At 39.5% G+C, this 72089-nt stretch overlaps 1 protein-coding gene, 1 long non-coding RNA gene and 2 pseudogenes across 2 annotated transcripts; 2 read left to right on the forward strand and 2 right to left on the reverse strand.

The window, feature by feature from the left end:
• The first annotated feature begins 6881 nt into the window (after positions 1-6881).
• LOC115663990 (disease resistance protein RPV1-like) lies at positions 6882-20143 on the forward strand (annotated as a pseudogene).
• A 3225-nt stretch (positions 20144-23368) lies between these two features.
• On the reverse strand, positions 23369-26161 carry LOC130136258 (probable E3 ubiquitin-protein ligase RZFP34). The gene is made up of 6 exons (XM_056306474.1): positions 25511-26161; positions 24801-25403; positions 24607-24694; positions 24034-24093; positions 23921-23953; positions 23369-23734 (listed from the first exon to the last, which is right to left on the reverse strand). Exons 2-6 carry the CDS (start codon positions 24998-25000, stop codon positions 23369-23371), a joined length of 747 nt encoding a protein of 248 aa, XP_056162449.1. The 5' UTR covers positions 25001-25403; positions 25511-26161.
• A 3181-nt stretch (positions 26162-29342) lies between these two features.
• On the reverse strand, positions 29343-30710 carry LOC130136277 (uncharacterized). Its single transcript, XR_008815253.1, has 3 exons — positions 30209-30710; positions 29495-29599; positions 29343-29417 (listed from the first exon to the last, which is right to left on the reverse strand). It is a non-coding gene; the product is annotated as an uncharacterized LOC130136277 (long non-coding RNA).
• A 36205-nt stretch (positions 30711-66915) lies between these two features.
• Positions 66916-69491, forward strand: LOC130136259 (disease resistance protein RUN1-like; annotated as a pseudogene).
• Positions 69492-72089: the final 2598 nt, after the last annotated feature.

Consider the following 72089-nt stretch of genomic DNA (forward strand, 5'->3'; position numbering starts at 1 on the left):
ATTAGCTATGCACTGTGCATTTTTCATAATATCCACGTGGTTTATCGTGACTGCATGTCCGGTCCCTAGTTGAGGTGGTGAATTATTATCGATTCAATGATTTGCTTATACAGTGATGTGTAAATTTGGGGATGCTCTTGGTTGGTTGGTCTTTGATGCGTCCCGCAATTTAAATAAGAAATAAAAGGCAAGAAGACTGTCTAGGAAGATCAGAGATATGATTATATGTATATAGCCCAAGCTCACAAAAGCAAAGATGTAGGACCAGCAAAATAGTACGAGGTTACCATCATTCTCACATTTCTCCGTCTCCAAAAATACTCTGAATATTACTTTCTTGCTCCCATCACTTAGACACTTTTCATGGCTTAGTTCCTCATAATTATGTATCCACTATCATTCTGACATTTCTCCGTCTCAAAACAATTATGTTTTTCCATTAGCTGACCCGATTACAAAAATTGGAAAAAACACAAATGAGCACGAAATTGCCCGCTCTATCAGAGCACCTCCATTTCGTCAAAAACTGTCAATGGAATGAACATCTCTCGTGGAGCTTATTCACTAAGCGCAGCAAACTGAACCGGAGCTTCGCTACATCTTCTCTTCACTTGGTTGAGGATCGACGAGTTCGGATTGGAAGTTGGTCGTTCTGGAAAGAGCTTCTTACATCGTTAATTTAACCAGCCTTGTTTGAGTTCCCTACTGCTTCGTGGTGGATGCTGTGAATTCTAGTGTGTCTGAAGGAGGAAGGGTCTTTGTCAGGATCGAGAATCGATTTTGAGGTTGCCTGAGTCGTATAGAGACAGCGAATGAGGATCGTTCGGATGCATCGAGGCGTTTGTCATCTTTTTATTATTTCTGATGTAGTTGAATGATGTTGACTCGTGAATGTTCGGGAATGATTGGGATGGAAATGCTGGCTCGGTGATGATTTCATTTGAACAGAGTCCTTTGCGTTTGTTGTAGCGTTTGATTGCCAGTCCAATTTGCACATCTTGGTGCTGGCAGAGGCTTCTCTCCAGGAGAGAGAGATAGTTGGCAATAAATTTAATGGTATCGTTGTAGATGTTAGTCTGATCCTTCCATTTTTTGAACTGTCCTTCATTTGGCAATTTTATTGCCCAAGAGTTCGGATGCTAAACTCGAGCGACATTATAACTCCATTCTTCTTGATAAATAGAGGACTAGCATGGGTGTTGTTTATCCTATGTTGAAGTGATGGAATCCCTGCTGCTTTCCTTTCTTTTGCCACTCTAATCATTTCCCGAATCATCGAAGCAGGGCGCGCCCATCTGTGTTCATTATGGACAATGTGTCAGGTGATGACTTGGCAATACATTAGAGATTAGTGATGCTGGGATTCGATAACTCTGCAAATTCCTTTTTTTCTGTAGGATTTGGTGAAAAGCGTGGTGCGCAGTAGGTTATTTACGTTTGAGCTAGCAATCCGGTTGTTGGTCACAGAATGCAATGCAAGTGTATTTAGGTTTCACTAAGCAGTTTGATAGCGTAATGCGTTGTGTGGCTTTTGTCAACTGAGAAAGGAGCCAGAGTGAATGCTGAAGCAGATTCACCTAATTAAATAAGTTCCTTGTAAGAAGATGAAGAGGAGAATCGACTCACTGCCCTTTTACACCGAATGTTATTTATTATCCATGACTGACCTTGTCTGATGATTCGATTCTCAAGTGAAGAATGTTAATGATGGTTAAGATGATAGTCAGCCTTTCCATCTTTTATTGGATGTAGATTTTCTCCCTTCAGGAGTCCTTGGAAATTTGGTATTTGGGGGAAGGTGGAGTGGATACAGTTGCTTTTCATGTTTTCCTCTTTTCAGAGATCTCCTACTGATTGGAGCAGTTTTCCCCCACTTTTCTTGTCCTGGAAATTTTCTGGACAATGTAGAATCCAAATGTCACGAGACTGAACAATAACATATCAATTGATGTGCTGTATTCATTTGGAGAGTAGTTTACAGATCAATATATGCACTAATTCATACTCTGTATAGCATACGGATGTGTAGGTTCAAAGTTTTCTGCTCATTCGAGTGACAAGCTTTCTGACCTTTGCCCTAGATCCTGGTTCTCATGCAATTTAGCACATTGAGAACTTCGAGAAATCTATGCTAGAACGGTCGGCTGTTAGTCTATCTAAGATAAATGCATGATGCGGATACTGTAGTTTTGGTTTCAAAGTAGAATTCTGGAATCTCTGTGCTCGTGCTCAGCCTGTTTTTTTTTCTGCATGATGAAAGGAGATTTAATCAATATGGTACACCATGGCACAGAAGAGAGAGAGAGAGAGAGAGAGAGAGAGAGAGAGAGAGAGAGAGAGAGAGAGAGAGAGAGAGAGAGAGAGAGAGACTTCTGAGTCTTGCTGGTTTATGTAGGCTAGTGTAGACATGAAATGGAACGAGATTCCCATCGCTGATGATTGCTGTCGGAAGAAGATTACTGAAGTAGCATTTGCGATGATTGGAGATAGATCATTGTGTTGTTCAAAAGCAGCTTGTCCGCCAGAGCAATAGATGGTGGAGTTTAATTGTTTCATGACACACAAATGAAGTGATTGCTTCCTATGCTGTTTGTGTAGGCAAAATTCCTCAGATGTGAGCTATGATATTGTATAGTGGGGCTTCGACTGTAATTCTAGGCTTTAAAAACTAAATATTCTTCCTCTGATTCTCTCGGTGCCTCCCTCCAACTTAACCCACGGACTTGATTAATACACGTGGAAGAAGCATATGCTCATACCGCATGAAATAGGAAATGTTGGACTAGAATCGTAAAAACAATTTGTTATGTGTTGACTCTTGGATAACACGTGGAATGTTAAAACAAATTTCAATGGACTATAATTGACTTGTGAGATTAGGTATTGCTTGGATCCTGAAGAACCCCATCAAAGGTTGGAATGGATGGAAAAGTTGGTCAATTGACCTGGGTAAATACCTTCTTCATGAAGGTTCTTACTTAAGGACATCGATGTCTGTCTTCAGCAGTGGTGCAATATGTAGTTCTTCCGGCAGTATGGAATCATTTAGTCAACTTGAAGGTATTTGTTTTGTTGGAAGAGTCTTCTGACTGGAAAAGTCTCATGAGTCAGCACAGTCGTATGTCTGAGGCTTGAGTCATTAGCAGTTTTTGAAGAAAGCTTCAAGCGGAATTTCAGGAGGAGGTAGTATATCCTTGATGGACAACTTTTGCTCTTACAATCTTTCGCCATATTCCGTTATCTTACTTAGTTTAAGAGCAATTGAATTGTGTGAATTTGTGGGCTTTCACCCAAGATTGGCTCATGCATGGTCGCGTCCGATATAGTTTGTTCCAGACTTCAAGGAATCAAGTGATCGCGACGCACAATTCCTTATTATCCACAGCGGGATGCCCTGGAGTTCCTCAATGCTTCACTTATGTTATTAAGTGGGAATTTTTTAGATCTACTTGTTACGATGATTCCTTCTGTTGGAGCACTGCTGATTGGAGCTGTTTGACCTGGATCGGATGGTCTTGTTGCCGATATCAAATGGTCTTGAGCCTTGTAGAAGAAATCAATGTTGCACTGTCTCCTTGCTTGACTGGCCAAGTAAAATTCTTAGGAGGTTATGGAATGTTGATAAGTTTGCTCATCTCTGCAGGTGCTTCATCACTAGCTTCTAGGTAGTTGGTAGTCTCAGCAGAGTCAAACTAAAATGGATGAAGTAGCTATTGAACAACCAGGGTTTCATCAGTTTGATGCAGGAAACCTTCAGCATGTCTTATATAAAGAAGTCAGACAGACAATGAGCTGGCAGTCCTTTAGCAGATGAATGGGGAACGGATGCCTGTCGAAAAAGCTGAAGAAGATGCTAATGCTACCGAGTTGCTAGAGAGAGGGTACTTGCAGTATGGGTAATGTCTCGGCTCATTCTTGAGCAATATTAGTTCCAGCTTAATTCCTGTCAACTTTCAGTTGATATCAAAGTTGCTGCTGCTGCAAATGTCCTCATTACCGGTGAAGGTGCCGCATTAGAGCCCCCTGTTGCAATAAGATCTTTTATTGCCGTCACTGTCATAATGATGCGAAGTTGATTCCTTGTGCCCCTCATGGACTTAAGAATGCTTGATAACTTCCTTTGTCATGACACGAAGAAGGCACTAGATGTCTAGGAGATACTTTAGTGTAAGCTTAGTTGATAGATTGCAATTAAATTTTTACTTGCTGTACATTAGAGAATGATCATTAACCAAATGTAGGCACCGCTTCAGCTGCCTGTAGATTTTGGGCGCTGGTGTCATGAGTTATCTTGAGACGAGATTGCATTCTGACCTGATGTTAACTTTGAAGTACGTGCGCTTATATTATGACATGTGTGGTCTTCAATTTTTACGTGACAAATATAGCAAGAAGTTGCCATCGATATTCTCTAGAAGTTAATTTACTAGTAAATTGCATCAGACTTTCTTTGTATCATAAATGGAAGTCGCCATATGGATTTAGTTTGGATGAGTAGTCTATAGTTTGGTGAATATGACGAATATGATTCTTTAATCTTCTACCATGGACATGCTTTTCATAACCTGACATGCTGTTCTCTTATGCCCAGAATAATATCAATGTAAACAAAAAGCAGGGACAGACTTACCTCGCCAAGAAGTTCAACAGGTGGATGCTATCGAATTTCTAGCATGTTTATAGAATGACCCTAGCAAATATTTTAAAACCTTGAGCATAAAAAGCTTTATAATGGGCAAACATGTGAAAAAGGAAGTTTCTTATTTGCATTATACGGATAGTCAAAAGTGTCAGGTGTCATATCCTGCACTGGAAGACAGTATGATCACATGGACCTGACATCTTACTTTATTTTTTCTGCAGACGTCCAAGCAGTGTCATTGCAATGGATGTGGCATTTGCAGGTATGGCTACCGTTAGCAGCAATACTCAACAGTGTCAAAGCGATTATCCATGTGAATAATGGGAGTTCTTTGCTGCCTCAATTCACAACATTCGCTATTCAATCTCTGGGTGGCGAGTGTTAGTATTTTTGAGAAAACAAGGAAGAATTCACAAACACTTGCCACAGGATGATCGGTCAGTGTAGATGAAAAATTTCATGTTTCAGGATGTTAGATGTAATTTCTAGATGCATCTCATTGCTGTCAATCATCTGTCAGGAATTTATATATCTATTTATACAGAAGTCCCCCTTCTGGATGATTGTCTTATCATTTCTCTGTCATTGATGTTGCACGTTTGATTCATCCTCACTGTATTTTCTTTCTCGGAATGGGGCGAGAGAATTTCTTCCACTGTTGCAAGCGCGGTAAGCTTCAGTTATCCTGTGCTTGCGCCAGCTTAAGGAGTGATGGAAAGAACTGAAGTTAATCTGCGTCACTCGTCATGCTGTACAGGTTGCTGCTACTCAGTTTTTTTCTGTAAAACAGCCATCCTTGCGTGGAAGGAGCAACGCATCATGACTGTCCTGTTTGCTTTAAGGTAAATCTCTGTAATTTGATGGTTATTACGTGCGCATTGAAATGAGAGTATAAATTAAACCAGCGGAAATGGTGATGTGCAGTTTCTATTTGATTCGAGAAATGAGGTAACAGTCTTGCCTTGCAAACACAAATTCGTAAGAGAACTTCACCAGTCAGAGTTGTTTGCTGTTTAACAACGAATAATTTGAGAGCATTCCTCGGAAAGTATTTTTGGTTTTTTTTTTCTGTCTGTGTGTGTGTTTAGAAAGAAAGACCCAATGGCAAAAATACAATGAAACTGCTGAGGGTATCAAAAGTTCCTTCTAAGATCTAGTACCTTAACTTTTGGTTTCCACCATGACTCAAAGCTCATTTAGCCAACCAATTGCATGAAGGGCCTACAAATTATTATTACTTATTATTGTTTCCATTGTAATTATATTATTGCCATGAAATGGTGTACTCTTTTAGTGATGGGTCATATTTTCCTCCGTTCTTGATTTCTACTAATCATATCTCTGATTAGTGGACTAAGTATAAGTAATGCCTATGTTTGTAACTCACCATGTATAAGAGTGGTTGGAGGAAAAAAAATTAAAAGTTTTAGACCTATTAAATCCCTTTTCATCACATATAGCTAACAACTCATGTTATTACCAGGTCATTGAATCTGAATTACAGAATGGGTTCATCATCCATTTTCTCACCTCTGGTGCTTAGGATACACTAAGCATTATTCCATGACATCCGTGTGGTTTTTTATAATAGCATGTCCGATCTTTGATTGAGGTGGTTAATTGCCTGTTGATTCGGCGATCTACTTAGTTCAGTTATGAAGCTGACTCACTTACAATGTTTTAATATTAATCGAATCGAGTAAAGTAAGGTGGTTGTTCGAAATCTTGCGATAAGACTGGGAAGCGAAAACTGAAAATTGAGGCATGATCCCAATAGCTACGGGCGCGTCAAGCTGTCCATACCGTAAATTTGGCGAACAACTCCACTAGAAGATGAGTTCATGTACTTGATTAATGGATCGGATGCTTTTGGTTGCTCTTTGATGCGTCCAACAATTGAATAAGAAATATAAGGCAAAGGACTGTCTAGGAAGGACGGATATTATATAAGGCCAAACTGTTTTTTTTTTTTTGGGTCACGCATAAATACCATTTCATTCATTTAAAAGCAGTACCAAATGAGCGAAGTCGACGAGAGTCAATACATAATAAATCCCAAAGAGGTTGGGGCGGCGTAGACATCCCTTTTCAGCGGGTATTCGTGATTCAGTCTGCGACTTGATTGGCTTCTCATGGGCAACGGGCCAGAGAGAGAGACGCCTTCTAATTGGGCTAGCAGTGCAGTGCATTGCATTCCTCAAAGGGACGTCTCAAAGCCCATGGGGGCTCAAACTCGGTTCAGCAGTGAATCTAACACTAGATTCATTGTTGTCTGACAGGACACTCACGTGCGCCACAGATTCATCCTTCAGCTCAGCCGCCTCCCGCAGCCAGACAGCGCAACGCTTCCTTCACCGCTGGGGCTTCGATTTCGAGTGGAGAAGCAGCCCCAGCGGTCGCCCGCTTTGCAAAACCCGGCCGTGAGCGCTCCCCTGTGACCCCGACACACTCCGGCAGCCGATCCCTCTGCTTTGCCTTCGAGCCAAGACCCGTCCACGTTGAATTTCCACATCCCTCTTGCTGGTGGCGACCACCGTTCTGCTGCTGAGGTCTTCTCCGACCAGCGACTCGGATCGAGGGTGCTCCGCCCGCGATAGTTGCTGCTTAGAAGGAGAGCGTCGTCTACAATTGGTCCCGGGTCGGGTCTTTGTTCGTTGGAAAACCAGGGGCGTTCCTCGCCTTCCAGATTAGCCACAGGATTCCTGCGAGCCACTCTTGAGAAGACGGATCAGCCCCGACGGTGAGCGCTTCGTCAACCCATTTGTCCATTCTTGTTAAGTTTAGCGGAGATGCGTCCACATTTAGCCTCGGATCTGACCAAAATCCTTGGTCCAGTCTCACAAGTCGAAGATATGCTCCTTGGTCTCTGGAGTTTTCCGACAAATTGTCCTTCGTGGGTAGAGCATTTTGGCACACACACCACAAAAAAAATCGGATTTTGGGCTCGGCATGTAGTTTCCCTATCTTAGTCCATAGGGAATGAGGCGGCTGGTATGATGATGATGCTTGTTCTGTGTTTGGCTTGGGTAGTGATGCGCATAGTCTGGTGTACTCATGTCTAACCGTATACTTTCCTTTTGTGTTTCCGTTACATATCTGGTTATCCCTTTCTGAGTTTGGCTTGATCCGTATGGCAAGAATTTCTTTCACGCTGTCCTCTTCGAAGAGCTCATGCAACTGGTTTTTGTTCCATGTTTTTGTCCTTTGATCAATCAGTTCGACGACTCTTTGGGGCTCTTCTCGATTGGCTGGACCCCCAATCACTCCCTGTTCCATCCATTTGTCCTCTCTAATATCGATGCTTTCTCCATTCCTGACCAGCCCTTTGACTTCTGAACTTATCGCATCCCTTCCCGTTAAGCAAGTTTTACCACCCCCAAGATGGGCGGGAGCCCTTATTTGCTTTCCATATGCTGCCATTTGGGAAGTAAATTCCTTTTAGAAGCTGGTTCCACAAGGCAGTTGGAGATTGTGCAAGTTACTATAAGGCCAAACTCACAAAAGCAAATACGTAGGACGAGCAAAACAGTACTAGTTACTATTTAAAATGATTCTGTAAGAGTAGCTTTCTCAAAGAAAGCAATACCTCACAATACAATATGGTTCAGACCTAAAAACTAGTGCATGAGCCAAAACTGAAGCAAGTTATGTGTGTTGTTGCATCCGAGGAGCTTCCAATTTGAAAACTTATCTAAAAACCAAAAAGATTCAGAAAATTTCGGACAACTATCAATGCAAAGGGTGTTTTTTTAACTTAAAATGGCCATCACTAAAAATGTTTATAACAACTTAATGTCTGCATAATGTCGGTAATGTGATACTTTTGGTTGCTCTTTGATGTTTTCAAGAATAAAGTAAAAGCAAAAGAGAAAAGGCTTTTTGATTTCTTTATGAGACTTGAATGAGAAATTAAGGACAGAGCCCAAAATTTTATATATATTACTTATGATCCTTGATCTTGGTTAGTAACAAAATGTTTTAGCATGAGTGATCGTTGATAATACAACATTTCAGTAGTTAAATGGAGTTAATCCATTTGATACTTCAATAGTTAACAGGCTCAAAGTGAAAGGGCAAAATTCCAAAGTGGGATCAAAAGCTTATATATATTCACCAAAATACCTTTTTTGATGAAAAATAATTAACAAAAGAAAAGGAACAGTGCAAAGCATTGGACTGGGCTCGTTTTGTTCGGCTTTGGAGAAATGTTTTTGGGGAAATGCAAATGCTTTTGGCTAAAGGCGTTTTCCAAAATGCAAATAGTGTTTGGTAAATTGTAATGTCAAAATGCATGGGGAAATGACTTTGGCTTAAATGGTGTTTGGCAAAATCACTTTGAAAAGCAGTTTTGCTTTTTTTTTTATAAGAAGAAAAACACAAAACCAGCAAGACTCAGTGGCTGGCGAGGCTAAATTGGCTGCTCGTAAGCCAGATCTGCCGTCGATAGCCTCACCTAAGGTTGCCCGACCTCAGGCGGCCATCGCCTAGGGTCGCGCGACCCAAGGCATCTTAGGCAAGGTTGCCGGCACCATATCTAGCTCGCCAGAGTCTCGTCGGACTTTTGCCGGCCGCTCGTGGTGACCTAAAACTAGTCGGTGATGTCGCGTTAAGTCGGGACATTTTCGGAATTATGAAAGTCTAGCGAGTATAATGTTGGAAGAAAAAAAGTCTTTCTGCATTCCAGAAATGCTACTTTCTAGAGGACGTTCGGACCTGCCTTGGGCTAAAGATCTTTAGAGACCTTTGGAAATGCAACTGCATTTCCCTAGAATTGAGCGAAAAACGAACCAAATGCTATTTTCATTTGCCTAAGAGACTTTAGTGTCCCAAAGCCCATTTGGAGTGCTGAATCAAACGGGGCCTAAGCGTGCCCTCATCATCGCCCTGACGCTTTGTATGTATTTGTCTATTTTGACCACTTGTCTGAAAATATGCGATCGCCAACTGATATCTTTTTTCTTATTTGGCAAGTGAGACCCGCTTTGCAACTTGAAGCTCTGTCTCTCTTTCTCTCTCTCCCCATTTTTCATCTCAACACTTGTGTATTGAAAATTTAACAGCACTTGTCTATTACCTTTGGTTTTCTTTCTTTCCCTTGCTTCTGCATTGTTATTCCTCATATATTGTCTTCTTCTTGGGCAGGCATCTCGTGTTTCCTGAGAGGCATTCTAGTTTTCTTCTCCGTCAGACTTAAAAGCAAAAATCAAGGACAGAGTCAGAGCAAAGACAAAATGCATCATCCCATTTTTGGGCATTCTTTCGCCGAGCTCGTGGCACCGATCCTTCTCCTTGGGCTCGCGATCTATTTTCTCAATAAGAAGAAGGCTAGTGTGCATAAAAATGCAGAAAATGCTAATATTGGCGCATCTGGTTCGTTGACTGCGCCGACGGGAACTAATTCCGGTGGATCTAGTTCGTCTCCAACAGAAATTAATAATGGTGCATCTAGTTCGTCGACCGCGCCAACTGGAAACCGCTACGAGGTGTTCTTGAACTTTAGAGGCCCAGATACTCGAAAAGGCTTCACCGATCACCTCTACAATAGGCTCGTTGATGCCGGAATTCGTGCTTTCAGAGACGATGAAGAGCTTCGCCAAGGCGAGGAGATCGGCCCAGATCTTTTGGCAGCCATCAAGAACAGTAAAATCCTAATCCCCATTCTCTCTGAGAATTATGGTTCGAGCAAATGGTGCCTGGATGAACTGGTTCAAATAATGGAGTGCAAGAATGATACCACGGGGACTATAGTGTTGCCTATATTCTACAAAGTAGAACCAGCTGAGGTGCGATATCAAAAAGGGAGTTTCGGAGATGCATTTCGTACACGTGAGAAGTATTCCAACCCATCGACTTTGGAGAAATGGAAGCAAGCACTCATTAAAGTCTGTTCCTTGAAAGCATGGGAAGCCAAAGGGTACTTTAAATTTTTACCAAGAGATTCTCTACTAACTTTCAATTTTTGTTGGCGTTTACTGTTTGTGCTGATTCCTACCTACTTCATTTTCTTTCTTTTAATTTTGTTTAATGAAGAAAAAGCAGTTAGATCTAGCTAGTGGTAAGATCCTGCAATGCATGAGTTCTATAAGTTATTCTTCTCTTTAAAATTACCTTTAATGATATTGACCAATCCGATTATAGATTTTACTGTCGAGATCCCATTCACTTGAATAATATAATATTTTTTAAAATTAATTTTTATACTCTTGTATCTTGTAACATTGTGCCACTTTTTTTTCATATTTATAGTATAAGCTGCATTAATCTTCATCACAAACTTTTTTAATTACATATTTATTTGATATTATTATTACAACTTATCAGTGGTTCCACAATAATTCTTTATCTTCTCAGGTTTCATTTATCAAATCATTAATGTCTTGATTAGTTGCCATTGGAATTAGTATTACAAAAGTTACTAGACATGTGATAATTCTTTATTATATGTTTGTTTAAATGATTTTCAATGCATTTTCCTATCTTCAACAATAAATTCTATCTCACACACCTGCATAAATTGAAGCGGTGTTCTTCTTTTGGTGAAAAATCATTCCTCGACTTCCCAATCAAATAAATATTAGATCAATTATAGTCATAGAATCTAGATGCTCAAAAAGAAAATACAGTACAACCTGTTATCATCCCATGGTGCAGTGAAAATTGATAAGAACACCAATCTAGAATGATACTAAATCCATAACAAGAGTAGAAACTTGCAAGCGTGTAGAATTGCATAAATAAAGAAAAATTCCCTCAATTGTATTCAGGTAGTTCATAATATAGCACTCTGAATGACTTTCAGGACTTGAATTCCTCTTGCGTCAAAAGATATGACCTGTTTCTTAATTGATGGCTGAACTCTCATATCGGGCTAACTTATTGGATTTTTACCTACTCAAACGCTATAGAAAGTTTTCAATGTCACGTCCACATCAACCCTAATATCTTTAACAAACAACAAGTTTAAAATTTAATTCAAATCCATAATTTGTGTAATATTCAAGATTCATTAGCGATACCCTCAAGTTTCTTCTGGCTCAATAAATTATGTCAGAGCAATAATGGAATGGGGCATTACATGCGAAGCAACCACCACCATTTCCTGCTTTAATCTTAGCATATAAGATGATATATGGAAGTGTGGCAAAATCAAATCTTTAAGATTTCCAATTTATCCTCTGATTTGTTTATTATTGTGTTATCATTTGTTAAATAATATAAAATCGCTATTGCCCTATGTTTGAACTCTTGTCATATTTGACAGGTATGAAGGAGAATTGGTAAAATCGGTTGTCCAACAAGTGTTATTCGAGCTGAAGAAGAAGTTTGAGTTGGTTATTCCTGAGAATTTGATCGGAATTGATAGTCATGTGAAGAAGATTATGGAATTTGTAGATAATAATTCTCGTGCCACCCTATTTGTTGGCATTTACGGAATGGGAGGCATTGGTAAGACTACTCTTGCGAAAACCATCTACAACAACCTCTCCAATCAATTTGAACACCGTAGCTTCATTGCTAATATCAGGGAATCATGGAAGCGTAATGGCATTCATTACTTACAAAATCAGTTAATCCATGGCATATTGAATCAAGAAAATCAAGTTCGTAATGAAGATGAAGGGATTAAGTTCCTCTCATCCATGCTTAAAGGTAAGAAGGCCCTCGTTCTTCTTGATGATGTGGATGATAATCATCACTTGAAGGCTTTGGCTGGAAATCAGAGTTGGTTTTCTTCGGGAAGTATGATCTTCATTACCACCCGAAACAAGAGTATTCTTGACAACGCTGGGGTAGACTACCAGTATGAACATGAGGAAATGGATAGGGATAACTCTTTGATTCTATTTAGTAGACATGCTTTTCGAAGGGACTCTCCTCCAAGTGAATTTGAGGACCTCACTTATGATGTTGTATCCACCACTGGAGGGCTTCCCTTATCTCTTGAGGTCTTAGGTTCATTTTTGTGTGGAAAAGAGCCAAAACTATGGAGAGGCGCGACAAAGAAGTTAAGAAAAGTCCCTCATGAGAAAGTGCAAGAAAAGTTAAGGATAAGTTACGAAGCATTAACGCATGAACAAAAACAAATTTTTTTGGATATCGCCTGTTTTTTCATTGGCACTGACAAGAGCATCGCATCCTACATGTGGGATGCATGTGACTTTTTCCCGGAGGAGGGAATTGAAGTATTGAGATTTCTATCATTAATAAAAGTTGGAGATGATGATGAGCTCATAATGCATGACCAATTGAGAGATCTTGGTAGGGAAATCGTCCGCGAGGAAAACAAGATGGAGCCTGGGAACCGTAGTAGGCTATGGGACTCCAAGGAAGTCTTGGAAGTGCTAAAGGGAAATGAGGTAATCGTTTCTCTTCTTTTGCTCCCTTAGTTCATGTTCTACTGTCAAAGTGACGTTGGTCCTCTACTTCGTGCTTGCTCTAGTGAGTAGAGAACCTTCTAATATTATTGTCCTCGTGTCGCTTCATTGACATGATTAAAAAGCAGGAGGTTGCTCTCTCTTAGCAAGTACTGCAGCTTTTCTGAGATTTTTCTTACACAAGTGTACATCACGAAGTTTTTTTCAAAAATGAGGTACTTTCAAATTTATTATATACTTGATAGGGGTATTCTACATTGAAAAAATCTGAATTTATATAATTGATTTGGTTACGTCCTTGACACGTGCAACAAATAACTTGACTATGCTACTGTGTACAATAACTACTTAGGATATATAAATCATAGAATTCTAACCTCCAGGTGTTAGAATTGATACAATTGGAGTAACTGTGCCCGCATTTTTCATGAAATTTCAATCATTATACCCTAATTGAGAATGGAAGGGTGTTTTATTTTATATTATATTAGGTTAGGAATTACCTTTTTACCAAAATTCACGTGATAGAACAGGACAATATATAGACATACATAACGTTCAGCATACTTCATGCAATGACCATTTAAAAGAGAAATGTCTTATTTTTTCCACATAAAAAGTCCCAGAGATAAATACTCTAAAATTCTATTTTGTATATAATTAAGTATGTGATTGTATTCTATTACTTTGAATACGTCATTCAGTTTGATTCAAAGTAAGTTGCTCAAAAGACTAGCACTTGTTTGTGTTTTCAACGTGCAACCTATTTATAATCTCAAGTACTAGCAATGTCAAAGCTAATGTCTATTTATTGTCTTTTGTATTACATCATAAATAAGCTAAAATAACCACAAGAAAAATTAATACGCTGTAAATTTTATATCTAAATAAATTGTTATGACTAACTTTTATAACTAAAAAGGTACATTATTTGACGTAATTATTTCAGTATTTTTGTTGGGTTCATTACGTTTAAATCAAAGTAGTTTTGATAAAACTGATACAAGATCTTCTTTTAAGTTTATTCCTACGTTTAATCAAAATATATAAATTTATCTTCATGTGTTATCTAAAGGTACAATCAACTTTGATAAAAAAAAACAAAAAGCGTGTGAAGTGCGAAGCATGGACATGAGCACTAGGACGACTTACAAATAAACACAAAATGAAAGACATTTAAAGCATAATTGAAACACATTCATAACACACTCCTTGGATATTAGTGAGTATACATCCAAATAAAAAAGGGCACAAGCTTTAGAACCAGGAACAAAAATAATACAACCTTAAAAAATCCTAAAAAGAAGCCTAATCTTTTGCACGTAGGATGAAAATAACATAACTTTTCAAGCATCCCAGAGAAAAACTCAACCTTTCATTTGTAGGACAAAAACATTGACGCACGTCACAAATTATGTCTATTCTCACCGTAAGTCGCCAAGCGTCATCCTACATTGCTCATGGTACTGACATGCACGATGAACCCCTTTAATCATGACCACAAGAGACATTTACAAAATGCTAAAAATTTGGTAACAAAGAGTATAAATAAAAAAAATGACGTCGGTTTTGTGTTAGCACAATGAGCCATGTAGCGTGTCTATGGTGATTTGATGATGATTTTGGACAGAACTTGTAACGGTTTCCGTTTTGTTCCACGATAAAAGGTTGAGTCTTTTTTTGGTATGTTCGCAAAGTTGTGTTATTTTTGTCCTAGATGTAAAAGGTTAGGCTAATTTTTTTTTTGAAAAGTTTGGAAGATTGTATTACTTTTGCCCCGAATACAAACGGTCGGGCTTGTTTATGAGATTTAGCCATGAGTATACTCAAACTCTGTCGATCGATTATTGAAGATTAAAAAATTACACACTTGAAGACAAAGAATTTTGTTGACAGATAGGATTTCTTAATATTTTAAGAGAGAAGTTTATCAGGGAAATGACTAATCTGAGCATGATTACTTCTCTTGGAAGTTGCTTCCTTTTGTTATAACTACTCTGCTCTTAGATTCCTTTCAGGTGTTGAGATCTAATTCTCCACTAATTATGTCATTCTCCCCTGTGCATCCATGAAATCTTGTACAACATTGTGAAGTACGATTAATTTTATAGTTCGGAGAAACTGACCCGGATTTAGAAATCCATGAGATTTCCGGATTACTTCTTATCTTCTCATGCATGATTGATTTTTCTTGGTGAAAGCTTGCTGCACATTTGGATTAGAAATATTTCAAATCTATTCTGATGAAGCAATTATTCGTTCCATTGATTCAAAAATGGATTAGAAATAGTTGTTCTCTCAAATCAGGAATAACTATTGCTAGGGGCCCAGGACTAGCTTCAAAATTCATAATTAAAAAAGAAAAAATTCCAAATAAGAGCCTGAAATGCCCTCGTTTTCTCAAATAAGGGCATGAAGTGGACATTATCTCAAATAAAGGCCCGAAGTGTCCTCATTTTCTCAAATAAAGGCACGAAGTAGATATTGTCTCGTATAAAGGCCTGAAGTGGCCATATTAGTCTCAAAAAATGGCATGACTTTGTTGGCCGAAGGGTATTTTTGTCTTTTACATTTTAATTTTTTTTCCTTTTTTTGTTTTTTCTTTTCCTTTTCTTTTTCTTTTGTTTTTTATTTTCCCTTTTTCCTCCACCAACGGAGGTCACCCGATGCCGGCAAGGGCAACGCTCGCCTGCCCAGCCTAGGCGACGGCGGCCCTCGCCTTATGCCGGCAAGGGCGACTCACACGAGGCCAAGCGAGACCCTTGGCCTCGCCTGCCCAAGCGAGGCTGAGGGTTGCCTTTGCTGATGTCGGGTGAGGGCGTTCCTCGCCAGATCCGGCGGCGGTCGCCAGTAATGGCCGTGGGAGGGAAGAGGGAAAAGAAAAAAAGAAAAAGAAAAAAAAGAAAGGAAAAGAAAAGGAATTTTTATTTATTGAAGTACCCTTCTTCGATGGCCGGAATAGTCACCGGCCGGCCATAAATCCTTATTTGAGACGATTTGGCCACTTTAAGCCCTTATTTGAGACTATTTGAACACTTCAGGCCCTTATTTGTGAAAACGAGGGCACTTCATGCCATTATTTGGAATTTTCCCATTAAAAAATGACTTTGCATTTTATTAATGAATTATTTTAAATTAAAACAAAGTTATTAAATAAGGATTGTTTGTTATACTTGAAAATTTCAATTGGTAATTTATGCTAAAAATAATAAAGAGCATAAATAGAATTAATATTTCAAGTTGCTATTAATAAAATAAAAATCACATCGGAAAATATTAATATAAATACTGTCACAAGTTTTAGTTACCCATAGTTAGTTATGAATTCAATGGCAAAAACAAAACAAGTATATGTTGTTTTAACTGTAAGTAGCCAAGTCGAGTAATATACACGAAAATTATACATAGAGAAACGGGAAAAGAAAAGGACTTATAAGGTTAAATTTTCTTTATTTTAAGAGAAGTTTGTATTTTTCCAATTGTCACAATTATTACAATAACAATGTCTCATGATTATAGTTCATTTGGATATCTAATATGAAAATTATTGAGAGAGAAAATATATTTCTACTAAATTTGATCAAATCAACTTTCAATTTTGCAGTTTAATTTACTTAAATCCCGTGTACTGCTAACTAGTATAGTAAAGAAGCTACATTGCAGGAAAGAAGAGGATTAACTAGTTGTTAGGTTTTCCCTCATATAAGCCATTAGATCAAAGTGTAAAAGTACGTTTATAATATGTACAAGAAATTATAAATTATTATTCATAATAAAATAAAACACGAAGAAACAGAACATCATAATTTTTTTTTGTAAGATCCAAGTACTTATGGCCTAATTTCAAAATCAAAGTTGACATCCTTCACTTTGTTAGCCTTTGTAAATACAGTTTATTGGCCAAGGAAGGAATCATATGTTCACTTTGCTAATCTCTAAAAGACATTGATGCATGTTAATAGAGATGTGAACAAATGATATTAGATTATTTTAATTGGATATTGTATTAATGAACGCTGATTCTTACCTACAGAGAACAGAAGAGATTGAGGCCATTTATCTTAGCGAACACAGCTCAAAAGGCTTCGGCAAAACAACTAACCTCACGGGAAAACAATTCAAGAAGTTAAGGAATCTAAGGTTCCTCGACGCAAGTGGGGCACATTTTACTGGAGATTTTAAGAACTCAATTAAGAAGTTAAAATGGCTTCAATGGCTGAATTGTCCCTCGACTTTTGAAGCAAAGAATTTTCATCCAAAGGAATTAGTCGTACTCAATTTGGTGGCAGGCAAGATATCCGATGAATGGCGAGGATGGAGTTCCATCATGGTAAGATGGAAGAACAAGTCCATTTTTTTTTTCTTTTGAATCATAATCACTCTGGGCTAACCTCTCGAAAATTATAATATTTTTTATCAGATGGCGAAGAAGCTAAAATATCTCGACCTTACAGGCTGTAGATATTTAGAAAAAACTTCCTTCCTCTCAGCTTTCGAGAATTTAGAGGTTCTGATCCTTGTAAATTGTGATAGAATAGAGCAAATTGACTCTTCGATTGGAAACATGAAGAGTCTGGTATGCTTGGATTTGACGAGATGTCATGGGCTCCAGGAACTGCCAGCAGAAGTTGGTAAATTGGAAGCACTGGAGCAACTCTTTCTAACATGTTGTGGTCACATTTCTTCACTACCAGACAGCATAGGAAACATGAAGAGTCTGGTACGCTTGGACTTGATGACATGTGGGTCGCTCGAGGGGCTGCCAGCAGAAGTGGGAAAATTAGAAGCACTGGAGCAACTGGTTTTGGATTTCAGTGGAATAAAAGAATTACCAGACAGCATAGGGGCTTTGCGTAAACTAAAAATTCTGACTATTGGAGGCACTTACATAGAAGAATTACCAGACAGCATAGGGGCTTTGCAAAACCTAGAAATTCTGACTATTAGTGAAACTGGGATAAAAAAATTACCCAATGATATTGGAAAACTGAGAAAGCTCCGAGAATTAGGTGCTTCACGGTGCCCATATCTAGAAGGGGAAATGCCAGAAAGCATCCGTAATCTTTCTTCCTTGCAACGCCTCAATTTGTTGGGTTGCCAGAATCTCCAATTGCCATCGGTGCTTCCTTCCAGCTTAACACATTTGGCCTTCCGCCATCAAAATCGCAGACTTCCTTCACTTTCCAACCTAACCCGTCTCAAGGAACTACAACTTGGTGGCAAATTTCTCGAGTTAATCTGGGAGCATCCATCAACACCATTAGAAAAATCCCTAAGCAGTCCCTTCGAATTGGAATTCTTGATAATCTCTCGGTGCGAGCTTATGGAAACACTGGACGTTTCACAATTGAATTATCTGAGGACATTATATGTCGATTTTTGCCCTAATTTACCTGAAATTCGAGGTCTTGACAAATTGAAATATTTGGAAAGCTTGACTATCACACGTTGCAGTTCAATTAAAAGGCTCGACCTTACAAAATCCCAGGGTCTGAAGAAATTAAGGGTTGATTGTTGCAAAAATTTAGTTGAAATTCAATTCCTTGATAAGCTTGAGTTCTTGAAAGAGCTAGATATCTCTCGGTGCGCTTCAATGAAGTGGCTGGACCTTTCAAAATTGGAGGGTCTAAAGGTATTCAATGCTCAATATTGCAAAAACTTGGTTGAAATTCAAGGTCTCGATAGGTTGGCGTCCTTGGAAGTGAAATATATCTTTGACTGCGCCTTCAATTCAGAGGCTGGACCTTCTAAAATCAAAGAGTATGAGCTCAATATTGGAAAAACTTAGTCGAAATTCAAGGTCTCTATAGTTTGGAGTCCTAGGAAGTGATAGATATCTCTAGGTGCGATTCAATTCAGAGATTGGACCTTCTAAAATCCAAGGGTGTGAAGACATTAAATGCTCAATATTGCAGAAGTTTAGTCAAAATTCAAGGTCTCGATAGGTTGGAGTTCTTGAAAGAGCTAAATATGTCAGGGTGCACTTCCTTTGGAAGGTTACCATATTTATGTTGCTTTGACACCTTGCATAAGTTGGCAATCAACTGTCGTGAAAACCTTCATGATATTCAGAGCCTAGAGAGATTCCCATCCTGCTCAAGTTTATGGATTGAGGATTACAAGTCCTCAGTAGAATTCCCAAACTTGTCAAATTTTTGTAATCTACAGACATTGATCGTATCAAATGGTCATGAACTTCGGGAGATCCCGGGGTTGAGGCGTCAACATCTCTAAAACGTATTGCTATCTCTGGATGTTCCTCGATCGAGATCTTACCTGATTTGTCATCGTGTACCAACTTGATCAGTCTGGTTATGCAAAATTGCGAGAAACTGACCGAGCTTCGAGGGCTGGAGAAATTGGGGCAACTGGTGGAATTGGACATTTCTAGATGCAAGTCACTCAAAACAATACCAGAATTATTTGGAACTCAGATTTATCGAAATTACGAGAGACATTCACGGGGCCTATATGAAGCAATGAGAGAATTTGGATATTAAAATCAGGATTAGTCAGAATAGTTAAGATGATCCCCAATTCCTAACAAAGGTACATAAAGCAGGTAAACTACCTTTTCCCTTTTAAGATCTATAACCCAATTTTCATTGGTATTTCCTGATTGCAATTTCTTTTAAGATTTAAAGCCTTTTCATTGAATTTCCTGGTTGATAGTGTTATTGTTTTCTTACTTGAATTCAAGGCATCCGTGGGGAAATGTTCGTGGAAGTTAATGTGTGCTTTGGCATAATGTTTCCGCTTATAATGCAGTAATGGAAATAGATCAAAACGCCTTCTAAGTACATCATTTATCATTAGCCTTCGGGTAAGATTCTTCATCCTATGTAGAGAAATAAGGATTCTTCGCGTTTAATGAATTCTGCAATGCTGGAATTATAGAGTAAAAACTGATGTATACGGGCATTTGATAGCATGCTAAAGGTAATCGTATAGGTCGAGAATTGCTAAATAAATGACCCTGTATGGAGGTCCTTCTAATGTGAGGTTTTAGCTGGCCTTGCGTTGACCATGCAGTTCATGACTGCATGTTTCTAAGGTACGCTTAAGAATGAATTTACGGTGCAAAATGAACATGTTGAGAGTGCATCCCTTAGTATGCATACGCTACTGATTTAGGACAAAATTTGTCCAACCATTGTGTTCCACACACTTTATCTCACAAAATTGTCTGCATTAGCTTATTAAGGAAATCATATCAGTTGAGAGACGCCAAATGCAACTTCTCCTAGTGGTTTGGTCATGAACAAACTAGGAAACAGGCCAGAAGCAAAACCATTGTAAATTATTTGGATCAATCAAGAAAATAGCAAATTCAATTTTACTTACTATGAATCCATGTTCATCTGCTTTGAATCCAGGATATACCTAAAGTCCAAGGCAAATAATAGATTATCCCAAAGAATACTTCTTAATGTTTGTAGAGTTAGTAACGCCATCTGTCATTTACTAGAACTTTTGAGTCAAGCAAATGATCAAGATGGCAGACACGAACGAGAATGTCTTTTGACATAATCAGCTGCATTGTGAAATGTTCCCTTATATTATGGATAAGCTCTTCCTAGTGCATTTACTTGCTGAAAAAAAAACACACATGAAGCATTTTCATAAATTTCTTGAGGAAACTTTCGTTTATCCTATATGCCATTTAAAAACTGTCAGTGCATTAATTTTGATACGTGAACAGGCATAATAAGAAAGAAACATATTATATATATCCCACAAAAAAAGGCAGCTTAAGTTGAATTCACTATCCAACTTGATCAAAGCTTCTGCGGTTGATGATGTTAGATGCCTATCAGTTGGATTGAAAAGGTAGAAAAAGAAAATTAATATTAAGTTTGACAAACAAAGATCTGTAAACTTTGGGTGTTATTAGTAGTTTGCTGATGTTAGTTGCTAGATTGATTTCATTTTGTTCACTGGCAGGATTTGGTTATTATTCCACCTGTTGTGATGTAAATGCTGAAATATCCAAAGGAGCTTTCAAAAGGCACTTCTAAAGAGAAACATCCTTGGAAAGGTAAAGGATGTTCGCCTATTTTTATCACGCATTGTCCTGGTTACAAACAACAGAAACATTGCAGAGCTGAAACTATCTGTTGAGAGGTTTTTGAAAGACTGAAAGTCTAGCCAGTTAGTCTAATATAGTTCCCAATAATTTGGACGATTGTATTTTGATTTGGTATAATAATCGGCACCTGCATGGAGGTCTTTTGGAGTCTTTATTCACAGAGAGTTGTTGTGATTCAGGTTTTGAAGCTATTCGATGTTTGGCTGCCAAACTTTGTTGGGTTAATAAAGAACTCACAGGTTCTTACTTTGGGAAGCTGCTGTCAAAGTTGGCTTGGAATGGTTGTATCCACGATGGTTGGAAGTCTTGGAATCAAAATTTTGCGACGTTGAGATCTTATTGCAGTTGATTTTGCTGTCAGAATGATAGAGGTAAAAATGTTTCTTGTGTGAAGAACAAGGTCGCTAGAGTCCAGTGACGTGCATTTGAAATTGAGCTCTAATTGGGAAATTGCAGCTCAGTTGTAACAAAGGATCAGCTATCATGAACATGCAATTTTGGAATCCGATTGACCATTTATTTTTGAAAAACAAATGCGCAATAATTTGTAATGTCCATTGTCAGTAATTGTAGCGGTCTTCATGTGCTCAGATTGCTTATTATCCCTGTCGCACTCTGATTAGTTTAGCTTAGTGCACTTCCTGTTCTTAGACTTTTGTTGACCTGTCTTGATTCGACGAGTTGCTCATGTTTCCTTCTCTTTTCTCCTTGAAATGTTATTTGTCAAAATTCTATTGCAGCTTTGCATTATATTAAATTGAATACGAAGTGTACTAAGAGTAAGAGGTCTAAAAATCAGTTCACTCATTGGGCATTGGGCATTAGCTAATAATGTGCACCGTTCCCTCATTTGGCCTTCCAGTGATAAAGAACCTTTGGTGGCACTAAGGCCTCGGATTATGCCTGGTAGGCCTAAAGAGAAAAGGATAACAGAGGAAGGAGAATCTAAAAATGGATTCAAAATGTCAAGACAGGCACAGAAATCACATGCCATTTGTGCTTCAAGCGAGGCCACGAATCAAGAAATTGCCCATGGAAACAAACAAAAGGAGAAGGTAACGTTTATTCATTCTGTGTTTCTAGTCTCTGTTTGTATCAATATTTCTGACTTTGTTTTCTAAAGTGAACAGGATGAAGAGATAGCCAGACAAAGAGAAGGAACCAACTTGTCACAGAGATGCATCATAACAATGTCACCGCTCAAAAGGTATTTTTAACCTTACTTTTAAGTAACTATCTACTTGAGTGATTATAAGTGCCATTTTAACTTGAGTATTGTTTGCTTCTTAATAGCGTTGATGGGAAGGCAGTGGAGTCATTTCTCTACCAAGAGATACCAATAATGTTGTGGTCAATGCTAAGAAGGTAGAGAGCTCATCTCACATATTTATCACTACAGTAGGATCAGAGGCAGAGCTTTATGGTAATAAACGAGTTGTTATGTAATATGGATTTCTTTCGTCCAGCAGCAAAAGGAAGACGGTATGAAAGAGAAGGAAGAGAAATGAAAACAAGCGGGTGGAGCATTTGAAGGACACTGGAAGTTTTGGATCAACAAGATCGACAGGTAAAAGGAAAAACGACCAGAAGTCGCTGTTAAAAGAGTTGGAAGTCCAATACGTTGTAGTACCTTTTGTTGGAATGACTCTTCAATTAAAGATCAAGAGATGGAGTCTGTTGTTCACATTTCCCGTTAGTATTTAAGATGTGGGAATGATACTGTTAAGACCACAAGCATTCTGCGCAACAGTTTTTTGTGCTTGTGAGTACGTTTGACATTTGAAAAGTAATTGCAGTTGGCCTTATTTTTGCCTAATCTGTTGGTGTTATAGACAAGGCTCAGTCCCCAATGACAAGCCAAGCTTGTTTAGAGGTAGGACATGAATTTTATTATCTAACAATTTCGACAAATTTTCATTCTAAAAAAAACAGCAATTTTCTTCGCATAATGAAAGAATGTAAAACATTTCCATTCTAAAAATTCGATTTTGTCGTGCAAAACACCAGCAATTTCCATAGACGTCATCACTAGTAAAACTAGAGATCCTAATCCTCCAACTATTCAGCAGTTCCAGCCGTGGAACATTGCTCTCGTCCAAGTAAAGACCAAAAACGAAAATCCACACCATTCCTTCAATAACTTTCCCAATCGTTTCTGCTTTCCAAGACCTCAATGTGATCTCCACAAGGCCGGATTCTCCTACTAGAGCAGTTTCACCTCCAATTTGGTCGAATTTGACGTCTTCACCTACACGGGCATGTTTAGGTGGCGTGCCCTCCACGACCCCAAGATCTGCATGGTCGCCTGCTAGACCTCAACCCATCAAACCATCTTCGTCCTCCAGGCTCAAAGCAGTTCGTGTGAGAAATTTGAAGTGTGACTTGATGAAGAAGATGAAAGAAATTGAGCAGAAAGAGTATTTTTATGCTAATTGCTAGGGGGAGAGGGCAGAAAGAGACTTCGTCTGACATAGAGAGAGACTCGACCAATGTCACTGTCCTAGACGCACAAAAGAAATTGACCAGCCAGATAAAAAAGCTTTGACTCACATCATCATTGAAAAGCTTACAAGTCCCACAAAAATACTTCCCCATGCAAACACCACAGTTGATGCACACCTGGCGGACCTGTGAACATGGGAACCAAAGGTTGAGAATCAATATCTGCAAAACCTAACATATTGATGGCAAAATACGATACTGCACTGCAGCTTATGTTTGGCTAGTCTTTCTAAACAACTTCACATTTTTTACCTCCTTTGAAAAGTTAGTGCAATCAAAATTGGTAATGAAGTATAGAATGTTTAAACTTACCTCTTGTTCAGTACCACAGAGTGAACATACAACCTGAAAAAAAACAGTAGGTAAGTGGGAACATCGAGTAATAAGTCAGTCTTTAAAAATGCCAGAAATTCGATAGCATCCACCTGTTGAACTTGATGGCGAGGCAACTCATGTCGCTCCTTTTGGTTTACATCGATATTATTCTGCACCTAAGAGAACAGTATGTCATGTAATGAAGAGCGTGTCTATAGGCAGAAGATTGAAGAATTATATAATTTGTCAGATTTACCAAACTAGACTACTTATCCAAACTCAAACCACATGGCAACTTTCATTTATGATGCAAAGAAACTCTGGTGCCATTAATAAGTCAATTAACTTCGCGAGAACATAAGTGGCAACTTCTGCAAATATCCATCATACAATAATGGGAAACCGCACATATCACAATATAAGCACACGCACTTCAAAGCTAACATCAAGTTAGAATGCAATCTCATCTTAAGATAACTCATGTCACTAGAGCCCAAAACCTACAAGCAGCTGAAGCGGTACTTACATTTTGGTTAACGATCATTCTCTAGTATATGGCAAGTGAAAAGTTAATCAACTAAACTTACTCTAAAGTATCTCCTAGATATCTAGTGACCATCTTCATGTCATAATAAAGGAAGTTATCAAGCATACTTAAGTCTATGAGGGGTACAAAGAATCACCTTTGCATCATTATGACAGTGACGGCAATCAAAAATCTCATTGCAACAGGGGGCTCTAATGCGGCACCTTTGATGGTAATGAGGACATCTGCAGCAGTAGCAACTTTGATATTAACTGAAAGTTGACAGCAATTAAAATAGAAGTGATACTGCTCAAGAAAGAGCCAAGACATTACAAAGAGCCGAGACATTACCCGTACTGCAAGCACCCTCTCTCTAGCAACTCAGTAGCACTAGCATCATCTTTAGTTTTCTCGACAGGCATCGGTTCCCCATTCATCTGCCGAAGGACTGTGAACTCAGTGTCTGTCTGACTCTCTTCATAGAAGACACGCTGAAGGTTTTCCGCATCAAACTGTTGAAACCCTCGCTGTTCAATAGCTACTTCACCCATTTTTATTTGACTCTGCTGAGACTACCAACTACCTAGAAGCTAGCAATGAAGCACCTGCAGATATGAGCAAACTTAGCTACATTCCATAACCTCCTAAGAATTTTATTTGGCCAGTCAAGCAAGGAGACACTGCAACATTGATTTCTGCTACAAGGGTCAAGACCATTTGATATCGGCAACAAGATAGTCCAATGCATGTCGAACAGCTCCAATCAGCAGTTCTCCAACAGAAGGAATCATCGAAACAAGTAGATCTAAAAAAATCCCATCTAATAACATAAGCGAAGCATTGAGGAACTCCAGGGCATCCAGCAGTGGATAATAAGGAATCGTGTGTCATGATCACTGATTCCTTGAAGTCTGGAACAAACTATACCAGAAACGACCATCAACGAGCCAATCTCTGGTGAAAGCCAACAAATCACACGATTAAATGCTCTTAAACGTAGTAAGATAACAGAATAAGGTGAAAGATTGTAAGAGCAAACTGGTCCATCAAGGATATACTACCTCCTTCTGCAATTCTGCTTGAAGCTTTCTTTGAGAACTGCTAATAACTCGAGCCTTAAGACTTTCGACTGTACTGAAGCTCATTTTACTTTTGCAGTCAGAAGGCTCTTCCAACTAAACAAATACCCTCAAGTTGGCTAAATGATTCCATACATGCCGGCAGAAACACATATTGTACAGCCGCTGAAGACAAGCATCGATGTCCTTAAGCAAAAACCTTCACGAAGAAGGTATTTACCCAGGTACCAACTTTTCCATCCATTCCAACCTCTGGTTTCAAGGGGTTCTTCAGTATCCAAGCAATACCTAATCTTACAAGTCAATTATAGCCGATTGGAATTTGATTTAACATTCCATATGTTGTCCAAGAGTCAACACAGAACTTGTTGTTTTTATTAATTCTAGTCCAATATTTCCTATTTCATGCAATATGAGCATATGCTTCTTCCATGCATGAATCAAGTTCGTGGGTTGAGTTGGAGGGAGGCACGGAGAGAGTGAGAGGAAGAACGTTTCATTTTTAAAGCCCAGAATAACAGTCGAAGCCCCACCATACAGAATCATATCTCACAACTAAGGAATTTTGCCTACACAAACAGTTTAGGAAGCAACCACTTTATTTGAGTTTTGTGAAACAACTAAATTCCGCCGTCTGTTGCTCAAGCAGACAAACTGCTTTAGAGAATTAAATTAATCGACCTCCAATCATCGCGAATGCTACTTCAGTAATCTACTTCTAGCAGCAACCATCAACTATGGAAATCTTGTTCCATTTCATGTCAACACTATCATGGGAAGGTAGTCTATATAAACCAGCGAGACTCAGAACTCTCTCTCTCTCTCTCTCTCTCTCTCTCTCTCTCTCTCTCTCTCTCTCTCTCTCTCTCTCTCTCTCTCTCTCTCTCTCTCTCTCTCTCTGCCATGGTCTCCCATCTTGATTAAATCTCCTTTCATCGTGGAGAAACCCAAAAACAGGCTGAGCACGAGCACAGAGATTCCATAATTCTACTGTGAAACCACAATTACAGTGTCCGCACCATGCATTAATCTCAAAATATAACCAAAAACCTGCCATTCTAGTAGAGATTTCTCGAAGTTCTAAATGTGATAAAGTTCATGAGAACCAAGATCTAGGGCAAAGGTCAGAAAGCATGTTACTTCAATGAGCACAAAACTCGGAACCTACACCTCCGTATGTTATACAGAGTATGCATTAGTGCATATATGGATCTGTAAACTACTCTCCAAATGAATACGGCATATCAATTAATATGTTTATCATTCAGTCCCGTGAAGTTTGGATTCTACTTTGTCCAGCAAATTTCCAGGACAAGAAAAGTAGGGGAAAGCCTGCTGCAGTCAGTAGGACATCCCATTTGAGCCAAGACCTCAGTCATATGTAGAAAAGAGGAGAACATGAAAAGCAATTGTATCCACTCCATCTTCCCCTAAATGCCAAATTTCCAAGGACTCCTGAAGGAAAAAAACTACATCCTATAAAAGATGGAAAGGCTGGTTTTCACATCTTAATCATCATTAACATTCTTCCCTTGAGAATTCAATCATCAGACAAGGCCAGCCACAGATAATGGATAATATTTGGTGTAAAGGGGAAGTGAGTTGATTCTCCTCATCATCTTCTTGCAAAGAACTTATTTAATTAGGTGAATCTGCATCAGCGTTCACCTTGGCTCCTGTTTCTTAGTTAAAAAAAGCCACACAGCTTTGTTTGCTATCAAACTTCTTGGCGAAACCTAAATAGACTACATTGCATTCTGCGATCAACAACCACATTGCAACATCAAATTCTAACGACGCGACTGTGCCCCTTGCTCTTCACCAGATCCTACATAAAAGATGTAATTTCCAGAGTTATCGAATCCCGGCATAACTAATCTCTAACGAACATGCCAAGTCATCACCTGACACACTGTCCATAACGACCCCAGATGAGAGCGACCTGCTCCGATGATTCGGGAAATGATTGGAACGGCACATCCTTAATCACACGAGATAGCGGCAAAAGAAAAGGAAAGCAGCAGGGGATCCCATCATTTTGACAAAAGGGAAAAACAACACCATGCTAGTCCTCTAGTTATCAACAAGAACCGAGTCACGATGTCGCTCGAGTCCATCAACCAAACTCTCGGGCGATAAAACTGCCAAACGAATGACAGTTCGAAAAATCTTAAGATCAGACTAACATCCCCAAGGATACCCTTAAAATGCCAACTCTCCCTCCCTCCCCAAACCTCTTTCGGCACCAAGATGTGCATATCGGACCGGCGATCAAAACACCATAACCATGCAAGGAGTCCGTTCAAGATCCTACATCATTCAACTGCATCGGAAACCGAAAAAAGGCCAAACAAACGCCTCAGTGCCTCAGAAGTCCGAACTACCCTCATCACCTGCCTCAACACGGCACGGACAAACCCGGAACCGATTCCTATTCACACTTTAGCCCCTTCCTCTCTCACACACACACACACACACTAGGAATCCCAAAGCATCCACCGCCCAGAAAAAAAAATAAAAACGAGAAAAAAGGGAAGAGAAACCCAACGCGAAGCACCTCCTTACCTGCACCTGAAGAGAGCTAAACTTAGCTAACGAAACGCACCCACCCACCCACCCACGCGGAGCAGTCGGTAGAGAGAGAACGCAAAAAGCGAAAGCTTGGGTTTAACGTAACGGTGCAGGGCTCTTTTCAAGAACGACGAACTTTCAAAAATCCGAACTCGCCCCGATCCCTCGACCGAAGCGGAGGACGCGGCCTGCGGCTGAAAGAGCTCCGATTACACGCGCGGGGCAAATGGGCGATGGAGTTGATTTCCTCGTTCTCTGCGGAATCTTCCTTCCGGCGATGGAGATTGTCAGTGACGAGAAAGAGAGAGAGAGAAAGAGGGAGAAAGCTGGAATTTGATAGAGAGAGAAAGCGGATGCGAAATCACCCGCCTGGGTGGCGCTGCTGAAGCGCGCACTCTTCCTCTCGTAAAAGGTTGAGCGTTCGAATCTCGGGCGCCGCAACGTGACTTAACCGGTGCATGTGTGTGGTAGCTAGCACGTGTCGCCCCCAGAGTTTACCTCCTGGTTATCGGTCGTGCGGGGTTCCCTGGATCCAAAAAAAAAAAAAAAAAGCGGATGCGAAAGGTCGGTGGAGGGTTTCGAGAGGGTTCGGATTTTGTCTTTTCCTGGCACGTTCGTCGATTACGAAAGCGGTGAAAACAAGGGAGAGAGAGAGAAAGAGATGTGGACATGATGTGTAAAGAAGAGAAGATGTATGGATAGAAAGGAGGTGGGGGGTGGCGTGTCTGAAGGCGACCTCTTTGCCTCTCGCTTCGTCGAATTGGACGGTGCGGTATCGTGGACGGGTCACCCGATATGATAAGGCATCTCTTGCATTGTAAATTGATTTTTCTAATTCAATGTCTATGCTTTTCTAGGCACGCGTTTCGTATAAAGAATGGAAGGGGCGTCGTGGGTTCACGAGTTCTTCCGAGCCAAATTTCCCACGTGAATTATGCAATAGTCAGTTCACTCGCTGTGTGACGCGTGTCGATGTCGGCCCGCCTAATTTGGAAGTCTCTCCCTCCGCTCTCTCCCTCCCGTCCCTCCCGACTCGCGATTGAGAAGGCCTAGCTCTGCTCTCTCTCTCTCTCTCTCTCGTCCAACCGCCTCCACCTCGTCCCAAGATCCACCAGCCTCTCCTCCAAGCGAGGACGACTCCCAGCGCTCCCCCTCACGCCCCCAATCCCCATGTCTCTCTTCCGTCAAATCCTCATTGCGAGAACTCGTCCATTGGCGATCGATGATGGCTGTAGACCTAAAAAGTCACGCGATTAAAGCAAGGGTCAATAATGATATTCTCCAGTGAGTAATTTTTCAAACATATAGGACACTGCCACTGCAATGACAATAGTTCAAGTTTACTGACAGAAAATGATTAAAGCCAAAATAGAAATTTCCTCGACGGTCCATTACCTTCCTGGGTCGCCGATTCATTTCCACAAATACCTCCGGATCAAAACATCCCATGTGAACACAAGGTTTAAACCTACCAGCAATCTTCATTCTCGAACCACTCATCTGCAGTCCACAATTAGAAAGGTAAAGTAATTAATCAAAACCAGAAATGAGTGGCTGCAGTTTCAATTAAAACAAAGGAAATAATTTTCCCTCATGCAAAGCCTTTTCCTTAGAACAGCCTATGATAAAGAAAAAAAAATCAAATGAGGTAATAGTGTTATTCATCGGTGCAATCATTGATAGGGTTAACTTCAGATTAGCTCCTCTAACTTGTAGTCCGTCACTTCTTTTTTTTGTGAAATCAAGTACTTCAATTTGCTCAATTTGTGCAACCTAAGTCCTCTAGTCACCCTGCCATTGCTGACTCCATCAAATTGTTGACATGCCTTATAGAATGTGTCAAATCATCATGACAAATTCCACGTCAGCAATTTAACAGAGTTGCAGTCGGTGGCAGAAGGATTCCATTCCCAAGATTGGAGAAGTTAAAGAACTTCCTTTCAAAAGAAGATAGAAGACGGAAGTGGAATTACGGTTAGTTTTCACTTCACACACTTATTAACTGAACGAAGAGAAATCATCACAGAAAATATCTTTACCAGACTTTTCCTCACGCTAACACAGAATACAAGACTGCTTGGATTTCACAAATTCCATGACGCAACTTACAGGACATCGGAGATTAACGGCGAAGGAATCTGCTACCACTTCCAGATCACTACCACTATCAGCTTCGGTTGCTCCTCCACCCCCGACGCAGCGACAAACACGAGCAAGAGCATCTTCAAAACGTTCACCATCAGATTCTTTTGGAATCAGATTGAGAATCTACAAAACAGAGTAATGGAGCATCAGTTTAACAAAAATTTGATTTCTACTATGCATCTTTTCCTCCATTTCAATGGGTGTCACCCCTGTGAAATTTAACTACAAAAGTCTTTGCAAAGCAGTCAAGCCCACGTTCTCTTAGTACATACAAAAAAGAAAAAGATTCAGGTTTCACAACTATAAAACATACAGCGCTAACTCTGTCACAGCTAAAAGCAACTTGAACAACAGTTAAAACTGTCCCAAGTACCTCATAAAATCCTGAACAACAATGATAAGACCAGCTGGGCAGTCACATAGACATCAAACAGAAGAGGTACATTTTAACACAAGCATTTACTCCAGCTTTCACAAGGAAAATAAGAAACCGGATGAATAATTATGGCCAATTTTGGCCAGCTGACGCCAGCGAGCGTCCACGACAGCGCCAGCCGGCCAAAATTGGTTGAATCGACTGAATTGGTATAAATGCAAAAGGTCTAAAACTGAATTGACAAAAAAAAAGTTTTAGGATTGAAATGGCACAATTACAATAGATTTAGAACTTTTTTGGTAATGCTCCCCATGGTAAGCACATGAAACAAATTTCATTTATATAAGTGATACATTCATTTGTTTTCCCTTATGATCACAAGGAATCCCACCTTTGATCGGTATACATGTGTAAATTATCGCGAATTATGAAATGCATTGTTGCTCAAAGTGAGTTGTGGCAATTTGTAGTAACAACAAAATGTGCGTCGTTACGATCACCATCATAGCCCTCTTTCCGAATATTATCTTCTATTTATTTCGAAGATATACCCAGGTTCACAAAAAAGGAAGCTTTTGGTAAGGATGAGAGGCATAATATGAGGATCGAAGTGCCCAACTGCAATAATACATGGAATCAAATTCACGGCCGTGTGGTCACTAATGAATCGGATTCTATATGATCCTTCCCCGTGAAAAATAGCAACAAGAACCGAGGTGCTTTGGTCGTGGATCAAATAACTGAAGTGGTATATGTCGAGGGAAGCTATAGAATAAGATGATCTCTGCTGCTAATCAGGTGCTTTGGTCATGGACAAACGATCAATAAGATGATGTGTTTTGTCTGTCGCAAATTGGTGAGAGCATCTCACCATCCTTTTTTCCTTAAGTACTCATTCGATGACCAAAATGTTATAATATCAATAATATGATCCCACATTCAGTTTATTATACCCACATTCAATTAATTTCATTAACGTTTATTGTCCACGTTAAGTTGCGTGATAACTGTCCATTATATTGTGACCGCCCAAAATACACGACTTCTCAATGGAAGAAGTCATATGAAGGGATGCAAATGGATACAAAAGGGTCTTCTAAGCCAAACCCTCTCATAATAAAAAAAACACACCATCGACGTTGAAAGGGCAATTGGCTAGAGATACCCTTCACCGACCGTTCAACGCTCGATGATTCAGATTATCAATCGAACTTCATCAATGTCTGGTGGTTAATAAAGAATTTTTCAAGTTTCCGCATTAGGTTCTGATTACGCATGAGTTTTGTTTGTCCATGCAAAATCGGGATATTCAGTCCTTTTAGAATTTCTAACATAAACCGGATGAATAATTTTCCCCGAGGTCATCGAGGTCTCGCGACCCCCGACCAGTAATTGCTCGGGTTAGGCGACCGCACCGATGTACCACCGCCCTAGATTTCCTTGTTTTCTTTTTTTTCTTTTAATATTTGTTATTTTCACTATTATCTTAAACATAGTGCAGGATATCAGGTTAGCATTTTCGTCCATAATTTTGACGAAACGACCAAGTTGAACAATAAAAAAATATAACTTAGAGACCCAATTCCACAAAATAAAAAGTTCAAGGACACGATCGAACAATTTGAAAAAGGTTCTGGGACCTTTAATGCCCTTTATCTCAACAGATTAAGGTTTCATTTCCATCAATCCGACCTTACGCAAAAATGTCGAGACGAGTACAGCTATAAAACTCAAACCATGTTTCCATTGCTAAATCGTTATCTCAAACGCGTGTTCAGTTCGGAATTTCATAATTAGGAACGTGCGAAGATTATCAACACGTGCTAATGGAGTCAAATGATTGGTGCCAATGGATAAGGTCAGGTCATCACCCGGGCTAAGAACGACGTTATCCGAGATCATTATTGTCTTACAAAGTTACTTTTTTAGAATAGAATCTGACACGTGCAGGGATTGCGACACGTGTAAAGTCGGCCCAAGATCGGTCAAGAACGGGGGACTGATTTTTCTCGGAAGGAGACAGGGACGGTGCGGAGAATTCAGAGAGATATTGTAAATTAAAAAAGAAATCGGTGTCCACCTAATATCCACCAAAGCTGGATTTTTGACAATCGGATTAGATTAACGAGTGGGAAGGAAGGAAGACTTACGTGGCATTATTTCGTGTTCAATCGCTCCGATACAAATCATTTGTCATTTCGATGGCAGATTTTGCGTGCTCTCGCGGCCAAAATAGAAGACTCGCGAGTTTAGGCTACGGGACAAGAAATTGCCGCTAAATGGGCCGTCGTGCTAGGGTATGCAAAAGAACTGAGAATCGTTTAGACCGTCCAGAACCGGCAATTTTTTAAAATTGGTGAGTATCGGTTCGGTTCCGACTCCAAGTGTAGAACCGCCCGCCCGCCCACCTGGACCGGACCGGTAATATAATAATAAATATATTATATTTATTTAATTTTTATTTAAAAAAAAAAAGAAAATCTTAACTCTCTAAACTAAACCTAACCCACTCGATATTTACAGTCTCACATTGAGCCGAGAAATACATTCTTTTGCTTTCGCCTCACACTCACTCTCACTCTTTTCATTCTTCTCAGTCGATACTCACCTCACTGTCTACCACTCTCTATCTTCATCTCCATCTTTCCGTCTCCGTCCTTGGCTAGTGGGACCAGATCCATAGGCCTCTCTGGGAACGGGACCAGACCGGACCAACGGTCCGGTTCCCGGGTAGATCTATGAAGCCAATGGGCGGTTCTTGATTCCAATTTTTTGGAACCGGCCTTTAGTGGGCGGTTCCTGGTTCTAGGGTGGAAATCGCCCACCCGAATTATGCTCACCCTTACTTCCTGCTCCTCTTTCTAAATTGGCAACATTTCTGTTAGTGTTATGTTAGGGCGCAAATTGTCTTGGGCTCACACTAAATTATCGAACTTTACCTTTTTGTGGTTCCTGGGTGACACTAATGGAAAATTTGAGAGTTTGGAATTAGTATATATAAGTTCGGGTTCCTCATATTTTTGCACTCCCAATATACCCAAATAATACACCCTAATCTCCTTACGAGCGTTTCAGGAATCTGACATCGCAGAATGGATTTGCAGAAAAATTACGCCAAAGTGATCCTAACTTTGGGGGCAATACCGTTTGCCTCTGAACTTTCGATTGTTACCCGTTACTCCCTTGAGCTCTCATTTTATTGCGGCAGTTAACTCTCGGTTGTATTCTCCATTTGTTTGTGTAATATAATGATTTTTAAGGAGTGAGTGTATATTTTCATCTCATTTTTCTAAAAAGAAATCCGTCTTTTACCCCTGGTTTCCGTTAAAAAAATGAAAAGATACGGAAGATGGAGAAAATTAAATTGACTAATATATAAATTCCAGAAAAATGACTGTCAATAAGATATAACACAATGTAACAAATAAAATATTTTAATATAGACAAAAACAAGTAAGTAGAAAGGAAAAGTGCCTCAAAAACAAAGAGGTCAAACAACAAAAATTGGATACTCATTATGTGACTTTAAATAGTTAATTAATTCCAGAAAATGATTGATAAATAAAAAAATTCTTAAAAAATTACCTTAGATTTTGGTTCATCATTTTCTTTTATGAGTCGAGGATATCATTTTCCGTTATAATTTCTTTCAAAATATCTTTGTTGAGCACTCACTTTCACATGAATCAACCCTTTATATTATACATAATGACTAACCAAAATTTTCATTTGACCTTCCTGTCATTGAGGCCTTTTCCATTTTTATAAAAATTGTGTTTATTATTTTTGTCAAAATATCTTATTTAGTTATATTAAGATGGCTATATTCATTAATTTTTAACAAATCCTTATCATTTAATATTATTGTCGATATTTAATTTCGATTATTAGTAAATTAATATATATTTTTTTTCCACTTTCTATGTTTTTCATTTTCTACATTAATTAAGGGTGAAAGAGATTTTTCCTACAAAAATTAGATTTTTTTTAAACCCATGTGCATTGCACATGCTAACGAAATAATATATAATGTCATCCCTAAACTTTTAATTTGTTCAATATGGTCCCTAAAATTTTGGTAATATTTAATCTAGTCCCCAAATTATATGAAAATATTCAATGTTATCCATGGACTTGAATTAATAAAAGAACAACACTGAAAAATTGTCATCCAGTTCAAGAACTAAAATTGTACATGTATCAAAAGTTCAAAGACCACATTGAACAAATTAAAAATTCAGGGAAGACATTACACATTCGGGAAAAATTCAAGATCCATTTGTGTCATTTTGCCAAAAAAATAATGGAGCGTTAACGGCTATAACAAAATGAGAGCTCAGGGATACTTTGTAACAATTGAAAGTTTAGAGGCAAACTCATACTTACCCCAAATTAAGGTAATTTTCCCCTAATTTGAGGGAGGGGTTGAACCATGTTTACTTACACAGATGGGCCTTGGACCAAACTCAATCCACGTTCATCGACATTCCCTAGTTGTAAGCAATGTTGGGCAATGTTGATGCCTTGCGACAGATTACCGATGTCCAGGACCGTCTTGTGATAAGCTCTAGTGATTAAACGGACAGAGCCTTAAAAATAGTTAAAGAAAGGAAAAAGAGAAGGAACACTAATTCTAGTAGAGGTTACCAATACCATGCTTGCTGGCCATGATTATATAATGTTGCTGATTTTCCACCGACAAGTTGACTCCAAAATCAGATTGCACTCTTTAACCGTTGGAGAGAAATTCCTCGAGCAAGAGAAATGCTCATCAAACCCTTTGTTTCAATCGTTACTAGCATTTCAAAATCAGACATGACTCTTCCAAATCTGAGCGACCCTCGAATCGAGTCGTGGTCTATGCATTTGGATTTGGCGGATGGAGTTAGCGTCGTGAGAATTCACGAGTGAGGGTGTTTGTGGTTGGGCAGCGACGCTGTGATGCTTAGAGTGCAACGTCAATGTCGTGAAGCTACAGTATTCTCCTTGATTCAAAGACAAACCAGGAAGAAGATACGTGTGAGTGCAGATAGGTCAATAAAGCATTTGGCCCGACTATATGCATATCCTTTTCGTGTCACAGATTTTGAAGATTGAGAAAATCTACCACATATAATATAGCCCAAGCTCACAAAAGCAAATATGTAGGACTAGCAAGATAGTACGAGGTTACTATTTGAGATGATTAGGTGAGAGCAGCTTGCACAAAGAAAGCAATACCTCGTTATTTCATATGATTTAGGCCGAAAAAATTAGTTCCGCAATGGGTCTTTCGGGGTTAAAGGGGTGAAAAATAATGAATGAGCCGTAAATGGAGCAAGTTATGTGTGCCTTTGCAACTGAGAAGGTTCCAATTTGCAAACTCATTTAAAAACCAAGATGATTTTTGAAATTTTTGAGTAATTAAAGATGCAAAGGCGCTTTTCATTCAAGATGCCCGCCATATATACGTTGGGCGTGCGCGAATGTAAAGCTCGTCTTTAATGATTCCCTCTTAACGTGACACATTTTGCAAGGGATTGTTTACTCTCCATATAAAATTCTTTTGTTAATCGATCATATTTACATTAATTAGCTCTTTAAATATACATAACGATTAATCAATTTTTGTCGTATTATCCTTTTGTTATCAAGACCTTTTCCCTTTTTATTTAGTTGTTGGTTTTTATATCTCTCAAAATTTCTTATTAAGCTATTAGGGTGGCTATATTTTTTAAATGTTAACAAATTATTATCATTTAATATCACTACAGATATTTATTTTTTCGATTCTCATTATCATAAGCTATTTATTTTTCTTCAATGCTCTATAGTTTTCGTTTGTTTTACAGCAATTAAGGGTACAAGAGAGATTTTCATTAAAAAATGAGATGAAAAATACTTTTACCTTTTGAAAGTCACGTGCATAGCACAGGTTAAGGGAAAAAATTACGGCGTGCTAACGGTTGTAACAAAATGAAAGTTCATGAGGTAATTTGTAATAATAGAAAATTCGGGGACAAGCTTCCCCAAAGATTCAGAGGGGTTTTGTGTAATTCCATCCTGATGTAGTGGAAGGGGTTGAACCACTCACAAATGGGACTTGGACCAAATTCAATCCTCGTTCATGGACATTCACTATTATTCTTAGAGAAATCCAACCTAGTCCAAGAAGAATTCAAATTATAAGAATTGATGCTTAGGCTTCACATATGTAGATGCGCAAACCTCTACTCTTTTCCTAGTGTTATGATGTCCTCAATTTTCGAATCCATTATACAGCTAAACAAAGTTGTGGTGATATTTAAATTCACTATATGATTTGTTCCGTGACAATCATGGCTCATGCATGACTCATGAGTGCTAAGAGACAAGTTTAGTCTGTGACACCATACTAAACTCACCCTTTCGAGTGCGACGCATGCCGGACCTAGGAGATTCGTAAGAAATTGCTTTCTTATAACTTGGTTATGACCTCACACTTTTTGTGGGGGCATAATCTCAATCGTTTTGCCGCTCGATTAATCTAATGGGAGTTAAGATACCATTTTTTTTTTATGAAAGTGGATTGTGTGCTAAAGGATGGCGAGCAGATATAGGGGGAGAGAAAAACACACAGACGAGTCCGATCCTTGCACTCCATCATAGCTACCAACACTCGTTCACGATCTCGTTACATGGTTAGTGAAATCTGTACAATCGAGGACATCGTAAATTGTGAAATCAAGCATTCCGCAAGTTCGATGAGTGGAAAAGATAAATTTTGCAAATTTCTATCATGTATCTAGAAGTGTAGCACGAACATTATGGATTTTGCTAAAATTCATCGCACATGTTGAAGTGTGATGTCTTTATAAGATCTAAAGAAATAATCTTAGTAATTTAAATAAACTAAGGAATTTTATCGGATCACATCACCAAAGATATCAAACCGTATCGGATCGTTCTAAAGGAGGACGGCGCAGATGCCGCAATCTCCAAGCTTGGCACTCTTTATGAGGACGGGGGTATCACATGAAACGATCACGCCACGTGGCATGTGGTATAACAAGCCAATCAAAAGTGGTATGCATAACGCATGTGATTCTGAGTAGGATGATGTCCATAGAACACGGACAGTGCGCCGTCCTCCTTTAGAACGATCACGGCAAGTATGTAATCCGATACGGTTTGATATTTTTGGCGATGTGATCCGATAAAATTCCTTAGTTTATTTAATTTACTAAGATTATTTCTTTAGATCTTGTAAAGAAATCAATGGTGATTGATTGGTCACTGCGTATTACTGTCATGTGGTATAACCGTTACATAAAATACGTACTCACTTTAGCGGGAGTAGGGAAGGGGGTTATTAGGTACTTTCCTCCCTTCTATTAGGTGTACGAAATAAAGTTGGGCCACGTACCATCATGCCATGAGATACTATAAAAGCACTCGGACGTGACCCAATTATTTCATCATCGAGAGACCAAAGAGGGATTTTCTGGACCAGGCCCAGAAAGAAGTTTAGCCCATTTGACGGCAATTTGTGATGCGAATCGTGATCAATATGATGCTATTGACTGCATATAGTTTTGGTTTTGATTTTGAAAGTGAAAATTGCAAGCCCAGCAGAAGCAAAACAATATATTTTTTTTAACATTGAGGTGTAAAAATCGCCAGAATTGAAGTGAATACAATAATAATGATGAATTGTCCAAAAAAAAAAAAAGATCAAACGAAAATTTGCAAGATGTCTCGCTCATATAGTTTAATGCCCTAAAATCAGGAATTCAATTTATAACTCTAGGACTTTCTCAACGGATTTGGCTTATTGGAGCCCAAATAATCCGTGAAATTCATAATTTTGTGCCTATTAAATGCAAATGACACTACCATAATCAAATCAATCGTATAATACATCTATTTAAGTAAAGTTCAAGTATGAACATGAAATTGGTAATGACATCTCGTGAAACTGATGAACTTCGAAAAGATAAAATCCGATAACACATCTATTAAAGTAGATTACATAAGTCAATTTTAGATAAATTAGTTTGATCCGAAACACGGATCACTTGTTGATCATAGAGAGCTGGTTCTTACGATCTTGACATAAACATGACTAGCCATGACCGAAACATTCTAGCTATATGTGGAGAACGGATTGTGTGTTTTCAGATAATGTCCGAAATCATGACACATTCATTTTCCGATCAAGCTCAGGAATTTTGAACTTAGTTGGATCATGTACAAGGTAATTACAGATTTGATTTTTCACGAAAATTTATCTAATTATTTATTAATTTATTTTTCTTTAATATTCATCTATTTTCAACTCCAAGTACTGGTAATCTAGTTTGATATATAATTTTCTTAAAAAGGCAGTGCCCTTGGGGATGGATGATGTCCTTTTGAAGCTTTTTATAAGCAACTTTTGATTGAGACACAATTTGCTCAATAAATTTAAGGCCGCGCTTTTTCCACTCTTTGCATAGCTAATAAAGTCCCTATTTTAGTGTTTTGACCATATTATCCTCCTTAGGTCCCGCTTTTTCAGCATTCTTATATTATTCTATCAAAAGTGTTCCCTTATTTTCTCTCAAACGTTATTTTTCTTTTGTTGTGGGTCATACCTTCCTTCTTATCTCTCTTAGCAAACGATGTTGGTGGTTACAATGGAGACTCGTTACGCTTTGACGTTGTGGCCTCCTAGTTGGACCCCAAGGGAGCGGTGGCAGGAGTAGAAGGCGCAGGCTCGAAGTGGTGTTTGAGGAAGAAGGAAACGACATTGGGGATGAGGGTGTTGGAGTTATTGGAGGAGGTGGTGGTAGTGGTGGAAAGCTTTGGTGTCGGTCTCAGTATCCAAGAGTAGGCCTCGATGAACTAGGGGTGGACGAAGCACGAATAATAAAAGATCCACGGGTCAACACTCACCATGTGGTTGGACGACGCCATTGATTAATTTCCCTCTAATTGCTCTCTTTCTCTCTCTCTCTCTCTCTCTCTCTCTCTCTCTCTCTCTCTCTCTCTCTCTCTCTCCAAGTTAGTCATGGCCACGGGCCGATTTTGGCCCAGAACCGGCCCGGTCAAACTTGGGCCCGGCCCGTTGACAGGGCTCGCGGTTCGGAACCGGAACCGGCCCGTGGCCTACGGGCTCGGTTCCGGTTCTAACAATTTTGGAACCTGCCCGGAACCGCTGGTTCCGGTTCCGGTTCCAAATTATTTTTTTAAAAAAAATAATAATGAAATTTTAAAAAAAAATTCATTATTTAATTTTTTTTATAAAACAATTTGAACTCTAATTGCCATGCATTGTAAGTGCATTGATCTCTAATTACAAGGCTTGTCTTCGGTTTTATACACAATGATTCTAATACCTCTTCGTTCCCATTCGATGTGGGACTCTCAGCTTGCCTTGAACACCTTCAATGTGAGACTCTTGGCTTGTCTTCATGCAAATGCCAAGAGTCCCATATCGAATGGGAATGAAGAGACCATCAAAAGGGTTGTGTATAAAACCCAAGCTAAGCCATGAGCATGTGAAGTTGTATGCCTTTTGTGGCTACGATCCTTTGCTAGTTAAGAGCAAAGGGTTCCATTGGACTGCTTAGAACCGGACCGGACTAATGGTCCTGTTCCCGGTTCTATGATTTGCCGGTCTGGTTCCTAGTTCTAAAATTAAGAGACCGGTTTTACCGGTTCGGTTCCCGGTTCCGAACGGAACCGGACCGAATCGGGAACCAATCACCTCTACAATTTACATTTTGATTACAATTTATATTGAATAATTCATTATTTCATAATTTTCTAATTCATTATTTTTTTATTTCATAATTTATTTTTAAAATTTTTAAATTACGAACCGGAACCGGCGGGTTCAAAACTGGAACCGGAACCGCTAGGGGTGGTTCCGGTTCACACATGGCCACGAACTGGAACCGCCGGTTCCGAACCGTGGCCATGCCTAATCCAAGTACCATAAGAGCTTATCGAGGTGGTTAAAAGAATAGTTTGTATGGGTGAGGGAGAGTGAAGTAGGGAGAGATGAAAGAGAAGAAATGGTATACTGAGGGTGAGACTGTGGGAGAGAGAGTTAGGAGCAGTTAGCTAAAGCAGAGGTTACATAGTATGTCTGTCACAGTGAACAAGAAGAGGAAGAAGAAATGGAGAGATCAAAGCCAGAGAGAGAGAGAAGAGGAGGAGGAGGACTATGATGTTGGTGGTCTTGTAGTTCATGGTCATAATTCGGTTGACAATGACTATGTTGGGAGTCATGTTGTCCATGGTCATAATTCAGTGGCTAATGAAGAAAGCAAAGAAGCAGAAAAAGATCAAACATAGCAATGAAATGTCTCCAATTGCTTTTAATGAGAGAGAGAAAAATGAAATTTTGACTTTGAAGCTTCTTCTTCTTTTTCCCTTTCTTTCCATCTTCTTAGCTAATTGGAAAATGTAAATCATTTTTGGAGTGGAATTGAGAAGAGAGAGGGTTATATTCATTTCCAGATAACTGATGAATTACCACTAACAATTTAACCATGGTCAGATTTAATTTTTTTTGGCCAAATTAGATTTAATTAAGAGGAATAAGAGAGGGCTAGAATTACCTCCAGGAGAGAATAGAGAGAGAACATATAGAATTAAGAAGGAGGAGGAAGGTGGGACCCACAAGAAAAGAAAAATAAAGAAACTAAATAATGGAGGATGCTGAAAAAGTGGGACCCACGGAGGATAATATGGTCAAAATATTGTTATAAGGAGTGTATTAGCTAAAGAAGGAGTGGAAAAAGCGCGACCCTAAATTTAACCCAAAACTCTTGCCTCTTTTGAAGCTCTCCCGTAGGCTTTCAGCTTCAGGTTCTAAAGCTGAGAGCCTACTTAGTTTTGATTTTCCTTTTCTTTGCTTTGATTGTCTTTTCTTTTTTCTCCCAATTTGTTTTGGGAGTTTGTGTGTGCGAATAAATTTTTGTAGCTGATCTTGAGTAAATTTAGAGACTAGTTCGGCCATTCGTCCAGTCGACAGTTACCAATAAGGATGTTCGTGATGTGACTCCACAAGCTTTAAGAGATTAGGCCGCTCTATCTCCCGATTCAGATTTAGGTCTAGATCTGAGGGTTTTACTCTCCCGAAATAGATTTACATATAGATCTGGGAGTTCCTTATAAGTATTGATATGTGTTCTTTCAAGATATTGATGTTGGTATCTCTACACGGCGATTGTGATGAGGATGTTGAACTTAGACGCGCACCGCAATCTGTTGCAAATGGAGTGGGAGGAGATCTTGGCGTGTGCTCATAACTAAATTTAGTGATTGGCCGCCGAACGTTTACGGTGGCAGATCTGTACTTGAGAGATAAGAGTGTGCTTCTAATTGCATATTATGCTTTATTATTTGTATTCCGACATTTGCTTTGTTTCGAAGTTATTTGGGATTTGCTAAGCTTGAAAGCCTTTTATGTACCTCTCGAGTATTATTATGAGAAATGAATGGAATCTTTCTTTCGACCAAAAACGAATTTAACCTAAGCGATTCCTTCCTTCCTTAAATGTTAGTTAATAGAACCACAACTAAAAAAAATGTGAAAAAGAACAAAGCGAAGTTTGTTTCTAACTAGCAAGGCGATTATTAGCGACTTAACTCGACAACAAGACTGTTAAATTGAACATATGAATGGGATTGTTGAGGAATCTTCCTAATTTTGTAGTTGACAAAATTTTCTATGTTAATCTTGTAAATCTGATATGTACTCTGAAGTATTTTGATCCAGGTAAATATATTCTGGAAGTGGCAAATTTAATACTTTAAGAGAACTTAACTTTCTGGACGCTCAAACTTTATATGGTTCAAAAGGAAAACTTCAAACTTAACGAGTCTCAGAACGAGAAGTTCAGATCCTACTGAAATAGATACTCAGACTTCATATTAAGATGTTAGAGATCTTCAGACTCTAATTTTGAAGGACTCAGACTTTACTGAGGACCTACGCTGACTCATGTTTTGAATGAAAAGCAGGAACCAGAAATTCTTCAGATTCAGAATTTATTCAGAACGAAACATAACGGCTAGTGATCTGGCGTGGATTTCACAAAAGAAAAGTTTTGATTGACTCAATCTAAGGCTAATTGATTGACAATTAAACATTATGACAAGTATATATCACAACGGATAAAACTCTACTTATGGAAACCAAGATTCTGGTTGTATGGGCGATCAGATTAAGTGGGATTCGGATTTTGTCAATCAACGGCTACTCAATCCATTTTATACAAATCTGTCTAAGGTGAATATTGGAAGATGATCCTCTGAAGACTGTCCAACGGCTAGTTTGGAAGTGGAGGAGTATAAAAGGAGATCAATGAGGAGTAGAAGGAATAGAACGAAATCGAGAATCAACAAGTCCAAAGTCTAAGTACATTCTGATTCTATTACTTGTCTTTCCTGAGCTAGATACTAAGATTTTGAGGGATTTTCTGTAAAAGTGATTGTGTGATATAGAGAGTTCTATCATTCACCGAGTGATATCACTAAGATCTTGTAATCCCTTTGATCATATAGTGGAATCTAGCCAGTAGGCTGTCAGCGTGGGAGAGTGGACGTAGGCTTAATCTAAGCCGAATCACTATAACTTCTTGTGTGCAGTTCTCTCTTTCCCGAATCTCTCATTATATCGTTTACACTGCACACTAGCACATTCAGAATCTGATTATTGTTCAGACTTTACTGATTATAAAATTGTTTTCGCTTTAAATTCTGCAAATTCACTCAAATCACCTATTCACCCCCTCTAGGTGATACCTGCTAGCTACATCAATTGGTATCAGAGCATGGTTGCTCGTTTATTGAAGTGCTTTTTACTTCTGAGCTAACGATCTTATGGCTAGCATGAGTGTTCCAAGTCTCATTAAAGGACAAAGCAATTCCAAACCACCATATTTTGATGGTAAGGAATACAACGTCTGGAAAAATAAGATGAAGGCATTCATCAAATCAGTTGATCACATGCAGTGGGATGTTGTCATCAGAGGAGTCAATCCTAAGTCCTCTACACTTGCATATGCTTCAAAGGAAAAACTAGATGGAAGCAAACCAGAAGAAGCTCCATTATCCCAAGCTGAGATATAAAAAAGAGAAGCTTTAGATTCAAAAGCAATTTATACATTTTATTGTGCCTTGGCAACTAGTGAATATAATAAAATTGCTTCTTGTGAATCAGCAAAGGACATCTGGGACACCCTCTATACAACATATGAAGGAACAGATCGAGCCAAGGAAACTCAGATCAATCTATTGCTTGGACAATATGAATCCTTCAAAATGAAGTCAGGAGAATCAGTTGCTGATATGTATGACAGATTTACTGACATAGTGAATGGTCTTGCATATCAAGGACAATCAGTCTCAGATGCAATGAAAGTGAACAAGCTTCTGAGGGGATTATCAAAGGAATGGGATAACATAAAAACCTCACTTCGAGAAACTCAAAGGATCATGCCTCTATCAGTAAATGAACTGATTGGAACTCTTCAGTCACATGAAACTGAACAACTAAATGAGGAGAATGAATCCAGAGGTAAGAAGTCGATTGCTTTAAAATCTAATATTGATTCTGATGATGCATATTCAGAAGAAGAGGATGTTGATGATGAAAAACTGGCTCTCTTCATAAAGAAGTACAAAAAGATGAAAAATAAAGGAAGAAACTTCAAAGGGAAGAAGCCTTTTGAGAAAAAGGGAATCCCTGATGATGCAGAAAAATCAAAAGAAGTAATCTTCTTTCATTGCAAGAAGTGTGGACACATCAAACCAAACTGTCCACTTTTGAAGAAAAAGAAGAGCAAATTTGAAAAGGCAAATAAAGCTTTGAAAGCAGAAACTTGAAGTGATACAAAGTGTGAAGATATCTCAAACTTCTGTCTGATGGCCAAGTCAGACTTAGACTCAAGTTTAGACTTAGATTCTGATACTGAAGTTGAAATCGAGGTAAAGTATCCTGAAATTTCAATTGAAGTGTCAAATTACATTGATGAATTATGCTTTGAATTTAAGGCTGCTCTTAAGAGAATTTCTGAACTAAAAAAGGAGAATTCAGTGCTAAGGCAACATGATATTTCTCAAAAGGACAAAATTGATTTTCTGCAAAAAGAATTTCATCAAATCAAGGAAAATCGAGATTTACTTGCCGAAGAAAATTCTGTTTTGAAAAGGAAGTTTTCTGATATTACTTCCAAATTTTCAAATGGTTCAAAAACGCTGGAACATATCCTTTCTATACAAATTCCTTACTATAACAAATCTGGTCTCGAATTTGTTAAGGAAAGTGATCAGTTGATTGATTTTCCAAAAGTCAAGGAGCGATTAAAGCAAAGATCTCCTAAACAAACCTACAAAAATCACTTCCAAAGGAATTTCGTAAAACCTGTTGGCCGAAGTGCTCTCAAGTGCTCAAAATGTGGAGATCCACAGCACTTTGAGAAGGATTGTCCTAAAGTCTAGTGACCAATTTAAAAACTTTGTAAAACAGCCTATACTACTAACTCTCAAGGACCCAAACAAATCTGGGTACTAAAGAAAGCTTGAATGTATATAATTCTTGCAGGTTACCAGCAAAAGAAAAAGGAAATGGTACTTGGATAGTGATTGTTCAAGACATATGACAGAAGATCCAAGCATATTTATCAAATTTCAAAGTCTGAATGGTGAAAGTGTTTCCTTTGGAGGAAATAACAAGGGAAAAATTGTTGGAAAAAAGAACAGTTGAAGTTGGAGGACTTACTATCAATGATGTTTCATTGGTAAAAGGTCTCAATTACAATCTGATTAGCATAAGTCAACTGTGTGACACAAGCTTTAAAATAAGCTTCCAAGAAAATATCCGCCGTGGCTCTAGCAAAGACAGCTCTCAAATATTCACAGGTCGACGACATGGTAATATATATCTTCTTGATGTAAAGTCTGATTCTTCTCAATGCTTAATTTCTATCAAGGAAGATGAAGACTTATGGCATAGAAGAATGTGGCATATCAGCATGAAGCAAATTTCAAAGATCTCAAACAAACAACTTGTTCGAGGTCTTCCAAGTCTTAAATATAAGAAAATAGAATTATGCACAGCTTGTACCTTAGGGAAACATGTAAGAAGTTCTTTTAAGTCTATACACTATGTTTCTACTAATCGTGCTTTGCAGCTTCTACACATGGATTTGTTTAGACCAACCAGAACTCAAAGCATTGGTGGTAAGAAATACTGTTTAGTCATTGTTGATGATTTTACCAGATTCACTTGGGTATTCTTTCTTGCGCACAAAAATGAAGCCTTTTCATACTTCTCAAAATTTGCAAAAAGAATTCAGAATGAAAAAGGTTATACCATTTCCAGCATCAAAACTGATCATGAGGGAGAATTTGGAAATCAAAGATTTTCAGATTTTTGTGAGGAAAATGGCTTTCAACACAATTTTTCTACTCATTATACACCAAAACAGAATAGTGTTGTGGAAAGAAAAAATCGTTCTTTGCAAGAAATGTCAAGAACTCTTTTGATTGAAAGCAAGATTCCTTATCAATTTTGGGCAGAAACAGTTTCTACAGCTTGCTATATTATTAACGGAGTTTTTCTGAAGCCTATTCTTGACAAAACCCCCTATGAGCTTTACAAAGGTAGAAAATCCAGTATTTCATATTTTCGAGTGTTTGGTTGTAAATGCTTTATACTCAAAAATTCAAATGATCATATTTTCGAGTGTTTGGTTGTAAATGCTTTATACTAAAAAATTCAAATGATCGCTTTGGTAAGTTTGATGAGAAAGCAGACGAATGATTTTTCTTTGGATATTCCACAACAAGCAAAGCATACAGAATTTTTAACAAGAACTCTCAGACCATGGAAGAAACAATGAACGTGAGGTTTGATGAAAATGTTCAGACTCACAAAGATGAATCTGAATCATCTCCCCATGTTCAGGAGATGTCTGAAGCTCAACAAGAATCTTCAAAGATCATTGAATATGTTGAAGAATGAAAAGAAGATTCAACATTTATCCAGACTCAACCAGAATCTTCATAATCTGATGATACTCAGAAGGAGAGAATCATCAGAAACTGGAAACATAAATCCAGTCATCCGAAGAATCTTATTATTGGAGAAATAAAAGATGGCATCAAGACTTGATCCAAACATAAAGAAAATATAAATGCTTTAGCCTTGATATCTGAAATAGAACCAAAAGGAATTGATGAAGCACTTATATACGAAAGTTGGATGGAAGCAATGCAGGAAGAATTTCAACAATTTAGAATCAATGAAGTATGAGAACTTGTAACAAGACCCAAGAATCATCCAGTAATTGGAACAAGATGGGTATTCAGAAACAAACTAGATGACAAAGGAAAAGTCACAAGGAATAAAGCAAGGCTTGTAGCAAAAGACTACTCACAAGAAGAGGGCATAGATTATGATGAAACATATGCACCGGTTGCTTGGTTAGAAGCCATAAGGCTACTTTTAGCTTATACTTATTTTCATAACTTTAAATTGTTTCAGATGGACGTGAAAAGTGCATTCCTAAATGGCTGCATCATGGAAGAGGTATATGTAGAACAACCTCCTGGATTTGAAGAACCAAGAAAATCTGATTATGTTTACAAGCTTAAGAAAACACTTTATGGTCTGAAACAAGCACCTCGTGCTTGGTATGAAAGGTTAAGTAATTTCCTTCTGCAGAATGACTTCACAAAAGGTAAAGTTGATACAACTCTAATCATTAAGAGAAAAGGTATGGATTTCTTAATTGTTCAAATTTATGTGGATGATATTATATTTGGATCCTCTAATGAAGTGCTTTGCAAGGAATTTTTAAAGTGCATGCAGAATGAGTTCGAAATGAGCATGATAGTAGAATTGACATTCTTTCTTGGATTACAAGTGAAACAGACCAAGGATGGTACTTTCATTTGCCAAGAAAAGTATGCAAGAGAGATTGTGAAGAAGTTTGGAATGCAAAACAGCAAGAAAACAGACACTCCAATATCTCATTCGTCCAAATTGGACAAGGATGAGAATGGTAAACATGTTGATTAGAAGGTGTTCAGAAGCATGATTGGTTCATTGCTATATCTTACTGCATCTCGACCTGACATATTATTTAGTGTCTGTATGTGTGCCAGATTTCAATCTGACCCAAAGGAATCACATCTTATAGCAGTCAAAAGAATAATCGAATACATTGGAACTTATCCAATGTTAGGTTTTTGGCATTCAAAGGGATCAGATTTTAGACTTATTAGTTATTCTGATGCTGACCTTGCTGGATGTAAAGTTGACAGGAAGAGCACCACAGGGACATGTCAATTGTTTGGAAATATGTTAGTGTCCTGGTGCTCAAAGAAGCAGGGCACAGTTGCACTTTCTACATTAGAAGCAAAATATGTGGCGTTGGGAAATTGTTGTGCTCAAATTCTGTGGATGAGGCAACAACTACGAGATTTTGGAGTCAACGAATCAAATATTCCAATCAATTGTGACAATACAAGCGCTATCAATCTGACCAAGAATCCAATTTTCCATTCATGAGCCAAGCACATTGAAATCAAGCATCACTTTATCAGAGATCATGTTCAGAGCAGTGATGTGAATATTCAATTTATTGATTCTAAAAATCAATTAGGTGATAAATTCACAAAACCTTTAGATAAATCTTCATTTGAATATATTCGAAATAAATTATGCATTACTTACCCTTTTACTTGAAGAATTTCTAAGATAGGAACTTTTCAGACTCAAGCAATTTAAGTCTGAAAGCCATATTCAGACTCAAATGTAAGGTAACATTCTCGTTTCAAATTTTGGCGGGTATATTTTATTTCTTGAAGGAAATTCTGGCAACATCCATTCACATATTTTATTTTTGGAAGAAAATCATGTACGTATTCTAATTTATCTAATTGATTGAGTGTGCTTGAAATATTGCTATCTATTCCTATATAATCACAACACTTTTTATAACCTCCCAAAATCAGTTTCTCTTACTAAAAACCGTCTCCCTGATAAAAGCCCTAATAGAAACTCGACTTTTTGCTCCCGACTCACACCTCCTCGGAACCTACTCTCTCTCTCTCTCTCCTTCTCAAAGATTCAACCTTTCTCTTCCAAGGATCTTCGTACGACCACAATGCCTTTCAAAAGACGATCATCGCGGATTCTCAATAGAGATTCAAAGTATACAGGACCCGCAGAATACATGGAAGTCAGCGATTCGTCAGAAACAAAATCGAACAAGTAGACATCTTCGAAAGCAACTCCTCAAGCATCTCCTCCAAAAACTTCTGGTAAAACAGATTTTTACTTCAAAGATCTGAACTTTGTTTGGAAAACTTACCAAAAGTTGAAAAAGAGTAATGCTTCTGAGTTAGTCTTACATGCGTGTTTAAAAGACAATGGCTTTAGATCATAAGTACACCTTGTGGAAACATATTCTTCGCTTCATTCTGCCATTGGTCACTCTAGACATAATGTATCTACTTCTGAACGAAAGGGGAATATATCTGGAAAAGGAAAAGAAAAATGGGAGAATCTTCTCTAAAGAAATCTGATGTCACAAGCCCTAAGTCAAGGAGCAGCCCAGATTCTAACATTACAAAAATAAAGGAAGATGATGATGCTAGGCTTGTTAATAATTTTGAGAAGAAGATGGGAATTGCTTTTGGCACTAAGGGAAAACGAAGTCTCTTTAGGAATCGACTGCACAATTAGTTTTACAAAATCTTGCTGTCAAGAGGGATCACGAACCACAGAAGTGTTAATTTCCAATTTCCGGAAAAGACTGGCATTTTTGTCAAACATTATTTTGACAATTTGGGAATGACTGAATTCTGCCTTCAGTCTGCACACATGTATGCTGAACTGACTGCATACTTCTACTCCAATTTATCCATTCTGTCTCCTGATTGGATTTAATTTATTGTTGGTGATAATGAGTATAATCTGAAGGCTGGTCAATTGGCTGCTATTATTGGAGTTAAACACAGTCAGTTTATTCCTATTGAGGTTAGTGTAGAAGAAGCTTCTAAAGCAACCTCGTAAAATCCAAATTTTTCCGGAAGATCAAAACGGTTCATTACTTATCCCGATCGACACAGTAAGACGTTGATCTTACATAAGATCATTATTAACTGCTTGCGGCCCAAAGCATCATCTAAGATAGATTTGTCTAAATTTGAAGTCAAGCTTATTTGGGCAATTTTGAATGAAGTTCTATTTTCTCTTCCTCATATCATCATCCTTTACATGTACAGAACTCTTATGAAGGATAAGGGTTAACTCCCTTATGGTGCATTAATTACCAAGATTTTTATTTATCTTAACATTCATGTTCCTGATGATTTGTGCAAGACTTTTGTTCCTTTAATGTTTGTTGGGGAGAAGATGCTGGCTAAGATGAACTTCAAGCATTTTGCTATCAGAAAGGATAGAGAGATTCCAGGAAGCAGAGCCAAAGGCAATTTTGGAGAAAATTCAGAAGCACCATCTGCTAGAAGAAGAGAAGAAAGAGAAGAAAGAGAGAAAGAAGAAAGAAGCAAAGGAAAAGAGAAAGCCAGGGAAGAGACCATCTCAACAAGTTCTTTACAAATGTATAGAAAGCGAAGAAGACTCCTCCTCAGAGATGAAGAGGATGCAACAGAAAGCCTTGATATAGGACAGACTGTTGGTCAAGAACATGTTGAGAAAGAACAAGGATCCCCAGAACCTGCTGCACAAATGTCAGAACCTGCTGACAAGGTTTCAAAACCAGCTGACAAGATTTCAGAACCAGCACAAGAGGAATCAAGTTTAAGACAACAGGAACATAGTACAATTCCTATGGTGACAGAAGAAGGTCCATCTCCACAACAACACCCTGACCAAGTGATATCAGAGAATGCTACTCAGAGGGAGATTCCGACCGCAAGAGAAGGTGAGTTTGAACACTCTGCATCTGAACATGTTTGGGGACAACCCTCAGAGGACAGGACCATACTTCAACTTCTGCTAGAAATTAAAGACAAACAGTCAGTTCTCGAAGAGGATATGAAGAATCTTAAGACCATTGTTGAGGAACACAGTTAAAATCTTCGTCTTCAAGCAGAACAAGACAAAGTAGATCTTGAAAGGGCAATTGCTTAATGTTCAACCAATTTGGAGCAAGCTGTTGGTCAGTGTTCTCTCAGAATCGAGGAAACTGTTCAAATCCTGAAAAATTTTCAATTCGTTCGCACACCTTCCAAGAAATAGCCTGCTTTGTCACGCCCCAAACCCCTACGAGCTCGCGACATCCCCTGCTCCGGTCGAAATGATGCGACGTCCCAAGAACGTCGCCGACCCAATCCAAACATCAGAGCCACATGCGGAAGCGGATATAAAAACCCCGGACAAAAAGATGACGACAACGGGGTAGAACACCACAACAATCAAACAACAACATCTTCATACAACACCAAACATACAAACATCATATTACATACATAAATACAGACGAACATACTCCGCCACCGTTTTAACAAAAGATCAAGGTCTGGTTAACTTAACTTCCCTATGGGTCAACCCGATTTACACAACCCCTAAAATATCCTAGGGAAAGCCTACTGGTCGCCCTTCCGCTCTGCTTCTGATTCTTCGGGTTTGAGCCTCCGGACACTCACCTGCAATTCCACCAGGCACCAAAGGCGGTTCCTCGAACTTCCAAAAAAGAGGAGGCAAACTTCCCGGGTCTAAGGCTGGGGGTCTGAAAGTGGCGGTTATACAACCGTGAGACGAATCTCAATAAGTGTACAACCCCAAACCCCACGTAGGCACTCACGTACCGCCAGACGAAAACACACATAACACACAATGATCAGCCAAACTAACAATCACATGCGACCCTACCTGGAATTCCTCACGCACGTCCCTGCACGTTAGTCAACCACACACCAAAGTATGCCACGTAAATACATCACCGTCACAGGCAGGTTCTCGATTATAGAGCAAAACCCACTTAGGCACGTCCCATACCATGCCTAGCAGTTTTTACCCTATAATCGAGCATCACACCACGCGATACAAACACACTCGCACACCAACTCACACCACACGCCACTTTCTTAATTTCACTCGTCCCGCCAATTCTTGCTCATTCTCAGCCTTTCCACCACTACCGCGCTCGCGTAAAACGCATCAGGCCAACGGTCTTCTGACCTCGTCAGGCATCGTCACCCCGTCGGGCCGGGCATCGTCACCTCGTCAGGGACGGCATCGTCCCGCGTAAACGTACACGCCTCAGGACGGAATCCTACACACTTTCCTTCTACCGCGCCCGCGTAAAACGCATCAGGCCAACGGTCTTCTGACCACGTCAGGCATCGACACTTTGTCAGGCCGGGCATCGTCACCTTGTCAGGGACGGCATCGTCCCGCGTAAACGAACACGCCTCAGGACGGATCCTTTCCTACCAATCCCACATTTCCAAACCTTCATTCCACACTCTCCATACGTACCACGCCACCACAAAAACACACTGCCAAACATACACACTTCACACACATTCCATAATTTCGCATTCTCGTCACACGAACACGCACCACTTAACCACACGCTCTTGGCATGCGAATTCAATGCACATTCACATCACCATATCACCACACTTCACGGCTACACAAACACGGCACGCCACCACACCACATTCAGCCCAATGCACAAACCAAATCAGCCCACAACGATTTCCAAGCCAACCAACAAGCACAATCACACAACCACGCACAAATTTCCATTCAAGGCACAATCCCATTAATTAATCGCACAAATTAATTCCGATCAAACCCCAACATCACAGCCCTAATCCAAGCTCCCTAAACCTCAAAATTTCATCGCCTAATCAGTCCGAGAGAGATAAAAATCGAGAGTGAACAAAATCGGGTCCAAACTGGGCAGTTACACAGTGACAGAAATCCATTTGAAATAAATCGTAAATAAATTCCAAAAATTATGAAATTTGGATATGTTGTACAAAACATCTTTATGAACATTTTCCATGAAGAACTCGAAACCCAATTCTAACCGTAAACACCTCGTTTTGACACTCAAAGTCAGACGAAATCCGGTTCGCTCGGACAGCCCCTCAGGCCATCAAAATACAACTCATTCGGCACCCAAATCATTTTGGAAAACCTTGAAATTTTTATATGTTATATCCACAAATGTCCCCAACAATTTTTGTGAAGGAAGTATTTTGAAAATAGGCCTGGAAAAATTTATAAAAAATCGAACAGACCCGAAGGTCGGGTGAACAGTAAATCGGGCAGTTTTATTTCGGTCCAAAGATAGACTTCCGAATGGCATCAAATGATTTCCAAAAATTTCCAAATTAAAGTATGTTATACTTCAAGATGTTGGGAACAACTTTCATGAAGAAAACTTCCTCAAATTCGGGCCACACAAGTCACAGTAAAAATAACAAAAACCAGCGACGCAGCAACAACCTAACTGGAAATCAGCCAACACACACCACTGAGCAAACCAGCCACTAAACTCACCCTAAACCGAGCCCTAAACAAGACTAACAATACCCGAGGTCCTAGGCGACATTTGGGGAGGTCACTTACCTAAAAAGCGAGACAGAACGGGGCTGGAACGATGACTGAAACGGCGGAACAGCAGCAGCAGCAGCAGCAGCAGCAGCAGTGATGGAAGGAAAAGAAGATGAAAAGAGAGAGAGAGAGAGAGAAACTGATCGTGAGGGGGGGGGGAGTGACCGGCTTGGGGAACAAGAATGGGAGGAGAGAGAGAGGTTTGACTAGTTGGACCAACATTTCCAAAAATGCCCAAAATGCCCTTGAACACTTGGCCCACATTAATCCTTATCCAATAATTCAAGGGCAATGTGGTAAATCAATAATTCAAATTTCTTTTTTCACTTATTTTAGTCCTCAATTATTGCCCAAAATTGTCCAAAATTCGGAATTCCCAATACCGGGTCCAGGGGCAAAATGGTAATTTTCCGGTCCCGGGACGAAATTCCAATTTTCGCATATACGGGTTCCATATGGGCGTGGCCAACATAATATAGCATCGGATTCGCGAAATTCATCGCGCAAGCCCTCAAAAATTGACTGCAAAGTTCCGGGAATAAAATAATATTATTTTTTCAATTTTTGTCAAAATTCTAATTTTTGGCCGTAACCACTCCAAATATGCGTGGCCAATCTAATTTTTTGCAGAAATGGGTGGCCCCAAGGTTGGCCAAGCCGAAAACGTCATCGGCCGCTCAAAATTGTCACTTTCAAAATTCTCGATTCCCAGGCCCGAATTCCAAGAAATGACTAAAATTGACCAATCGCGACTTTAGCTTATCTCTTGCTAACGGGTGGCTCATTAGGATTACGCGCTCTCGACCTGTGACTGACACTAAGTCAAATCACGTTTAAGTTTGCTCGAACCAAGGCGACCTCGATCGTCATATAATTGCGAGGGTCTGTCACTAGTGCCCTTCGGACACGATCAATCAAATAGACCGGTCTCGGTTGGCTCAAAACATTCCCTCGTCAATCCATATAGTCGAAGATCGAACCCAAGTCGAGTTCTTTGGTCGTGCGAACTCAGTCCCGTAATAGCCCTACCCCTAAGGTTAGCATCCCGAGAATGCGCGGTTCCCGGGTGAGATCTCACTATAGCGCATTGGTCAAATTCATTTCCTAAATCCCGGGAAAAAGGATCGAAAATTCAGACTGTTACATGCTTCATCTCCCTTTTGCTTAAAACTTTGTTTTTAGATGTATAACTCAGACTATTACTTTTTTTAGATGTGTAACTGACATGGTTATTTAGTTTGATCCTTAATTATCTATTTTTTTTTGTTGCTGACAAAAAGGGGAAGAATATATATTGCAGGATGCATGATATCATTATTATCTAGTATGCAAACATAATGCAGGTTATTGGATAGACTTGAAGAAAAAGAAGAGGACACAGATCTTATATTTTGCACTTCTATTTTTCTGTGCCTTATTCAGACCCTACTGAAATAGATACTCAGACTTCATATTAAGATGTCAGAGATCTTCATACTCTAATTTTGAAGGACTTAGACTTTATTGAGGACCTATGCTGACTCATGTTCTGAATGAAAAGCAGGAACCAGAAATTCTTCAGACTCAGAATTTATTCATAACGAAACATAACGGCTGGTGATCTGGCGTGGATTTCATAAAAGGAAAGTTTTGATTGACTCAATCTAAGGCTAATTGATTGACAATCAAACATTATGACAAGTATATATCACAACAAATAAAACTCTACTTATAGAAACCAAGATTCTGGTTGTATGGGCGACCAGATTAAGTGGGATTCGGATTTTGTCAACCAATGGCTACGCAATCCATTTTATACAAATCTGTCCAAGATGAAGATTGGAAGATGATCCTCTGAAGACTGTCCAACGGCTAGTTTGGAAGTGGAGGAGTATAAAAGGAGATCAATGAAGAGCATAAGGAATAGAACGAAATCGAGAATCAACAAGTCCAAAGTCTGAGTACATTCTGATTCTATTACTTGTCTTTCCTAAGCTAGATACTGAGATTTTGAGGGATTTTCTGTAAAAGTGATTGTGTGAGATAGAGAGTTCTATTATTCACCGAGTGATATCACTCAGATCTTGTAATCCCTTTGATCATATAGTGGAATCCAGCCAGAGGGTCGTCAGGAGAGTGGATGTAGGCTTAATCTAAGCCGAACCACTATAACTTCTTGTGTGCAGTTCTCTCTTTCCCGAATCTCTCATTATATCGTTTACACTGCATACTAGCATATTCATAATCTGATTATTGTTCAGACTTTACTGATTATAAAATTGTTTTCGCTTTAAATTCTGCAAATTCACTCAAATTACCTATTCACCCCCTTCTAAGTGATACCTGCTAGCTACATCAGGGATTAATTCATGTCTCTTGTTTAATTTATTAACCTTTCTTGACGATGTATTCCGGCCAGTGGCCGGCGCTGATTAGACCGTCACGTTAGCGGTTTCTGCTTAGAATTGGCCGGATGGACTATATTAGAAGATCGTCTAAAGGTTTATGACTAAATAGGTCAAATTGAAAATTTAACTCGAATTGACGTCGTACACTAAGTTTAGAATTTCATGGATGAATCATTGGAATTCCAGGTTCAACTGAAGGGGCATAAACAACTGGTGAAGGGAAGATGCACCAGAAAAAGATTCCAAAAGCCATAACCATCAATCGCGTGCGAACTTAAAATAACTTTATTAAGTTAATGAACAATCGGTTAACATCTAATCCGAAAACTTTGCCCTAATCAACGCATCACAATTAATTGACCCACATGTGAAAGGCTGGTCTTCACTTACGACGAGAGAGATCAGGAAGGCGACATCTAGCGGAGCTTCTTGTGAAATAATTTCCAAATTGATCTGTTTTCCCTATAATGATTTAGGTGAAGTCAACAAATTTTTGCAAATAGGGAGAGAGAGATCTTTCTAAATGCATGTGCTTTGGACCCGCAAAGAGAGGGAGCAGAAACACGCCAAGACATGGCGAGATTTGAGGGCTCTATAGGTGCCTTTCACATGGGGTTTCGTCTTGCTTCTCAATTAATAAATTGTGTTGCCAGTAGGCATGCGATCTATCTGGTAAAGAGATTGGGGGTGAGGACGCTAGGTATTCAACTCTCGCGCTTTGCAAGCGACAGCAAAAATCAGAAAGAAAGAAAGGAGAGGCAAATAATAATAATAATAAATCGTGCTCTCTCTCCGTGGACTTTGCCTTAAGATATGATTGTTTTTATCGGGTGATGCGATGGATAAATATATGTGTGATAATTGAATGAGAGTTGATCAATTTATATATGATATAAAATATGATTGTGTCGCCAACTGCCAAGCTGTGATGGTTTCTGAGCTTTAAGGGCCTTTTTTTTTAATTTCGAGAGTTGGTCGGACCACTCTTCACATCTTCTTATGATCAAGTTCGATCACAGCTCGACATTTTTCTATATGATCAAGTAACGAGAAAGTCACATTCATCGTGAATCTCCTCATATCCATGTGTGTGCCTCCACTTTTATCGGGTCAGGAAAGGTAGAATTTAGTCTGATGTTCGAAAGGTGTCTTGGATATCAACTGATCTTTGTGAAAATAAAATCCCTTGTGAAAGAAGAAATTTGAACTTAGAGATATGGACTAAGGGATCAATTCAGACAATTATGCTTCCAAAGTTTCCTCAAGTTCATGGTCGTCATTTGATTCTAATGCTGCCTCAAGCTGAGAAAACGAGATTACCAGGTAGTAGTTCCGACCAAATCTGGTATAGCTTGTGAGAACGTCTAATCTAGAAACTTAAACTGTTACGTGGAGAGAGACTATATGAATTTCAGATCCACCGAAACCCAATAGATATGTGATATGAGATACCTTAACGTAGCTTTCGTGCATACAATCAACAAGATAGAATCTTCATCATTTGCTATTCGGGTGGGCTTTCTCTTACTATATTAAATTGCCATAAGATAAAAAATTCTTATGGCAAGCCGCCGAGCTTCTACAAAGTGAAGCAGATTGTCTCATTATTTTGTGCTTTCATTCTTTCATAATTTGTTTATGAAATTATGTAATTAATCACCTAGAAAAAATGTCTCAGAAAAAGATGACCGTGATTGAAGCAAATAACAAAATCAACCCGGAGTTTCTTTCTACCCTATTACTGGTACATGACAATAATTATTATCTTAGACTCTATTCGTTTCGCGAAAAACAAATGATTTAAAAAATATTTTTCAAAAAATGGTCTCTCGTATCACTTAAAATCATCAATCGATAAAAAATATTTTCAATATATGAAATTTTTTTCATTTATTCATTTTTATAAACGATACAAACATTCAATTTTAGGAAATGTTTTTTTCAAATCATTCATTTTTTCGCGAAACAAACTTATTCGAACTTAGTAAACTGATTACAAGAAATTGAACTAATCCTTTGGTGTCAATCATGTGAAAAGCCAAATTGGACTTTTGGGTGACTTTTGGAGGACCGGTCATATTCAAGAACTCAACTCTCATGAATGTCCTTAAGGCTGTGACGTGGGATGTCCATCCATTTGTGTTACTATCTTCACTCGTATACATAAATTTAATTATGAATAGAAATTCTTCTTGCAGTTTGGAAGGGGCAAAACAGAAGGAAGGAGCAATAATTTCTTCACATTAGGATGGCCCGTCTTCCTTTCCTTTTTTTTATATTTATTTATTTCTTTTCATTATTACCATGGTTTTTTCACAAAATGGCAGTCGAGGCCCCCAAGAAATGGTTTTGTGCTGCTAGTCACCAAACCGGTTAGTTAATTTTCTTGATAGTTGCTTGGTAAATGATTCTTACGGCCACCATGAGAATTTGTAATTAAGATGACATGCTATCACCCCTTCACGTAACAGGTTCTAATTAATGGCGTTTATTGTAATTCCTAGCAATAAGTGCCTTTTTTTTTCCAATTCTGTTATAAAAGAGGTAAACTTTCACTCAGTAAGAATGCACTCTTCGTCATTTGAAGTTTGACAAAAAAAGTCCTGGTTTATTTACGGGTAACGTTAGTAAGTATACTAAAATTGATATTAAGTAATATGACCAAATCATAATTTAACATTTAGCTAGTGAATTTATGAACGTATATATTATACAAGTATAATCTAGACAATTCTCATTTTCTTTAAAAAAAATCATTTTTGGAAAAGTAAATCTTCCAAATCTCGTTAGCCTAATATTCTAGAGAATCCTTGAACTTTCCACTTAGTAAAAATGTCATGAACTTTCACTACTATCATGGGGAACATAATCTTTCATTTTTGTATTAAAATGTCATGGAATCTTAATTTTCTTGAAAAGTGTCCAGAACTTTCTACTTTATCAAGTTAATTTAGATATTGCCGGAGGATGTCCATACCGTAGATTTGATAAGTGAATATAGTATATCAATTCAGATCCGAGGACTTTAGATGCAAAAATTTTCTCCTCAAACCGAGACTTAAAACACTACTGTTTTCTGATTTAGACTAAGACTTGCAAGAAGACACGTTTTGGCGGCATATATGGGGATGACTTACCATGTATTTTACCGTAACAAAAGAAAATCTTACCATGCGTACAAAATCTCACTACATAATACTTCCGTTGCTCTCTGATTCTTATAAGAATAAAGTAGGAGCAAAAGAGAGAAGACACTTTGATTTCCTTCTGGCCTTTGAAGGAGAAACTAAGGGAAGAACTGAAGCAAAGAAGAACATCGTTGCATCGTGCTCGGGTACAGAATGATAAAAACAGAATATAATAATATATATATAAGTGCAAATGGACCATCACCACAAAGCTTGACTTAGATTAGAACAACTAGACACGTACCAATCAATGGTCGGCACGACTATGTAGGCGCACTCCACACCGATTTAATTAAAATTATGTGTCTCCTCCAAGCTGTGACAAAATTTGGGTCCGCTATAACGTAGTATTAAGATGGTCGATCCTGGACACCTAAAAGTTAGATGAGTTATTAAATATTTTAAGCATTTCGTCAACGATATAAGTTTACAAAAAAAAGTTTAGATTATAAGTGTCACAGTGAGCATATTTTATGATTTTTTGTGGTATTTTTCAGTTTTTTGACCTCCAAAAGAAGAGAAATCAGAGTAAAGAAATACCTTATTATTGTTGTTATTATTATTTTGAGGAGAATGATCCATTCGGAGAACTAATCTTTAGGTCTGAATCATAAATAAATAATGTATGAGCCAAAATTGGAGCAAGTTATGTTTGTCGTTGCATCCGAGTTAGTTTCAATTCGAAAATCCATTTAATAACGAAAATGATTAGAAAACTTTGAACAACCAAAATGGATCTTTCTCTCAGTGACATCTCGAATTTCGACCCATAGTTGGGATTTATAAAACGTGTAATTCGTCGGTATGCTTATAGTAAAAATCTCGCCCCGGGAACTAATCACTCCCGGTTATTATTTTAAAATTGAGATTTCACTAGAATCGCACTCGATCGAATTTGGCCGTTATTTGGAGGCCCAAACTTTGGTGTCAATTTCTTGGAGTTTCGGGACGAATTTAATTGGATGGTGTCGATATTATTGTGGCCACTGCGTCGCTATTGCCGGGGAATATGTGAAAAGTGGATTTTTGACCGGGTGCGGATTTTGACTAGTAAACCTCCTCGTAGTGTGTTTTGGATTAATTTCTTTTGGCCCTTTTTCCTAAATTATTAATTAGGATTATTGTGGACCGTTAGATCGATTTTCGAGTTCGAACGTGGGCATCGGATCGCGATCATTAGGTTTGACTTTGTGGTCCTTTCTCTCTCTCTCTCTCTCACCCTCACGCACGCGCAGTGGTTCCCCCATGCACGTGTCCACTTCACGCGCATTTTTCCCCTTCTGTCGGACCTTCTCTCTCCTTTCCTTCTCTCCATTCTTCTTCTTCTTCCTTCTTCCTCCCGCTTTATTCGCTCCATACGCTCACCCGATATCCAACGCCGACCGAGCTCGCCTCCCGGCCACTGCCTTGTCTGCCGCCGTCCCTTTGGCCGTAGTTGCACCATCCGCAGCCCCTACCACCCAGGCCGTTTTGTTCTCTCTCTGCGCGAGCGATAGCTGCGGCCATTGCGTTCGCGCGGCCGAGCTCCACCACGGCCGTCGTTTGTAGCTCGCCCGTCGGCCAAGCTCGCCTAGCCGCCGCTCGGCCCGATCGCATGCGGATTCGCCCACTTTCTCTGCTCTCTGCTCTCTCTCTCTCTCTCTCTCTCTCTCAATCACCACCCCTCCCCGGCTCACCTTTCCCTTCCCTCCAGCTCGTTGTAGTTGCGTCGCAGGTCACCGCAGCGTCGCCGTGATAAATCGCCGCGCGTCCCGCCGTCCCGCCGCGTACGCGCCGGCATGAGCCCGGCTAGTGCGGCCCGGCCCAGCCCATTACTCGTCGGCCAGCCGGGCATGGCCAGGCAGAGACCCGGGCGAGCCCAGGTAGCCGTGCTGCGCCAGAGCCACCGCCCGCGCGACCTCCTGGCCCGGGCGCGTCGCCGTCCCGGCTCACCCGTGCGCCCCAGGCACGCAGTTCGGCACGCAGCGCCGTGCGCCAGGCACCGTCCGCTGCTTGTGCCGTGTTAGTGTGACATCCCAATTTCGACCCATAGTTGGATTTATAAAAGCGTGTAATTCGTTAGTGTGCTTTATAGTAAAAATCTCGCCGGGAAGCGAATCAACTCCGGTTATTATTTTACTAAATTGAGATTTCGCTAGAATCGCACTCGATCCGGTGGCCCTTATTTAGAGCCCAAACTTTGGTGTCGAATTTCTTGGAGTTTCGGGGCCAATTTAATTGGACGGTGTCGATTTTATTGTGGCGGCCTCGATATTGCCGGAATATGTGAAAAGTGAATTGTTGACCGGGTGCGAATTTGGACTAGTGGGCCTCCTCGTATGTGTTTTGGGTTATTTCTTTTAGCCCTTTTTCTATATTATTAATTAGGATTTTCGTGGGCCGTTAGATCATTTTCGAGTTCGATCGTGGGCCGTTGGATCGCAATGATGATGTTTGACTCTTCTCTCTCTCTTTTCTCTCTCTCTCTCTCTCTCCGGTCACCTTTTCCCCATGCACACGTTTGCCTCCTCCTTGTCGAGACCCATCCACTCTCTCTCTTCCTTTTCTTTCTTTCTTTTCCTTTTTCTTTCTTTACTTTCTTCCTCTCTTCTTCCTTTCCTTCGGCTGGTCTTCTCTTCCGCCGCGACAGTCCTCCCGCCTCCCGCTTGCTGGCTCACACGGGACCAGCCCGGCCAGCCAGCCGTTAATCGTTCGTCGTTCGCCTTGCCCCGTCGCCGACCGAGCCGTGCCGCCGCTGTCGCCCGCGACCGCCGCTCGCCCTGCCCTGTCACTGTCCGCCGGCCTTGTCCGCCTGTCATGCGGCCCTATTCAGCGGCTGCAGCGCGAGCAATGGCCTCGCTTGGCAAGGTCCTGGGCTTGGCCAGGCGTTGCCCGGCCGATCCGCCGGCTGTCTCCGTCGCTCGGCCACTCGAGACGCCGCCGTGCCGCCTCCGTGCCGCCCCGAGCCTCACACTTTCCCCCTTGTTTTTTCTTTCCCGGCGCAGCTTCCCCCTTGTTTCGAGCCCGGCCCGTCGCCGCCGCGTGCCGCCGTCTCCGGCCGCTCCCCGCCTTTCGCCACTGGCCTCTCCTCAACCACCTTCGCCGCCTGCTACCCCCTTGAGCTGCGACCACCGCCCTTCCCCCGATTTTTTCTTCCTCCCCGATGCCTCCGTTTTTCTCTTCCCGGCGCCACTGCCGTCCAGCTGAGCGCGCCACTTGCACTTCCGGCGGCGCCGGCTGCTCGTCCGCCACCACCTGACCCGGCGACCTTGCTCGACCACTTGCATCCGCCCCGTGCTCGCCGGCGGAACAGCTCAACGCGCCATTTTGTCGTCGCCGTTGGCCGGTCGTGGCCGAAGCAGCTAAGCCGTGGCCGAGCTCGCCCGAGCCACCGCCGGCACCTCGCCCGTTCGCCCCCGCGCCTTGCTCTCGTCCAGGCTCGGCCGAGCGTCCGGAGCACGCGATCGGGCCACCGCGCCGCACGCGGGCACGCCGATCGGCCACCGTCTGATGTTGACCGGTCAGCGCGCCAGTTGGCCCGCGCCTAGTTCGATGCTGTTCACCGGGCCATTTTAGGCCCGAGCCGATTTCTCGGGCCAAAACCAAGTAAGTGACTTTCTAAACCCTATTTAGTACTTCGGGTATTTTATAACTTGTCTCCGGTTTAGAAACGGTTAGAGCGTGATTTAATTTAATTATATTATGATATAATTGTGCTAATTGGATTGGATAAAATAATGTGCATGATTTGGGTGATCGATGCGTGGCCGACTTGAACGTCGGGTTTGTGGATTGACGTGGCGAATTGTGAATTGGATTGAGATGTGAATATGGATGGTTTAATGCGAAATGGCGTGAAATTGATTGAATTGAATGGCGTGTGCATGCCTGTCGATTATAAGCCCAGTTGACTCGGAGGGCTACGGACTTGGGGAGCGTGTTGGCGGTCCGTGTGAAGGGGCATGAATGGCTCGGTGTGCCAAATGGATGCGGGCTTGAGACGTGTTGACGGTGGCCCGTTAGAGGTGTGTTGGACCGGGACGTATTTACGTCGGTCATTGGAAATTGAGCCGAGATTGATCGGAGGGCTACGGACTTGGGACGTGTTGACGGCGGTCCGTGTGAAAGCATGAATAGCCGGTGTGCCAGAGTGGGCCCGAGCGCAGTGGCGCTGGCAGCGTGAGAATGGACCCCGAGGCGCGGTGGCGGGTCGTGAGAAAGATGTTCGGCCACGCATGCGATGTTGAGTGTGATTGAAATGTGTCGTTTGAGTGTGAGTTTGAATTGGCTGGTTGAGTGTGATTGAATTGGCTGGTTGAGCGTGTGATTGAATTGGCTGGTTGAATGTGTGGTCGAATTAGTAAGATGGTGCGTGCAAGTGTGGTTGGCGTTTGAGCAATTGCGATGTGCTATTTAGTTACTATTATCGCATTACCATGTTATGACTAACGTGCAGTGTTAGCATGGGTTCGATGGTGAGGTAAGTATAAGGATGCGATTTAATTTTATATGTTATGGGGTAGATTGCATGTACGACTTGTCTGGGTACGCATTGGCCTATGTGGGGTATAGGGGGTTGCTTATTGAGACTCGGTTCTCACGGTTATTATATATCCATTTTTAGATCTGCGGCAGTGTGATTGATTGGAGACGCCACCGAGGGTATCTCGGGAGTGGAGGACGGGTCAAGTTGCCCCATATTTTTGTGTGCCCCTCTTTGTAAAGTGAAGTAGGATATCCAAACCACTACTCCGTTTTGATGTTGTGTATTTGGAATTATTGTTTTGTGCTATCCCCTTCGTCATATTTTATTGTCCGGGTTGTTTTATTTCGCTTGCTTGCGTAGTTCGTTTGGGTCCGACGCGTCACAGGACGTCGCGTTCAATGATCGACCATCGAGGGGTGATCGCGCGCTCGTAAGGGTGCGGGGCGTGATGGTTGGCCGGCCGGCGCGCGCCCGTTGGCCCGCGCCCATGCCTAGTCCAAGCCTTGTTCACTTTTGGGCCATTTGGGGCTGAGCCCGATTTTTCAGGGCCAAAACCAAGTAAGTGACCTCTATTCCTTATTTAGGACTATGGGTATTTTTAGACTTGTTTAGGATGTGCTTGGTACCGGGTTAGGAATTAAATTAGGCGTGGGCTAATTTGATTGATTGTGCTCAATTTGTGAATTATTGTGGCGTGTAATTGTGTGGCTAATTTAGTGATTGACTAAGATAAATAGCATGAGCGAATTGTCGTGGCGCTTGTGGGTGAACTGGATTAATTGAATATGTTGACTTGAATGTCGAATCGTGAGGTTGTGATTTGAAATTGTGATGATTGTGGGTGCATATTTGTGGCTATTGTGGTGAGTCAATGATTGGCTTATCGTGGCGGTTGTGAGTGGAATTGATAGTTGAATGTGACCGGCTTGAAGGTCGGGTTGGTGGAATATTGTGGTGAGCATGCCTTGAGTTTGATTGGTACAACTTGTGAGAATTTCGAGTGTGTTGTGGTGCATGTGCATGAGATAAGCCGGATTGATCGGAGGGCTACGGACTTGGGACGTGTTGGCGGTCCGTGTGAAGGCATGAATGGCTGGTGTGCCAAATGGATGCGGGCTTGAGACGTGTTGACGGTGGCCCATTAAAGGTGTGTTGGACCGGGACGTGTTTACGTCGGTCATTAGAATTGAGCCAGGATTGATCGGAGGGCTACGGACTTGGGACGTGTTGACCGGCAAATCCGTACTGAAAGCATGAATGGCCGGTGTGCCAAGTGGGCCTCGAGGCGCGGTGGCGGGCAGTGAGAATGGACCTGAGGCGCGATGGCGCGGGTCGTGAGAAGATGTTCGGTCACGCATGCGAATTGAGTGTGATTGAATTGGCTGGTTGAATTAGTTGGATTGATTGAGTGTAAGTGTGGTTGGTGTTTGAGCTGATTGTGATGTGTTATTTAATTACTATTATTGTATTATCACGTTATGACTAACGTGTAGAGTTAGCATGGGCTTGATGACGAGTAAGTACAATGATGCGAATTTTATATGTTATGGGGTAGATTGCATGTACGACTTGTGCGGGTACGCATTGGCCATGTGGGGGTATAGGGGTTGCTTATTGAGACTCGTTCTCACGGTTATTATATAACCATTTCAGATCCGCGACCATGAGTGATTGAAGACGCTGCAAGGGTATCTCGGAGATCGAGGACGGGTTGAGTATCCGGTATTTTGAGTTCCCCTTTTTGTAGAGGAGTTAAGTTTGTGAACTATTGTCTCTTTTAAGGAATGTGGTTCTGTTGTTGTGGCCTAGCTTGGGATTGTCTTTTTGTGAGCGTCGTATGTATCTGCCAAGAGTAGGAATTACAGTTACTGTTTCATGCTACTGCTACCCCTTGTCCTTATTATTTGTCTGGGTTGTTTCTATTTGTTTCCGCACATGCCTAATCTCTGATGTTTGGGTTGGGTCGGCGACGTGCCTGGGACGTCGCATTTAATGATCGACCATCGAGGGGTGTCGCGACCCGTTAGGGTTCGGGCGTGACATTCTCCCTCAAAATCTAGAAAACTGTGCCCGGCTAGAATGATTTACAAAATGAAAGTTGACTTTAGTTCGAAAGAGTCTTTGTTTTTAGTTCTTCCTCTGCGGGTGCTTATTCATATTAATTGCTAATGTGTCGACTAGTAGTGGTAAGCGATGACGAAACCAAAGGGGATGGCCATTTCCTCTTGGCCATTAGGTGCTTCACACAATTTTTTAGTTTTTATTTGTCCTAGTGGCTATTGGGATTATGCCTCAATTTTTAGTTTTTCTGCACACTCGTCTCAGGATCTCAAATAACCACCTTACTCACCTGCTCGATTCAACAAATCGGAAAAGATTGTAAGCAAATTAGCGTCATAACTGAATAAGTAGATCACCAAATCAATAAGTAATTCATCGCCTCAACTGAGGATTGGACACGTTGCTATAAAAAACTACGTGAATGTCTTGGAATAATGCATTCTATATAGCTAATCACTAGAGGTGAGAAAATGGATGACGAACCCATTTTGTAATTCAGATTCAATGACCCGGTAATAATATGGGTTACCTGACTGTGATGAAAGGGTTTAGATAGGTCTAAAACAATTAAAGCCCAATCAGATAGAGATGCTGTTCCCAGTGTTCTATTGAAATTGATAAGTATTAAAGGATATTGGTAGGAGACACGGTATATATCTTATTTTATCTTATAACTCATATAATCATATTCATCTAATTCGGTATGTGACATGACACACATGCAAATTTATGATGTGGTGCCACATGGCTATGACATTGTGCGGCATTGATTTATATTAATATACTATATTGACAATGATATTATTAGTATATATTATTGTTGTTTAATCACCATAATGTATGCTTATACCGATTACTATGGAAATGGATTTTGGAAATCAATGCGATTAGACCGAATGCAAGTTGCTTTGTAACATACATTTCGTTAGACCAAATGTCACAAAGCCCCTCACAATTTTGCAGATAAAATAGTCAGTTTGATAATTTCATGATCCTTGACACGCGTTAGTAACATAATTTCTTAGCATAAGTGATCGCTGATAATACAATATTTCAGTAGTGAAATGAAGATTATCCATTTGATACTACAATATTTTGGAAATTCTTGTTATTGATTATATTCAACAAAATACCTTTTCTGATGGAAAATACAATGCTAACACAAGAAAAGGAAAGCTCAACGGTGCAACCACGGAACTAACGCTCGTACGTATTTATCTATCTTGGCCACTTGTCTGACTTATACCATAGCGGCACTTGTCTTTTGTTTTGGTTTTATTTCTTTTCATTGCTTCTGCATCGTAACTTGCTAAGCTATTTTATTCTTCACTGGACAGGTATCGCCTCGGATTTTCTGCTGCATTGGAATTATCACGCACGAAGACAACGACCGTAAGCGCTTGGATAGTGTTCCCGGTCAATGAATTACTAATTTATATCTGGCCTGACAAAGTTTGAATTATTGGTTGCGATTCTGGTTGCCAGCTGGTTCGATTATGTAATTCAAACCAATAAAGAGACAATGGGCAACCACAAGGCATTTCGTGTTTCCTAGGGAGAGGCATTCTGGTTTTTTCTTCTCCGGCAGCCTTGAAAGCAAAAATCAAAGGGCAGAGTCAGGGCAAAAGACGAGATGCATCGTCCCATTTTTGGGCATTCTTTTGCCGTGCTCGTGGCACCCATCCTTCTCTCCGTGCTCGCGTTCAAATTTCTCAATAAGAAGAAAGCTGGCGTGCGTGGAAATGCAAAAGATGCTGAATCTGGCGCATCCGGTTCGTCAATTGCGCCGCCGACGGAAGCTAGTTCCAGTGGATCTAGTTCGTTCACCGCACCAACTAGAAATCACTATGAGGTATTCTTGAGTTTTAGAGGACTAGATATTCGAAAAGGCTTCATCGATCACCTTTACAATGGGCTCATTGATGCTGGAATTCATGCTTTCAAAGACGATAATGAGCTTCGCCAAGGCGAGAAGATCGGACCAGATCTTTTGGCAGCCATCAAGAACAGTAAGATCCTAATCCCCATTCTCTCTGTAAATTATGGTGAGAGCAGTTGGTGCCTAGGATGAACTGGTTCAAATAATGGAGTGCAAAAATAATAGCACGGGGCATATAGTGTTGCCCATATTCTACAAAGTGAAAGTAGCTCACGTGCGACATCAAATCGGGAGTTTTGGAAAGACATTTCGGGAGCGTGAAAGCCGTTTGCGCGAGAGGGGCTTCGACCCTACGATTTTGGAGAAGTGGAAGCAAGCACTCACTGAAGTCAGTTCCTTGAAAGGATTGAACGCTGATGGGTAAAGTTTTCACCAAAACATTCTCTACCTTCTTTTAGTTTGTGTCGATGTTTACTGGTTGTTCTGGATACTACCTGCTTCATTTTCTTTCTATTAGTTTTTTTCAGTAAAAGGAAAAGCAGTAAGATGTTGCTAGCAGTGAGATCTTGCGATGCATGGTTTTCATAAGTTATTCTTTTCAAGAATTACTATAATGATATTGACCAATCTAATTGTAGAATTTATTGTTATGATCCCATTCGCTTGAATAATATAAGATTTTTTTCATTGAGTTATTACTCTTATGTCCATAGATTTTGTAGCATCGTGCCTTTTTTTTTTTTTTTTTTCATGTTTGTAGTGTAAGCTACATTAATCTCCATCACAAACTTTTCTATTTACATATTTATCTGAGATTGATAGTACATCTTATTGGTGGTTCCTGTTTAAAGCTCATGACATCATATAACGTGCATGTTGATTGACAAAGCCATAATTCTTTTTCTTCGCAAGTTATATTTATTAAATTATTAACATCGTCAATTAATTGCTATTAAAAAATTACAAATGAAATATTTCATTGGTTATATATGATGATTGCAAATATAAAGAAGGAAAAAAGATTTTCTTTATTATATATTTGTCTTAATAATGTTCAATGCATTTTTCCTGTCTTCTGACCAATAATTTCTATCTCATACACCCGCATAAGTTGAAGAATGTTCTTCTTATGGGGAAAAATCATTCTTCTACTTCCCCATAAATCAATATTAGATCAATTATAGTCAAAGAATATAGATACTTAAAAGGAAAATAAAATACAACCTATTATCATCCCATGGCTCCAAGAAATTGATAAGAACACGAATCTGGAATGATACTAAATTCACAACAAGAGTAGAAACTTGCGACCACATAGAATTGCACAAGCATTAGAGAAATTCCCTCAATTATATTTAGGTAGTTCATAATATAACATTACGAACGACTTTTAAGACTTAAATTCCTCTTGCGTTAAAAGTTATAATCTATTTATTAATTGATGGCTAAACTCTCATATTGGGTCGACTTATTGGGTTTTGCACTATTCAAATGCTATAGAAAGTTTTTAATGACGTCCACATCATCCCTAATAACTTTAATAATCAATAACTTTAAAATTTAATTCAGATCCATAATTCATGTAATATTCAATATTCATTAGCGATACCCTCGGTTTCTTCTCGGCTCAATAGATTATACCATAGCAAAAATGGAATGTCAGCATGCTTTGAAGCAACCACCATCACTTTCCACTTTTAATCTTAGCATATAAGATTATATATGGAGGTGTGACAAATAGATTCTTAAAGTTTTTTATCCTCAAATTTATGGATTCAGTGTTCTCATTAGATTGGCAATATAAAATTACTATTTCCATGTATTTGAACTCTTGTTGCATTTAACAGGTATGAAGGAGAATTGGTGAAATCGGTTGTCCGAAAAGTCTTGAACGAGTTGAAGAAAGAGTTTCGGTTGGTTATTACGAAGAATACATTCGGGATCGATAGACATATCGAGAAGGTTATGGAATTTGTCAATAACAATTCTCGTGCCACCTATTTGTGGGCATCCACGGAATGGGAGGTATTGGTAAGACAACTCTTGCTAAAACCATCTACAATAAGCTCTCCAACAAATTTGAGCATCGTAGCTTCATTGCTGATATTAGGGAATCATGTAAGCGCAATGGCCTTGAATACTTGCAAAATCAATTAATCTCTGATATATTGAAGCATAGCAATCAAGTTTCTAATAGGGATGAGGGGATTAGGTTTATCTCATCCAAGTTTGAAGGTAAGAAAGTCATAATTCTTCTTGACGATGTGGATGATGATGATCAGATTGATGGCTTTGGTTGGAAATCACAATTGGTTTCTTCGGAAGTATAATCATTATTACCACCGAAACAAGAGTATTCTTGACAATGCCGAGGTGGACTGCAACTATCAGAACTTGAGGAAATGGATAAAGGATATATCTTCGATTTTGTTTTTAGTAGACATGCATTTAGAAAGGATCTTCCTCCAAGTGAATTTGAGGTCCTCATTTCGTGATGTTTGGATCCGCCACGTGAGGGCTTCCTTATCTTTGGAGGTTTGGGGTTCATTCTACGCGATAAAAAGCCAAACATATGGGAGAGATACGATAAAAAATTAAGAAAGGTCCTCATAAGAAAGTGCAAGAAAAAAAGCTAAAAATAAGCTATGATGCACTGCAGAGTATGGATAACAACAAATATTTTGGATATTGCTTGTTTTCATTAATTTTGATGGGAATTGCATCTTACATGGGACACTTGTGACTTCTTTCCAAATGAGGGAATTGAAGTATTGAGAGATTGATGTCATTAATAAAAGTTAGGGGAGATGGTCATGAGCTCAGAATGCATGACCAATTGAGAGATCTTAGTAGAGATATCGTTTGCAAGGAAAACGAGAGAGCCTCAATACCGTATGCGCAGGTTATGGGATACCGACGGGGTTATGAAAGTGCTAAAGAGAAATAAGGTAACCGTGTCTCTTCTTTTGCTCCTTAGTCCATTATTTACTATCGAGTGATGTTGGTCCTCTACTTAGTGCTTGCGCTCAGTGAACGTAGGACCTAGTAATATTATTTCCCTCGTGTCATTTCATTGGCCCGTTATTAGATAGTAAAGGAGGTCGCTCTTTCTTAGTAAGTATTGCAGCTTATCGTAGATTTTTCCTAAACAAGCATTATGTCTCAAGAATGGGTACTTTCAAATTTACTAGATACTTATAGGGGGTATTCTATCTTGAAAAAAATTTGTATTTCTCTAATTGACTCTGTTACCTCCTTTGACACATGCAATGACTAACTTGAATATGCTACCGTGAAAAATAGCTACTGAGGATATTGTAATCATAGAATTCTAATCTCTCGGTGTTAGAATTAATATAACAGGAGAAACCATGCCCGTATTTTTCATGGAAATTTCACTCATTATACCATATTTGAGAATGGAAGGGATACTTATTTCGTGTAATATTAGGTTAGAAGTTCCTTTTACCAAAATTTATATGATAGAACAGCAATATAAATATAGATACGTATAACTTTGAGCGTACTTCATGCATTGACCATTAAAAGAGAATTGTTTTATTTTTTCCCCATAAAATGTCCCAGAGATAATAACTCTAAAATTCTATTTTGTGCAAAATGAAGTATGTGATTGTATCGTATTTTTGAAATTAATCATAGTTTTGACTCTATTACTTTGAATCCATCATTTGGTTTGACTCAAAGTTGTTACTCGAAAGAGTAGCAATTTGTTTGCACTTTCAACGTGCAACCTATTTTAAATCTCAAGAGCCGTATCATATGCTATCATTTTCAAAGCCAAGATGTCTTTTCGTATTACATCTAACATAAACTAAACCAACCAACAGAAAAATGAGTATGCTGTATATTTATATCTATAAAAACTGGTATTTACTATCTTTTACAACTAAAAAGGTAAATTCAGTCGATGTAATTGGCTCAGTATTTTTGTTGGGTTCATTTTTCCTTCTTCATTCATGGTACTATCATTAGTTGAAATGAAAGTGGTTTTGATAAAACTGAAACAAGATCTTCTTTTAAGATTATTCCTACATTTAATCAAAATATCTAAAGTAATTCTCATAATATGTTATCTTAAAACTCAGTCAACTTTGATAAAATAACCGATGTGAAGTGCGAAGCATGGAGAGAGAAGAAAGCACAAGGACGACTGAAGAAAATAAACAGAAATGAAAAGACATAAAGCCTAATTGAAACACATTCATAACTTGCTCCTCAAATATTAGTGAGTATACAGCCAAACAAAAATAAGCACAACCTTTTGCACCTAGGAAAACAATAACACAACCATACAAAATACAAAAAAGAAAAGAAAATAAGACCAATCTTATGTATCGGGGTGAACATAGGCGCAATTTTTCAAACTTCCCAGAGAAAAGATCAACCTTTTCACTCGTGAGACAAAAATGCCACCCGTCACAATTTCCACATTTTCTCACCCTAAATTACCATGTGTCATCTACATGGTTCATTGTGCTGACGTGCACAATGAGCCATGTTAATCGTGACCACAAATGACCTTTTTTTTTCTTTGTCAAAATGGTAGAAATTTGGCAATCGGTTTTTTGTGTTGGTTGACATGACTCACCGTATCCGTTAGCACGGTGAGTTATGTAATAAAAAGATCAAATTAATCGTTAGAGGGAGTAATAGAATATTTATATATTAAATCATACATTCATTTAATAATTTAAATTTTTATAACTACTCTTCTCTTGGATTCCTTTTAAGGTATTGGAGATCTAATTCCTTGTCTTACTCTAATTATATGATCTATTGGTCGTCTTTCAATTATTGTTGGAATATTTGATGGAGGAAAAATTGGTTAAAAAAGGGAATGATGTGGCAAGGGAAGGAAGGAAATGACAAGGGTTTGAAGCAATCATTTTTAGGAGAATATTTTTTTT

Source organism: Syzygium oleosum, unplaced genomic scaffold (assembly GCF_021117445.2).
Source record: "Syzygium oleosum isolate NSW1041296 unplaced genomic scaffold, Sole_v2.1 Sole_v2.44, whole genome shotgun sequence".
Taxonomy (NCBI): domain Eukaryota; kingdom Viridiplantae; phylum Streptophyta; class Magnoliopsida; order Myrtales; family Myrtaceae; genus Syzygium; species Syzygium oleosum.

What these genes read in the sequence shown, in the direction of transcription:
- LOC130136258 (XM_056306474.1), bottom strand. Translation starts at nt 25,000, where the DNA reads ATGGGTGAAGTAGCTATTGAACAGCGAGGGTTTCAACAGTTTGATGCG. An exon ending in ACTGTCATAATGATGCAAAG is followed by an intron (nt 24,094 to 24,606) that starts GTGATTCTTTGT and finishes TCTTAGGTGCAG; the next exon opens with AATAATATCGATGTAAACCA. An exon ending in TCTGTGGTACTGAACAAGAG is followed by an intron (nt 23,735 to 23,920) that starts GTAAGTTTAAAC and finishes CCATGTTCACAG; the next exon opens with GTCCGCCAGGTGTGCATCAA.